Raw genomic sequence first — 71,130 nt, 5'->3', positions numbered from 1 at the left:
GCCAAGATTGAAAATTTTGACGATAATTATAAATAATGTGTCACTTTCAACCAAATTAATCTTGATGTCAAAATGTTTTTTAAATCAGATTCATGTACATTTTGGTTATTTCACTAAATCAAGACAAACTTTGACTATTTTGCAAATTCATAACTTAATTTGACTATTTAATACAATTAATTAGCCACAAAACCCTAAAACAAAGCAAATATTGTTTGATGTTTCCCGTATAAAATTATTTTAAAACGAGAGGTGTAAGTTATAATAATTAAAGCAAAAAATTAGGAAAATAGTCAATTTAAATGTTTGACATTGCTAAATATCCAAGGTTTGGTAAATCTTAGGTAAATAACCGTAAATAATGACGTGATATAATATATGGAGGTGACTATTTATCTAAAATTTACGTCTGTAAATACAAGAAAATGATTATTTACCTCAGATTTATCAAACATTGACTATTTAGTAATGTCAATAACATTTAAGTTGATTATTTTTCTAATAGATCCTAATTAAAATGAGATGAGCAATATATGGTTTTATAAGTTTTGCTAAGTTCACGTTTTTATGTGTGATCCTTGAACTACTTTACAAGCATATCAGAGATATATCGTTACATTGATTTGATGTACTAACTATATCATCGTGTATTTTCAACATCGAAAGCACAAAAATATAAAACAGAAGGCTTATTTTTTAAGAGTGTCATGGTATTATTCCTTTATATTTTCTTCTATTCTATGTCACACAATAAACATTTTTACCGAAACGATACTAGGTTAGGTGATCTCACAAAGTCATAATTTAAAATGTGAATTGTGAAGGCACATGCTTTTCTGGAATCGATGTAATATCACATGCCTAAACTTTTTGTATTGAATTTTGTGCCCTAAAGTACCACAATATTCTCAACTGTATGACTTTTTATTTGTAGCATTCAGCTTTTCATCCTTAATAAATTGCAATAATCATGAATATTGATGAATGTATAATATTTGAAGTTACAATAAATCTTTATCCACCTTCGTTCAGATTTATAGATCACAACTTAATGAAAGCTACGATAAAACTTGATATATATAAATATAAGTTTTTATTCATTTTTAATTCAATTATATAAACGTATTAGGTAAATCAAGTTTAAGGTTTGGGGAGTAACTTGGTGTTAAGACATCAATTGAGTTATTTGTTGATGTTTCGGAGCACGAGATATCAAAGTAGTCACTACTTAGAACGGCACGGCCTCAGCGCGGTCTTTCGCACAACGCACAATGTCTCAGCGTGTTCGCACACTATTTCAGCGCACTGCGTATTGATACATTTTAGGTAAAATGACACATATATACCTTGTGTTTTAGTGAAATGTCGAGTTTAACCTTTGGTTTTCAAAAATATCGAGATCATACCCTCTGTTTAACTAAAATGATGAAATTATACCATGAAATGGACAACAGTGCCACAAATCTTCTTTTTATTGACTTTTCATTGAAGTTGACTATAATAAATAATTATATGTAAACACCAATTATCTTTATTCATTTGCGTCATATATGTAATTTATTTAAAAACTAAAAGAAAAACAACAGTCTTTTTATCGTGAAGAACACAAAAAGAGGTAAAAAAGTAAAAATCGACAGTTGATAGTCATCAAAATTACAGATTCGAACAGAGAATCCATGATCCAGAATTGCAATTCAAACACATAATGAAGTCATCTCTTGGGAGATATGAATTTTATTATTTAATTTCAATTTAAGACTATTTTTATTTCAAAATTGGAAATTTGGAAGTTAGGATACTGTTTTGAATTTGATTCGATTTTTCTTATATAAGAGTTAATATCAATGAAAGGGAGATTTGTGACACTGTTATCAATTTCAGGGTATAATTTCGTCATTTTAGTTAAATAGAGGGTATGATCTCGAAATTTTTTGAAAACCAAAGGTTAAAGTCGACATTTCACTAAAACATAGGGTATATACTATATATGTGTTATTTTCTCTACATTTTAGCTCTTTTTATTTCTCGATTTTGAAGCGTTTTGGGCATCTAAGGGTGTAGTTTGACTCTGAAAATACCATTCTAACATGTATACATGTGATTGAACCCAAAAACCATATCTTTTCTTTTATTGGTTTTGATTTATGAGTTTTTGGTTGTTTAGATAAAGCTTGGGAGATAAGAAGAGATATTGAGAAGAAGACTCGTTTCTCCATCGTCATCACCGTTGTCGGAATCATATGTTTTATTATCTTTTCTATTTTTTAGAACTCTCGTTTTTATTTATACTCGAGTTTTGAATTTGGTTGATATGAATTTCTATTTAGAGTGTTCTTTTTTTTTTTCTTTTTTTTTTCATCACCATGAACTGAACCTCGAGAGAGTAACATTGTAGCTTGATTCGATTGTAGTTATGAACTTTTTTTTAAAAATTAATTGTACTATTATTAATCCAATAATTTTTAAAACCTCGAGAGAGTAATATTGTAGCTTAATTTTTTATTTATTAGTTTTTCGTTTAAATTGCACTTTTTACGTAACTTTCCGAACTCAAATGGGCAGTTCAAATTGCCTATTGAAACAGATGAGATGACCGGTTCAAATGATGTGCCAAACAAATTATTGGTGTTTTTATACCATAATAAAAAGCAAACTTCAAGAAAGAAAATGCTAGTCCTATGATATAGTCTATTCACAAGACCATGTGGGATGAAATTGGCAGGGATTGTTCAATCCATACGAATATAAAAGATCTTCTAATTTGAATCTTATAACTTATTTACTGTAGTTTGTGTTTAATATTTAATATATTGACGGTGTATCATAAACTATAAGAGTGAAAAAAAGACATAAAAGTTCCACCATATAACTTGGGAAAATTCGTCTCAATTATCCATTAAAAAAATATTTTTTGTAACCATCCCCATAAAAAGTTACTAAAAAGAGAGAGAAAAAAAGTTACAGCTTTCAAAAAAAAAAAAGGTACACATTATGGTTAAAAAAGCAATATATTATAAACTATAAGAGTGAAAAAAGGCATAAATGTTACAACATATAACTTAGGAAAATTCATCTTAATTACCATTAAAAAAACTAATTATTTTTTTTAACCATCAGGAGAAAAAGTTAAACGAGAGAGAGAGAGAGAGAGAGAGAGAGAGAGAGAGAGAGTTACATATTATGGTTAAAAAACAACACATTTCATTTTGTAAAAAAGGAGAACTTTTGACGCAAAGAAAAAAAAAACCCTTTTAATTACAAGTAGGTGATTATTTGGTGTCAAAACCCTAGAAAAAGAGGCCAAACAGATAAGGTAGAGAGTGTTTAGGTTAGAACCGCAGCCAAAAGTAAAAGATAAAGAAAAAAAGTATTCAGGTAAAAGGTACTAGTTTTGAGTTTTGACACTAATAACCTAATCTGGAGACTACTAAAAAAGAAGGAAACCTGAAAAGAATCCGAGGTATAAACCTAAATTAATAGCAATAAATAATAATTAAATAGGGAAGTCAAGGTTTTAAAAGGGCGGAAATGTGAACAGAAAACTCAAGAGGGTTTTTATGCAAATAGTCTTTCTATCTAACCATATATATCATTTATTGATATTTAATTTCTAGTTATATAACACACATTACGTATAATCATATGTTTAACTTGATCATATATATAACTTCCACCAAAGCAAATATTTGATTTATGATTGAGATCACAATATATTTGGAGTTGGACAGCACGATAGATACTAATATATATTATAGAGATAAAAGCTTGAAAAATTGAGAATTCGACAAAAATAAGTACAGAAAAGGAGAAAAAAATAAATAAATACTAAGAGTGTATGCATGTGCGGATGTTGATGAATGATGATTCAATTGGATTAATTGACAACTTTTCGTACATTAATTATAAAAAAAAACATTTTAAAGGAAAAAAAAGCTAAAGGGAATAAAATAAAAGGCTAGGAAAATGAGATAGGAAAACGACATAAAATTACTATTTTAGTTTTACGAACACAAATTTGTCTAAGATACAAAAAGTTAATAGCAATTTTTAATTAAAGATAGCAATAACAAGTAAAGCTTTCTTTATACATATATAAATAAATAAATAAAATAAAGTACAACAGTTACGTGTTGCATATGTAGTAGTAGTGGGTGGGCACATCCAATAGTGATAACTGGATGGGTAAATAAAGAATTTTAATTGAGGGGCCATATTGATATTTTCTAATAATAAATACATAAATAAATAAGAAAATATTTGTTGTGACTGTTACTGGGACTAAAAGCCACACTTATTAAAACACTCTCTCTCTAGTCTGAGCGGTTTCATCTTCTTGGCTTCTTTGGGGGGATTTTGGCTTTTTGCTGGGGTTGTCTTCAAAACGTCATTTTGGCTTTTCCATTTTCATTTCCTACCAATAATTTGTTATCGAAATTCAAAACCCAGTTCTATTCACTGAGTTTTTGGCTTTGGCTTGACTTGGTTTGGTTTGGTGTCACATATATAGCTTCTAAAGGTTCAGTCTTTGGTAGTTGGTTGGTTGGTTGTGTTGATGGGGTTTGGTCTTTGAACGTTCTGTTTTCAGAGAGTTCTTTAAGTTTTAAGAGTCAGAGAGAGAAAGAGTGTTTTTTTTTAAGTGGTAGAGAGAGAAAGATGGACGAAAAACCCGAAACTTTGGACGCTGTACTGAAGGAGACTGTGGATTTGGTAATAATAACAAAAAAAATAAAATAAATAGATCTGGGCAAAATAAAGTTTGAAGCTTTTTTGTGTTCTTGAATGTTTCAAGAGTTGATAATTTTTTTTATTTTTGTTCTTCGTATGTATATAGGAAAACATACCCATTGAGGAGGTTTTTGAGAATCTGAGATGTAGCAAAGATGGTCTCACCACTGAGGCCGCCGAGGAAAGGCTTGTCATTTTCGGCCACAACAAGCTTGAAGAGAAAAAGGTAACGCTTTTGCTCTCTTTCTCAACTATCTTTTATATTTTTTTTCTGAGAATAAAATATAAAAATATTAACTTTGTTCCTGAGTAAAAACTTTCGATTCTTCAGGAGAGAAGATTCTTGAAGTTCTTGGGGTTTATGTGGAATCCTCTCTCATGGGTCATGGAAGCTGCTGCTATAATGGCCATTGCACTTGCTAATGGAGGAGTAAGTACCATATATAGATATATAATAATATATATATATATATATATATATATATTCATGGGTATTTGAATTATATGCGACTGATTTTTTTTGTGTGTGTGTGTCTTATGTGTTCAGGGAAAGCCTCCAGATTGGCAAGACTTTGTGGGTATTATAGCCCTCCTCCTGATAAACTCAACCATCAGTTTCATCGAGGAAGACAATGCCGGTAACGCCGCGGCGGCTCTCATGGCTCGCCTCGCGCCCAAAGCCAAGGTATTTATTCTTCGAAATTTTGTTACTTTTAAAAGATACTGATTTTATTTTATTTTTTAATTTTTTATAATTTTAAATTTTTATTTTTGTGCGTTGAAGGTTCTTCGAGATGGAAGATGGAACGAGCAAGACGCGTCGGTGCTCGTCCCCGGAGACATAATCAGCATCAAGCTCGGTGACATCGTTCCCGCTGATGCCCGTCTTCTCGAGGGCGATCCCCTGAAAATCGACCAGGTCCGTTTCTTATTTTATTTTTATGTTAATTTTTATTTTTATTTTTCTGCTTTGAATCTCAAGCTCACAAGGTTTTTTCTTTTTCTTTTTGGTGAACACAGTCTGCTCTAACCGGAGAGTCTCTTCCGGTGACAAAGGGCCCGGGAGACGGAGTCTATTCGGGTTCGACGTGCAAACAAGGAGAGATTGAAGCGGTGGTCATCGCCACCGGAGTTCACACCTTCTTCGGTAAAGCAGCTCATCTCGTTGATACCACCAACCAAGTTGGTCACTTTCAAAAGGTATGATTTTTGGACCACCCATCTGGGTTTTCGATTTTTTTGTTTTATTTTAAAGAATAAAGACCGAGTTTTTTGTTTGTTTCAACAGGTCTTGACCTCGATCGGGAACTTCTGCATTTGCTCGATCGCTGTGGGAATGATCATCGAGATCATCGTCATGTACCCGATCCAAGACCGACCTTACCGTCCCGGTATTGATAATCTCCTTGTCCTTCTCATCGGTGGAATCCCGATCGCCATGCCCACCGTGCTCTCTGTCACCATGGCTATCGGGTCTCATCGCTTGGCTCAACAGGTTAGACTCGGGCTCTTCTTCTTCTAAGAAATAAAAAAAAATAACTAGTAATTTTGACGAACGTTGAATTTTCTAGGGAGCGATCACGAAGAGGATGACAGCCATCGAAGAAATGGCTGGCATGGACGTGCTTTGCAGTGACAAGACCGGAACTTTGACTCTCAACAAGCTTTCCGTTGACAAAAACCTCATCGAGGTTGTTTTCAATACTTCATTTTATTTTATTTTAATTCTAATTTTTTTTTTTTTTTTTTTTTTTTTTTACTGAGGACTCATCTCATAAAGGTGTATGGTTTTTCATAAAAAAAGGTTTTCGCGAAAGGAATCGACCCAGACACAGTTGTTCTGATGGCTGCCCGAGCATCGAGAACAGAGAACCAAGACGCCATAGACACTGCTATAGTTGGAATGTTGGCCGATCCTAAAGAGGTAATAAAGAGTAGTTTTGACTAGTTTTCGTTTTCCATATAAGCCACAATTGGCTCTCTAACCGATTAAATCTTGAATTTTTTTTTTCTTGTAGGCACGTGCGAATATTCAAGAAATCCACTTCCTTCCGTTTAACCCTACCGACAAGAGAACTGCGTTGACTTATCTTGACCGTGACGGTAAAATGCACCGAGTCAGCAAAGGTGCCCCGGAGCAGGTAAAGAGTTATATATATATATGTATATTTTTTTTCCTTTCTAAATAATTCTCTCTTTTAACTTGTGAGTGTTTAATTTTTCTTTGTGGGACTAGATCTTGAATCTCGCACACAACAAGTCAGAAATCGAACGCAGAGTACACTCCATCATCGACAAGTTTGCCGAGAGAGGTTTGCGATCTCTCGGTGTTGCGTTTCAGGTAACAAAACCTGGTCCCGTTTATTTCTTGTTACTTGAACCCACTTTTTGCACAAGTGATCAAATGTTTTTTTTTTTTTTTTTTTTTTTTTTTTTAAATGTGCAGGAAGTTCCAGAAGGACGAAAAGAGAGTTCTGGTGGACCGTGGCAGTTTGTTGGTCTCATGCCTCTCTTTGATCCTCCGAGACACGATAGTGCAGAGACAATCAGGAGAGCATTGAACCTCGGAGTCAACGTGAAAATGATCACAGGTACACGGAGAAATAAAAATAAAATATAGCATATGTTGGAACCTAGAAAATGCTATGCTAGATTAAAAATAAATAAAAAAAACCCTTGGATGTTCCTCTCAAGCATTACTAAAACAGGAATTTCATTAAAAATAGCGTGGAAAATTCAAAATCTGGTGAAAAAATTTGGGTTCGGAACAAAGGCGTACGGCGATCTCTAACCTGTTATAATTGATGTTTCAGGTGATCAACTTGCTATCGGAAAGGAAACTGGACGGCGATTGGGAATGGGAACAAACATGTATCCCTCGTCTGCTCTTCTCGGCCAACACAAGGACGAATCGATCGCAGCTTTACCCGTCGACGAGCTCATCGAAAAGGCCGATGGATTCGCCGGCGTATTTCCTGGTAACTTTTCTTTCTTCTTCTCACCTTGCCTTTTGATGTATATCTTGAATGATAATTTACTTGCGGCGTCTTTAATCGGACTCGTCACCAGAGCACAAGTACGAGATTGTGAAGCGGTTGCAAGCAATGAAGCACATCTGTGGAATGACCGGCGACGGAGTCAACGACGCTCCGGCGCTGAAGAAGGCTGATATCGGAATTGCCGTCGCCGACGCCACCGATGCCGCTCGGAGCGCTTCTGATATCGTCCTCACCGAGCCCGGATTGAGTGTCATCATCAGCGCTGTGTTGACCAGCCGAGCCATCTTCCAGAGAATGAAGAATTACACTGTAAAGTTTATTTTAATATTTCTTTTTGTTAATTTGTTTCATAAGAATTCTCTTTTTGTTAGTTATGTTAATTATTTTATTTTTTTCTGCAGATTTATGCTGTTTCCATCACTATCCGTATAGTGGTAAGTACTAAGTACTGTATTTTTATATATTTATTTTTAGAATATGTATATTTTTCTGCAATATTGTTGTCATTGTATTGTGGTAAGTTCAGGTTTATTTATTTATTTATTATTAATACATTATTTTTGGCCCTTTTCTCACTTATATTTTTCTGTGACATTGTTGCAGCTCGGTTTCATGCTCTTGGCTTTGATATGGAAATTTGACTTCCCGCCTTTCATGGTGCTGATTATCGCCATTCTCAACGACGGTTCGTACTATTTCAATTTCTTACCCATTTTCAAATTTTTATCTTGCTCTTTCCCAGTCAATACTTGTTCGTTGTCTTAACACTTTTCAATGCTTCATATTCAGGTACTATAATGACGATCTCCAAGGATCGTGTGAAGCCATCTCCGCTGCCAGATAGCTGGAAGCTGGCGGAGATTTTCACGACCGGCGTTATTCTCGGAAGTTACATGGCAGTGATGACCGTCATATTCTTCTGGGCCGCCTACAAGACTGACTTCTTTCCCGTAAAAGCCGATTTAACTTTTTCTACTTCCATTAGGAAAAAAAAACTCCGAAAAATTGATTTTTTTTTTTTTTTTTTTTTCAGCGAACATTTGGCGTTCCGACACTCCAGAAGGAAGCGCACGATGACATTAGGAAGCTGGCCTCGGCGATATATCTCCAAGTGAGCACTATCAGTCAAGCCCTGATTTTTGTCACGCGGTCTCGGAGCTGGTCATATGTCGAGCGGCCCGGATTGTTGCTCGTCTTCGCTTTTATTGTTGCTCAGTTGGTAAGCCCGAGTTTTCTTCTAGCCGAGTTTAGTTTTTGGTTTTTTAGTGAAAATAGTCAAAGTACTTGTTTTTTTTTTTTTTTTTTTTTTTTATAAAAAAAGCAAAGTGGTCCTCAAACTATTGATTTAGTAGAAGTCAAGTCCATGTCACAAAAGCAATTAAGTTTGTGAAATTTAACACATAAACAACTTAAATAAGTCAGTGATTTCAAAAGTGTTTTAATTTTTATATGTAGTACGAAAAGGCTAAAATGCTACGATATCAAATATTTTTAGGACCAATCGCATAAAAATTCAAGGACTATTTGCGTAAAAAAAAAAACCCTTTTATGGCAAAGAGGTTGACCAAAATCCTCTCGCTTTTATGTTTGTTTGTTTGTTTGATGACTCAGGTCGCCACTTTGATTGCGGTTTACGCAAACTGGGCATTCGCGGCCATCGAAGGGATTGGATGGGGCTGGGCCGGCGTGATCTGGCTCTACAACATCGTGTTCTATATCCCACTCGACCTCCTCAAATTCTTCATCCGATACGTCCTGAGCGGACGAGCTTGGGACCTTGTTATCGAGCAAAGGGTTCGACTTTTTGAACTCGGTTCAATCCATCGCGGTGTTCGCTTAAATGTCTGACACTTTTTCTGCTGTATTTACAGGTTGCGTTCACGAGGCAAAAGGACTTTGGAAAGGAACAGAGAGAGCTTCAATGGGCTCACGCGCAGAGGACGCTCCACGGTCTCACGGCACCGGACACCAAGATGTTCGACAAACCCCACTTCACCGAGCTCAACAACATGGCCGAGGAAGCCAAGAGAAGAGCCGAGATCGCCAGGTCAGCACCACCAACACGAAGAAAAAAAAAAAACGACCCTTTACACATTCATATTCTTTTTGCTAATTCCGATATGTTCGAATGTTTTTTTTTTTCGTTTGTTGCAGGCTGAGAGAGCTTCACACGCTGAAGGGCCACGTGGAGTCAGTTGTGAGATTAAAGGGTCTCGATATCGACACGATTCAGCAAGCCTACACCGTTTGAGGGACGGCTTGTATTTTGGTCTTCTCTTCTTTGAGGTTTGTCCTCGAATGCGAAGTACAGTCCTTTCTACTAGTATGGCAGAGAGAGAGAGAGACGTGTAAATCGAAATTCAGTGATGTTGTTTGTTGCCCCTTTACTTTGAAAACACAGTCCAGATTAATTTTTTTTTTATGTTCTGCTTTCTGTTATGAGAACGAACCCACGAAGAATACTGCCAGTTAGTTAATCTATATATATATATCAGATTACTTACTCATCTTGCTTCTCAACTGAAATCTTCTCTACTACTGTTGTGTCTACTCATATCCAGTGCTCATATAATGTAATCACTTGGTCATACTTCCAACTCAGGTTTAAAACATAGTTTGGATTTCTCGCTATAAATCGGTATTCACTTCCTTATAAAAAAAAATAGTAATAACGCCAGTTCAATATTTTTAGTTTGGTTCGAATAATAATATATTAATAGATAAACTCCTTAATAAATTTAATTTTAGAAACAAAACTCCTCAATACTTTTATTTGAGTCTTGGTTAAAATAAAATATGCACTAATGATCAATAAATCTTATTTGGATATCAATATATATTATTTTTTAATTATATGCTTACAAAGATTACAAGGGTATACGTCGGTATGCCTGTTGGTAATCAATAGTACATGTATATAACTAAATAAATAATATTAAGTATATTAGTCGGTAATCTATATATCCGCATTTTAATTGCAACCATGTAGAAAAAAACATTACTCTTCTTACAAAATGTTCTAAAGCTAAAGGGTCTCAAACTCTTTGTCTCTCAAGGCCTTGATTGAGCTCAATGGCTTTCTTACCCGATCCCTTGTACTTATACCACTTTGCACAAACGAGGAAGTACACCAAGTCTATAGTCCCTAAACCGGCAACCATGTAGTAAAAGTAATCCAATCTGCCATGATTAAGATCGTTAGGCAGCCAATTCCCGCTCTTCGATTCCCTAGTCGTCCGATGGACCATCGTGATCAAGAAGCCGCTCAAATAGCTTGACCCGGCCATCCCACAGAAGAACAAGGACCCGGCGATGCTCCTCATGTTCTCGGGGAACTGCTTGTAGTAAAACTCGACCTGTCCTATAGCCGCAAAGGCCTCGGCGATCCCAGTCAGAGCCATTTGGGGGATTAGCCACGAGGCGGACATAGACGATATCCCTCCCCGTTTTGGGTCCAACCCGATAGTGGGTCTGGTCCTGCGATTAAAGATGTGCATTTTGACTGGTTAAAATTAACCGTTCAATTAGTTTACCTTTTTAACTATTCGTTTTGGTCAAAATTAACCAAGCGGTTAGTTTTAACTAGTTATTTCATGGTTAACCAACTATCAAGAAAAAAATAATATTGAGGTACTAACGGTTAATTGGTCAACCATTCTAAAAAATCCGTTTTAACGGTTAAATCTTTATCTATTTTGAATGGTTAGTGGTTAACCACTTAAAATGGTTAAAGGTATAACCGATCAAATAATACACTAAGTAAGCCCCCAAAATGAGAAGAATTCCTAATTAGTCAATTTTTTTGTTGTAAATTTTAGGTAAATATCCAATTCAGCGACGAGACATCTTGTAAATTTGGTCAATTTTAGCGGATTTATAGGGTATTTACATCAATTTGGTCTTGTAAATAAATTTTCATGGCCATTTACTAAAAACTTACAAAAAGTTAGCTAAATGGTAAAATCCATTGTTTTATGTGGCTATAATTATATCTACTGGACCCTTAACCGATTAACCATGTTGTCCACGTTTACCTGCGATGGGTCTCGACAAGGCCCGACAGGAGAGAGAGAGCAACCGAGACGAGTATCCCGATCCCGATCCTCTGGAGAAGCGAAATTCCACCCTCTTTAGCTCTCACCCTTTGGAGGAACGGGACGACGAGTCTGTCGTAGATTGGTATGAATAGAGTGAGGCTCAGCATGGAAAAGACGATGTAGGACGCGGCGGGGATCTCGAAATTGGTGTTTGCGAGGCGGCGATCGGATTGGAGGGCTTGGAAGACTACGTAGGTTTGTTGTTGGACGATGGCAACGTGGTAGACTAATGCCGAGAGCCAAATGGGCATGACTCTCACCAAGCACTTGGCTTCTTCGACTTGTTGGACGCTGCATAGGCTCCACGGGTCGGATGGTGATCCGTCTTTGTTTATTTCGTCTTCCGGTCTTATTATTGCTGCCTTGTTCAGAAATCTATATACACACCAAAAAAATAAATAAAAAGGAAATTCAGTGACAACTAGTTCTAAATGTTGTCAGTATATAAACTTTATGGTTATGATTATAATATTATTAACTAGTTTGTTATGTAGTATAAATTTTCTATTAGTAGGATTAGAGTTTATACTAAGATAGAGCATTATTCTATAGTTTTTTTAAAAGAAAAAAGTAATAATATATTATATAGTTGTAATTTCTTACCATAAACAATTAAGTAATTGACATTTCGACTATTTTAGCCCAAATAGGCCATGTTAAGCTAGTTTTATCTTCAAAATTAATATTCTGAGCAACATTGTCCTCAAACTATTGACGTTAATAACATTTTAATCTTTCAAAAAAAAAAACACCTTAAAACGTAAACGTAACGAACTTGTTAATTTTATTAAAAAAAAGGCTAATTAAGTTATAATCTAACATTTGGATTATAGAGTAAGATTGTATTTTATTGAAACTTTTTGAAATCGTAAACAAGTTATTTAAGTTTGTAAATATGCCTTAAATTAAGACGTTAGATTTTCAATTTTTAAAAGAGATTATTTTAAAAGTATGACCATTTTTATAGTGTATTTATTCCGAAGATATGACGACAAACACCATGAAAAATTATAAATAATGACACATATTATCATATTTTTGGAATAAATGATCATACTTTTATAATAATCTTTTCTTTCTTTTCTTTTTTTAAATGCTAAAAAATCAAGTAGGTTGAAGCCAATTTTGCTAATAACCTGAATTGGTGCGTGTAAGGAAGAGGAGAGTTGATAGAGTCCGGAGGCAAATAAGCGAAGAGAGACGAGGGATTCTCGGGCATCCGAAGCGTCCTCTTCTTGACCGAGACGACAAAGACTCGCGCGACGCTGGTCATGGGACTCCCCGAGGCCTCGACTTTGACGTACATCTTGGTGGCGACGAAGAACATGGCCGTGGAGAGGAACATGAGCACGGGAGGGATCGCGAGGCCGAGAGCCCAGCTCACCTCGGACTGGACGTAGACGATGAGCGTGAGCGAGACCATCTTCGCGAACGTGAACGTGAAGAAGTACCAGTTGAAGAAGCTGTTCACGCCTCTCTTCCCCGACTCCGTTTTGGGGTCGAATTGGTCCGCCCCGAAGGCGAGGTTGCAGGGCCGGATCCCGCCCGCCCCGATTACGAGGAGCCCGAACCCGACCATCAGGAAAGCCGTCTGCCCCGGCGTTGGGCCTCGGCACGAGCCGCCCGGGCCCACACTACTTGCTGTGGTGCATTTTGATGGGTGCATTTTGTGTATCACTGCCGTTAGGTCTATGATTACTAGACCCTTTATAGAAAAGAAAAAGAAAAAAGAATCATTAGATTATTATAGGTAAAGATTAATTTTGATAATAGTTGATGCAATAATCTTTTGGAGTTTTCTTGTAAATGGTTAAGATTTTGGTATCTAAGTATTGTAATTTAATAGTGAGCTAGGCCTATTTTAGGCTCACTATGTTTAATTTCTAGTCTAATTATCTAATAAATAAATAAAAAAAGTTTAGACTATGACAATTACATTACATGCAGTCGGGACGCGTAAGGTATAGGTATTAGTTGAGCTATTTATTTAATATTTAAATAACAAACTTCAAAGTAATCAAGCCACTAAAAATTTGTAAATTGATATATAAGCAACATTTCATTATTAATTAAAGGTGTCATTAGAAAAATAGGCAACTTAAACGTTTGATATTGCTAAATAGCCAACGTATGTTAAATCTTAGGTAAATAGTCAATTTCAAACCTAAATCTTAGGTAAATAGCCACTTCCATATACCAACGTTGATTATTTACTTAAAATTTACGTCTGAAGTGGCTATTTACTTAAGATTTATCAAATGTTAGTTATTTACCAATATCAAATGTTTAGGTTGTTTATTTTCCTAATTTTCAGTTAATGAAAAGCAAGTAAATAGTTGTGTCATCATGTAAATAATTCGAGAATTTTATATACACCGCCTTTTGTATTAGGTAAATTTGACTATTTACGTAAATTCAGCCATGTTAATAAACAAACATAGCTATTTACTTACAAATAACGAAAAATTGGCTCAATTTTATTATGCTTATAAGGCTATATATCTAACGAACCCAATAAATAATTAAGCTATAATTTTAATTGAGAGTAATCATTTGCTTTAATATAGTTTCTAATACATACATATATATATATATATATATATATATATATAAGTATTACACTTTTGTGGAATCATAGTTTAAGCAGTTTAAAACACATATTTAGAGATTTAAATTATTATTTGTTTATAATTTTTAAAAGTATCATTAAAAAAAATTTAACTTTAAGAATCTAGAATTATTAACTTTTATTTAGTGTTTTTAGGGTTAGAATACAATTTAATTAGTTTCTTTTTTAAATTATTATAAGTTTATTTAGTTGGATAATAACTTTTAAGATTTTTAGGTCATACATTTAATTAAGAAATGACTATTAATATGAAAAATAGCTAAAATGCTACACTTAATAGTTTGATAATCATTTTACTAAAATAATTAATAAAGGAACTAAAATGCATCAAGTAATAATTCATGGATTATTTACCCTAATAAAGTCTATGATTTTTAGTTACTCTAAGAAAAGAGTAGAAAAACAGCTTACATAAAATTAGCTAAAGAAAATTTGTCTTTGACGCTATTTTTTATTATTTTTAAAATAATGGTTTTCTTGCTAAGATCTACTGTCCTTAGTCTAATCCTCACGATTAACCTACGGTAATAATAATAATAATAATAATAATAATAATAATAATAATACCTATGACCCAAGAATAACAGCGATGAGTAAAAATACCATACAAATAGTACCCTCATGATATAACTAAGGGTACATAAAATATAATCAGTTTTGATACCAGAAAAGAAGCAATAGTGCCAAAGCAGAGAGTGTTAAAGCGGCCGAAATAAGTGTCGCAGAGAAAAGCTCCGGCGAGAGTGGCCAGATTTGTGGTGCCACTGAAGATCGTTAAGGTCGTCGCTGCCGTGATGCTCGACATGTTGAACACCGTCGTCAGATACACCAACAAATTCGACACCGTCCCAATTGTCCCAAGCTTCTCAAATGTCTCATTTCCTTGCCAAAAAAAAAAAAAAAATTAAGGTTAAAAAAAAAAAAAACTAAAATTCAAGTTAGCTCTTAGTCTTTCGACTTACCTATGACAAACGGCATGACCTTCCAACCTCTGTACTTGGTCTTAGACTGATCATCACTTGAATCTTCATGATCATTGATCATGTTCTTGTCCATTATTATTCTCTCTTCCTCGTTACTATTGATCGTCTTCTGATAATATATTCTTGTTAGATTACTTGCTATATATATACGAAGGAAGTTCTGAAGTGTGTACATACATATAAACAGTTTTAATTAGTGCGCCAATAATTGAAGCCTACGTTGACACTTCTTTTTAATTACCTTCTTACTTTTTATTATTGTAAAACCCAACTTTTTGGCGATGAATTTTTGTCCATTTTTGTGTGGTAAAAAAATAATGATGTGAATTAGGTTTAAAGTTGGGGGACTGTTTGATACAACATGAAAGTGAGATAAATAAATGTATACAACATGAAAGTGGTGTGGATGTGGAACACAAGTTAGTGGTGTTTTAAGTGACAAGACAACAGACGAACGATCGAAAACGAGAAGGGGTTAAAATAAAATAATAAAAGTATTTATGATCTCGAGAGCTTCTAGTTCTTCCTAGTCAACCGAATAAATTCCCACTGCAGTTCCATTGGACTTGCACTTTGGACGTTCATTTTACACCATTATTTTTGTTCTCGTTTAATGATATTATAATAGAAATAGAATAATTCGCGCGCGCGCGTGTATGGAGTACTATGGACTATGAAGTGCGATTTTAATGTGTATGTATAAATGTTTTTAAATTGCAAACCGTGATCAGGATAGATTTTACTTCGAAAATTCAGGATTTTTAGATTCCAAATTGTGAACTTAAATAATTATATATATTTTTTTTTGGTGGTGGTTGTAGTTTTTCATCATGATTTACATGCAAAAGTAGGCAACAACTCATCACAAACTCTTCTACGTAATTTTCTTTCCGATTTTGGATATTATACTGTCGTGCATGCGTTCAGGAAGTATTTAACAAACATTGCTTAAATTCATCAGTTGTATCTTATCAGTTGATTTTGGAAAAAAAGGGGTTATTTTCAGTTATTAGTAAGTAAGTAAGTAAGAATAGAGATGTGTCAATTGTACGTGATCATTTTCTTCTCCACTATATTATTTGACCTTTTTAATATAGGTTTATCATGGGATCAGCAACAACCAATGTTTAGTTTGACAAATCGTGTGGGTATAAAATATGTTCCGATTTAGTATATTTTTTGGTCCATATGTGGTATTACACTGTCAACAACTTTAAAATATGCTCCTATATGTTTTCTTCTAAAAATGAAAAAACTTCAATTTTTTGTTTTTTTTTTGTTTTTGTTTTTGTTTAAAAAGGGTGGGAGTGTGGGACAAGATAGAAAGAACATCTCAAGTCTAGATAATTCTTAATCAAACACTAATTAATAACTTGAAATAATTACGCAGGCCATATTCGACTCATTTAATATATTATACTGGATGCTTGAAACCTAGGCATTCAAACTTTATCAATAATAAAATAGTTACAAAAGAAAAAAAGATAGGAAAGAATTTTATTTTCAAATCAAAGTATACTAGGAATAATATTTCTAAAAAAAAAAACGACAAGAATATTATACTAAATTATTTTAAAAATTATTCTCTTCAAAGATTCTACTTAGTCAAATAAATTTAATCCTTTTTTCCCCTCTTTGTGGAATATATAACGTAATTAGGATTAAGATGTCCACTACCGGCCGGTTTAACTACTGAGAATGCTGACATAAACTTTATAACACCGATTCAAAAATTTCTTTGAAATTTCACAAATTTTGCTTTATATATATATATATATATATATATATATATATATATATATATATAATGTTGAAATTTTAGATTTCCGAATTTTTTTGCTGCACCAGAATTTAGACGATATCGACAACATAGCAAAATAGTGTGCGGCATCCGGAAAGAAACAGAAATGCATGTCTAGAATAATCAATTCATTTGACAAATTAGGTCATATAAATTTCATTTTGTAGACATGACGACTAGATTTATTATGTGCATTTTATTTAAAACTTGATTTTTGTCATATTTTTTTAACAAAACTGCCTTTTAATTTAAGTAACTTTATCATTTCTGTATCCCTTTAACTCTCTCGGCCTTCAGACGACCTCCAACAATCTCCAATATTTTTCTAATGTTTTTCAACGATCTCTGACGAACACGCACGAAATTAATTTTAAAAAATCAATATTTCTCACTTTTTTACTCTATCAATGAAGAAAAGATAGAATTTCATTGCAAATAATCACAAATATTGAATTTAATCGCAAATAAATTAAATTTTTGAGAACTCCAACTCTTTTTGTAGTTGTTGTTTCCCAAAAGAGTCGTTGCTCAAAATTCCAATCTTTTTGCGATTATTTGCATTGATTTGCGATTATTTACAATGAGAAATTTCATTTTGTAGAAATAAAAATTATCAAAATATCCAGACTAGACCCATTAGTTTAATAATATCCGAAATTGGATTTTTGGACACTTTTCGGACAAAAAATGCCCATGCAAGTCCACACACACACATATATATATATATATATATATATATATATATATATATATATATCGGATTTTGGCGGATTTCATCTGAATTTGACGGAGATTTTGGGAGGAGAAGAAAGAAGACAGAATTCGATTTGAGATGTGTTCGAATGAGAGCACAAGGCTTTTATAGCCACTGTCTGAGAGTGGTTACATAATTTGAACCACAAAAAAAAGCCTCATTAGGGCTTTAAAACCCATTAACGCTCTTAACTCGGCTGAGAACCACCAACCAAAACGTTTTTCATTCTAGTGTAATCCGTAGCGTTAATTTGCACGGTTACATCAACTTTTAAATAAATTCTCAACATTACAAAAGAGTTAATCATGTGGGTTTAAAACTTTTCAAAGTGATTTTTGCAATAAAAAAATAAGGATTATCACAAACAAGCTCAAGCCCAGGCCCAACCCCGGCTCGGCACGACACGACACGAGCGACCGGACGGCGGCGGCGTGTGGTGGAATTGGACTTCCCTAAGTCTCTGCACCTCAACAAAACTGGGTCACCTTTGAGAATCCAAACATTTTTTTTCCACAAATTGCATATATAGGCTCTCTCATTTGTTCATTCTCAACTCATTAGGGACCTTCCATTCCACTTACTTCACACAACAATGTGTTTACATACATTTAATGTGTTTCATTAAGCCTATCTAAAACATCAATTTCTCATTAATTATAGTTCCGATTTTTTCAAACTTATAATCGATATTATACCCCTTTTCGCAAATTAATAATACGCATGAATCAACAAATTCTGTTGAGTGGACCCAACTCAAATCTTTGCCTAAAATAACCAGCTCGTAGAATAATAAATACTCTTTATTATCAAAATCCTCTCTTTATTCCAACACATATAATATAAAGAACCTAATCTTAATATTAATTTATATTTTAGATCTACAAAATAAAATCTCTATTAAAGTTCACACTCTATATATATCATTATGAAAATCATCTTTATAACACCATTATGTGTGTAACAGTGCATTTGTGTGTGTGTGGGGCTCGTTTTTTGGTCATGCATCGTCTCTCCACCCAAACACCAAAGCGAGAGACATCGATGGCGTTAAGGAAAATAAGTGATGTCAACTTAAGGAAAGTAAATAAAGGTATATATGAAAAGTAAAAGAAGCACGATGTTTGAGAATATGGTAAGTGATATTGTTCTTACGTAATGCTCACATCAGGAGTTTTACAGGTTGTGATTCAATATTATCATAGCTTTAATAATTTATTAGCAAGCTTATCAAGTTTAAATGTGTTAAAGCTAAATTAGAAATATATACCCATGTGGTTCGCCCAAGGTTTTAAATATCGGCGATATATAGGGATATATCGCCGATATATAGGTTTTTTTGAAGTCTCGGTAAAAAATCATCAATAATCGTTATCGTTTTATAAAATATCCATAAAATATCGGTGATATATCGGTATATCCCTATATATCCGTGAAAAATCACCGGACGATGAAGGATTGTTATGCCATATCGCCGATATCAGCCGATATATCTCTGGTATGAGTATAAAGTTCGGATATTGTTGAATTTTTTTTTTCATTTTTACATCGATTTAACTCTAGTTTTGTTGAAATTTTTTGCATATTTGAGATTAGTACTTGATTATTTTTTAGATCCCCAACTTTTTTTAAATTTCCGACGAGTTTTTCAATTTTCCGACGACTCGCCACCCATTTTGACGGCGGAATTTTCCGGCGAGTTGAAAATTTTCAGAATCTTTATAAAGGTTAGTGTAGAAATTATGATATTCCAACGTGTGAATTGGAATTTATGATTGTGGACGGGAATATGTGATATTGAAATTAGGATAGATAAATTGGAATTGTCATGAACTTTGTAGTATTTGATTTTGTATTTTCATAATTTGGATTCCATGATATATATATATATATATATATATATATATTTATATATATATAATATATATATATATATATATATATATTTGGTTATTTAAAAATATCTACTTGTTATAGGATTTATGTCGATATATCCGTCGGTAATCGATATATCATCGATATATCACCGATATCATCGGTAGTCGGTATTGAAATTATTATAGAATATCCGTCGATATATCCGTCGATACTCGATATATCCGTAAAATCAGAACCTCGGTATGGGTATCGGTATCGATATTTTAAACCTTGGGTTCGCCTAATAATTTGGCATGGTCTTGCACGTGATTCTGCTTGCCCTAGTTATATATACATGGGTGGAGTAAAAACTTTAACCTAATTTTTTTAATCAATTTTTATATTTTAAATTCAAAATTATATGATTTTTTTAATATTTTTTTCTTAATATTTTTTTTTCTTATACATTATATATAACCGCCAGTACTTATTTACGTAACTTTTATTCCTTTGGAGAAAGCATATCAAATAGTACTTCAAAAAAATCAGAAACATTAAAAGCCTAGAAATAAGAGTCCTTATATTTTTTTTGAGGGAAGAGTCCATATAATTTACAAACATTATATATACAAAAAAAATCTAGAGTCCAAAACATCAACGAAAAAATAACCCTGGAGACAGAGGCATAATGTGCCCAAAAGGGCCGAAACTCCTCTTCAATTTTTTAATATTTTTTATATATTTTTTTGTCTATTTTTTATAAAAAAAATTTACCTTAAAAATTTACAAATTAGCCCAAATAATAATTCAAGTAAAAAATGGAGAAGAGCAAGACATTCTAAAAGGGATTATTTGTCTTCCGACTTGTTGACACAAGATTATGAATTTTTCACAACCTTTTCTTGCCCTAAATATTTTTTTACAAATTAGCCTCCTCTAATTTATATTTTTGGTACCGTCTCTGTCCGAAAATAGTATTAGATATTAACCGGAGAATCTATAAAGAGTTAGATATCATTGGGCATCTTCAACCATACTAGCTAACTTTTAGTTAAAAAAAAAAGCTTATAAAACTATTTAATCTATGTTACTCACTTCAACCACACGAATATTAATCTATGTTACTTTGATAGGATTTATATTGAAATAAAAAATATAATTTTTTTTTTTTGCTAGTTAGCTATTTTTGGCTAGTAGCCACAATTGAAAAAAAAGGTTATAAATTATAATTGCCAAATTTTTAGTTATTCTCTTTGATGCATAGTGCATAAAAGCCAAAAAAAATTATCAATTATATCTTAGCCATTATAACTAAAAAGAAAGAGATAACTAGTTTGATTGGAGATACCTTCAGTATACTAGTAGCACATGATAGATCTAAAGTTGAATTTGGAACGTCCAAACTCCAAATAATGGGGTGAAAAAAAGAAGTCAATCACGTACATCATCAAACCAATTAGTAAGGAGAATTTTTTCCACGCAGCCATGCTTTTAGCGATTTAAGTACTATTTGGAGTCACTATCTTTCAAACTTAGATCTGTTTGATTGAACAATAAGGCATATATATGAATAGCATAAAAGCAATATATAGATTTTTCAGGGCTCTTCTATGCTGAGTGATAGTATCATTGTTTGATACCAATAATAATGCATTGTGTCGTTCTCTCTGTATTCCATACGTCAACAAAGGCATACTCAGGATTAAAATATCAATCTATAATATGGTTTTACTGATACATGGATTATTGATTGGTAAATTAATTAATTATTATCCTATTAAAATTTTAATACCGACAATAATATACAAAAAATTAAGAAAACAACCAATTTAACCGTCTACCATTACTAAATAACCAACGTTTGGTAAATTTTAGGTAAATAGCCGTATATAATGACGTGTCCTAATATATGGAGATGACTATTTATCTAAGATTTACGTATGTAAATACATGAAAATGACTATATACCTAAGATTTACCAAACGTTGGCTATTTAACAATATTAAATATTTAAATTGGTTATTTTCCTAATAGACCCAATAATATAAGTATAACTTCTTTTCCTTTTAATATAATAAATCAGATATGATTATAACCTCATAAATAATAGCGGATTAAACATTTAAAAAAAGATATATATTAGGTTTTGAAGGCACTAGTAATGACAAGCCCTTGAAACGCATATAATAATATATACAGCTTTACTACTCCAAATCACCAGTTAGTGTTTCTTTAAATTTAGTGCTTGCATAATATATATTTTTATATCATAATTTATGCCTAGATAAAGTATTTATATTATTAAATCTGTTAAAAATAATAATTAAATAAACGTATATACAATTACATACATATTTCTATACTTTATATCTAAATAGTGTACGTGTTTAAACATTTCATTAGTACTTTTTATTGTTTATATTTATAAACTTAAGTACTTTGCAAACACAAACATGTCAAACAAAATCCTCAAACTTGGATATTGCGGAAGAAAACAGTCTCAAAATGCAAATAATGAATTGGGAAGACATTTTTATCGACACATGATACATTACTCAAAGAGATGAACATTATAGCTACAACTCACAAAAAAAACACTAGTAGATCTAAATAAAAAATTACATACAATCACAATTATTGTAACACCCAAAAATGGGATCTAGAAGAATAATAGGATAAACAAGACTCGTTTGACAATTATATAACAAAACGACAAAATAAATAGATACGGTGGTCATAATTTGAAAAGTCAACAAAAATTTCACCCATGGGATTTAAACACGTATCAAAATACAACAAAGAAACGTCACAACTCAACATCAACAAAAAGAAAGACAACAACCCCTCAAAATAAGACCACGTTTTAGTATAGCATCACATCAAAATAGACACAAGACGACGACATCATCGAAGAATCTTAATCAAATTGGTAAAGCAATTCACATATTAACTCACCACGTGTACAACGAGCCAAACAAGTGAGCTTGAACCTACAAATCAGCTTCTCTCACTGTTCGTCAGTGAAGTCACATTGTACACCACTTGTGAAGGGAAATGAAAAAGGAGGGGTGAGTTTTCACATACTTAGTAAGAATACCGTTACTTACCCTAAGTTTTTATTCATTTTTATATAAATCAAACCACATCATTGATCAAAACTCATAATTATCGACTTTACGTTATTAACTGATTATTAACAACAAATCCATTTTAAAACTCAAAACATCAACAAACCTCCTGCATGAAGCCAAGAGTAGCTACTATAGACTGCAAGGCTCCGAGTGGACGCGCATCACCCACAACTGATGCTAGACCCAAGTAACTGGGCGAGGTGGGCCCAACGACTGGTAACCCCGATTCTCGCCCCGCATAAACCTGCTGCGGGGCAAAAGGAAGCGGAATGCGTCATTACTCCCTCCAATCAACCTTTTTGGACATAATGTCCCCGGACGGAAACGCATCGTCCGACAACGAATATGTTCGTTCTCATTACATTTATCCTAATCATACTAGGATATAGTTTCGAAAACTCTAACTCGCCGTGGAAACGGAACGAGTCTAAAATGTTTAGTGTGAAACTAGTCCAATCTACCTATTACAAAGCATTTTAAATTCATGAAAAACTTTTATAGACAATAATGTCCCCGGACGGAAACGCATCGCCCGACAACGAATATGTTCGTTCTAATTACATTTACCCTAATCATACTAGTGTATAGTTTCGAAAACTCTAACTCGCCGTGGAGACGGAACGAGTCTAAAAGGTTTAGTGTGAAACTAGACCAATCTACCTATTATACTAAGCATTTTCAATTCATGAAAAACTATCACAAAGGACGAGTAAAGGAACCCCTACCTTTATAGATCCCGAAAGGTGCTCGACTAGAAGATAGTAACTATCGCCTCAAAGTACGTGCCACCAAACACGGCTGATTTTTGAAACGCTCAAGAATCAGGTCGAATGGAGTTCACAGTTGCATTCGGAACGTCGATTAGACTCAAGAGCAGCCTCTGCTCAAAATTTCAACTCCGGAGCTTCGGTGAGGTGGCGGTCCGGCGGCGGCGGAGATTTCCGACGACCGAAAAATATATCCGAAAGGTGTTCCTAGAACTCTTCAACCTCATGAATATCTTGGCGGGGTTGGTTTTATGAGAAATCACACACAAAAACGCAGATCTACACAAAATCACAAAACTTGCGTTTTTACCAATGATACTCCGACGAACAACTTCTGGTCCGATTTGAAAGTGCTCTAGATCTGTAGATCTCTTCAAAACAAAGCTAATGCAAAAAGAATCATGTCATTTGAGACACGGATGGAGGAGATACATCGAAAAGAAGTTTCGATCCAAAACTCACATTTTCTCCAAATTCGGACGAGCTTTTTCGGCGAACAGGAGTGACTCCACGGGCAAATTTTGTGCTCAAAATGATTATTGTGATTAGCAATTGGCGATAGTTGTGGAGGTGTATCTCACCTCCCGTTGGTTTGGTCAGAAACCTGTCGGAAAGAAAGAGAGAAAAAGAGAAACTAGGAGAGAGAAAGAGGGAGTGAGTTGGTTGGAGAGAGAGAGTGACGGGAAGAGGGAAGGAGCTTTTTTTTTCTTTTTCAAACAACTCAGCCTGGTCAAAGTATGACCAAGTAAAAATAAATAAATAAATAAACAAAACAGAGTTTTACAATACCTCCTTCCTTGAGAAATTTCGTCCTCGAAATTAGATAAAAAGATGTGGGTAAAGCTCTCGAATCTCCGACTCGATCTCCCATGTCGAAAATAAGTTTCAATTCAAAACTCACATTTTCTCCAATTTCGGCCAGCTTTTCCGGCGAACGGCAGCGATTCCACGGGCAAAGTTTTTGCTCAAAATGATCCTTGTGATTAGCACTTGGCGATGGTGGTGGAAGTGTATCTCACCTCCCGTTGGTTTGGTCGGTATCCCGTCAAAAAGAAAGAGAGAAAAAAGAGAAATAGGATAGAGAAAGAGGGAGAGAGCTGGTGAGAGAGAGAGAGTGACGGGAAAAGGAGGGAAGGAGCCCTTTTTAAAAATAAAAATAAAAAACAACTCAGCGTGGTCAAAGTATGACAAAAAAAAAAAAAACAGAGTTTTACAATACCTCCCTCCTTAAGAAATTTCGCCATCGACATTAGATAAAAAGATGTGGGTAAAGCTCTCGAATCTCCGACTCGATCTCCCACGTCGAAAAGAAGTTTCAATCCAAAACTCACCTTTTCTCCGATTTCGGCCGAGCTTTTCCGGCGAACGACAACGACTCCATGGACAAAGTTTGTTCTCAAAATGATCCTTGTGATTAGCACTTGGCGATGGTGGTAGAGGTGTATCTCACCTCCCGTTGGTTTGGTCGGAACCCGCTGGAAAGAAAGAGAGAAAAGGAGAAACTATGAGAGAGAAAATGGGTGTGAGTTGGTGGGAGAGAGAGACGAGAAGCGGTAGTGAGCTTTTTTTTTTTTTAAATAACTTAGCCTGGTAAAAGTATGAGCAAGAAAAAGAAAATAATAAATAAATAAAACAAAACAGGATTTTACAATCATATGACAATATTCAACAAATCAATGTGTAATTAAGAGAGAGAGAGAGAGAGAGAGAGAGAGAGAGAGAGAGAGAGAGAGATGTTTCATACTAATGTGTAATTAAAAGAGAGACATGCTTCAATTGAATGAAAATGAACTATGAATAAACTCCAATTATCAAACATGTAAAGTTTTAGAAAGTGGAGAATATATACACGCCTGTGATCTGATGACTAGTGAATTTTAAATTCTAAAATTTTCACATTTAAAATCACTTGTTTTTATAAATCTCGGTGATGACAGTCGCTTTTAAAAGAAAAATGTCGTTTCTAATCAGAAATGACTAGCCACTTCAACAAGTCTATTTTGTAATAATGTACACGAAAACATTAAAAACAAAAAAACAAAAAACACTAGAATGGAGCATTTTGCTTGCTAAAGATAAAAAAAATGATAAAATTAAAAAAAAAAAAAAAAAAGATTTTATCTACTCTCACGTCCAAAGGTGGTGAGGTATAGCTGGCCACAAGATGAACAAAAGAGTGGCGTCGTTTACTAATCTCAAAATTCACTATGATACCCCTGAAAGAAAGAAATAGAAACTTGTGGCGTTTTCATGAGGCAAAAATATTTCATAATAATTGGTGGACGCGGTTCTGCTTTTAAAAATAAAAATTAAATAAAAACTAGAGTATATGAGTAAATGAATGTCGTACTCAAAAGGTTGAAAGTTTTGGTGGCACGAGCTTTGGTGAGGAACGTTCCTACACCAAACTTAAGATTTGAGCATTTTGTTCCTCACCAAAGCTCGTGCCTCTAAACCCTCTCGCTCTGTGAAAATCAGGAGTAAAATGTCAATGTCGAAACTTGGAGTCCCCTTTACAACTTTGCAAACAAGCATTAAAATGCACTAATAAGTAAAAAAAATGAGAATTTGTAAGTAGTCAATTTTCATCCTTCCTGTGGTTATTTGGTCTCGATGACAGTGGTCAAAACGGATTTGATCGAAGTTTAAAGTCCCACATGACAGTAAAATATAATTTGACCATATAGTTGCTATGGTGTCCAATTTTCGTGAATAAAGAGACATAGCGAAGTTCATGAAAACCTCTATCCAGTCGCATATTTTTATAATCTAAAACTCTTGTAGAAGAGCACACCTTTTCGTTTGTTTTGTTCTAACTTAATCTAAAACCCCTATAAAGAAGGAGCTCAAGTTTGTAAAAACAAAAAAACTGAATGCAGTAAAAGATTATATAAATTGTGTGAAACTGTGCCAATGATGGTGGATAGGTTCTTGACAAACTAAATTATATAACATCTTTTGAGGCCAATTAAAAACTAGGCATGCAAATCTCATCGCCCTCAACAATATAACCCAAGCTATGTCATTATGTCCTATTACCAAACACTCTTCATTACGTTTGGAAGGCTATAAATCTACTGATCTTCGACCAAAAGAGGATTCCCTCTGCAACTTTCGAATTTCTTGCAGGGAATTAATCCACTGGCGAAGCAGAGCTTGAGATTCTTGTGCTGAAATACATGCGGTCACTTTTGCTCTTGACAAGGTTGTAAATTAAAGCAAATGGCATTTAGGAGCTCTAGGTCCGCTCTTCTTATGTTTGTTCTTTCTGTTGTTGTACACTGAAACTGTAGATTGTTTGCGGAAGACTGATCTCGTAGCTACTCAAGTGTAGTATTTTGCACGAGTCAATGGTTTGGTCTATGAAGAGAACCGGATTGGGTGATATGGACCAATTTAAAAAATAAAAACTTCATTGCATACAAATTTATAGCACTAAGGAAAAAAAATTACTACAAAATGCATAATATGGTAATCTCGATCAAAACATAGTCTCAAAATGTGGATATAATTTAAAAACCACAGAATCCAGCACAACTTTCTCATATAAGAAGACAAAAAAAAAACACAACCTAACACGTCGTCTCAAAATCAGTACTTGATCGGAGCAATAACGGCGAGCTGAGGACCGAGCTTCTCCTCGGCGGCCTTCTCAGCCTTGACCCTGAGCTTATTCAACTGCTTCTTCCTCTCATAGGTCAACTGTGCCCTCTCCTTTCTCTTCGCCTCGAGCTCCTGAAAATATAATTATACAAAATCATTTCAGAGAATTAACATATTAACATAACACAACATTATGTGCAATGCAATGAATTCTGACCTTGATGGTGTCGTAGTGGTTCCATCCGACCTCGGAGGAGAGTTTACCCAACAAGCAGTACTTGTGCCCGGCTTGGAGCCTCAAGACCCTATTCACAAAGAAAAGAAAAAGCATCAATTTCTTGAACAATGCATAGTTGTGAAATTCAATATAAGTAAGCTCATGATAAAATTGGGGTAAGAGCTTTTACTTGAGGGCATCGGGGATGACCATCCTCTTGATCTTGTCGTACGGCGGTGGGACTCCCTCGAAAGCCTTCAAGCGAGCAAGAGCCGCGGCGCCTCTCTTGGTCTTGTGGGGAATCATCCTGCAAGATATTTAACGATCGATCAGATTTCATTGTATCAAAGATTAAAAGTGTAAATCATATGTATACACTCTGATGAATTACTTGTCCATATCCTTTTAGACCATGAAAGCAATAAGTGCCTATGTTCACACTTTGAATCAAATCACTTACAACTAATCAAAGATTCAGAGTGTAATTATAGGTATACACTCTGTGATAAAAATACTTGTGCCTGTACTTTTCGTTGATATACATTTTGAATCTAAGGTGTTTATCCAAGTAAACTTCCAGGCAAATTCGACAAAAAAAAAAAACAATAGTCGATCATCCAAAACCCAAAAAAATCACTCATTCATATCTTAATGATGTATTCCAAGGCTGAATAATAACTAATAATTGGAAATGTGTAGAGGAAAATTAATACAATAACTAGTTATAAACAAACACAGCATCAACAAAAATGATTCGCCTAAAAGAATACATAAAGTAATACTTGTGTTAAGCTAAGCTCAATCATCTAAAGAGCCGAATGATCTACGATCTACCAGAAAAATAAAACCTAATAATGAACTGATTCACTTACCCACGGATAGTCCTCCAGAGGATCTTCGCCGGCGCGCGGAAGTGAATGGGACCGTGAGATGGCTTGGTGTTCATTCGCTTGCGAAGAAATCTCATGTACTTCATCTTCTGGCGAACGAGTCCACCGGAGATACAGATCTCCTCGCACCGGACCACCACGACTTTCTGGCCGTTAAGGAGCTCCTTGGCGATGATCGACGAGAGCCGACCGAGCATGTGGTGACGAGCATCGACGACCACGCGCTTCGCGCAGATTCCCGAGCCTGAAACCATTTTTGTTGTTCCTTTCTCTGCTGAACTCCAAAACCCTAATCCTAAGCCGAGGAGCTAAATGCGACGACGATATATATGATTTCGTTTTTATATAGAAACGTGGTAGAGTGCTAACCCTAACGTCTTGTTGGGCCGTTATTTTAGAAGCCCAGCTATTAGGCCTTTGGAGATAAAGCCTTGGCCGTGACTTTCGAAGCCCAGATGTTAGGCCTATAGAGAGAGATCACTTTTTTAGTTTTTTTTAATTTGGGTCTTGAAAGTCAATCAGTTTTAAGATAAAAGAAAATTTCTGAAACAACCACTTTATTTTGTACTCGCAGCAATTTATGGACTATTTTAATTTTAATCAATAAAAAAGAAAAAGCCCGATTAATTTATAAAATAAAAAAATGAGATATTGACAGCTAAATTATCATTTGGATTTATCAATTTTCAACCAAAACTAAAAAATTGACAGATATATTATCATTCTCTATATGTAAAGATATCGGAACCCTAAAAAATCGATTACATTTTAAAATTCGAAAAAAGAAAAAAGAAAAAGGTCCATGCTCTCTTTCATTTTTCGTTTTCCACGCTCTTTCATTTTCTTGTCTCTTCATTTTCATTTCCCACGCTCTCAACTTCTCTCTTTCAACTTCTCTCTCGTCTTCTCTCAACTTCTCTCTTGTTTTCATCCACACTCCGCCGAAACCCAAACCAAAACACGAGAAAAAAAACTCTAACCCTTTAACTATGGAAGCTGAAACCCAAACCAATCCAATGATTAAGCCGGAAAAAGAGAAGGTTGTCCAACCTCCGTTGTCCACACTGCGTAGAAGCCCTAAGGCGGCGGCGAAAAGTGAAGGACCACGATAAATTATCATTTGGTGGAAAACGAGGAATAATTTGTTTGTATGTTTGTGTGAAAAAATTGTTGTTTGAATTGCTCACGAAATGTTGTTGACGAGTTGCATGTATTTTTTTGTCCGATTGCTCACGAAATGTTGTTGACGAGTTACATTGTATTTTTTTGGCCCGATTGCTCACGAAATGTTGATTTCGTGACTCGTGTTTCACAAAATCATTTTTTTCATGACCTATATATCACGAACTTGTCGATTTCGTGACACTTGAGTCACAAAAAAAAAACAAATTAGTGAAAATTATGGAATGAATAAGCTTGATTGCTCTATAATTGACTTGTTGTCTAATGTGATTTTTTTGTAGGCGTGGACACGTTATTTTCCTAAAGAAATTATCAGAGGGTGTGGTTTCAATTTTCATGGGGGGGATTGGAGAATTTCATAACCATGTTAGCGAACCACAAGCTAGAGATAAAGACCTTTTTTTCCTAGTCCTCTTTTGGAAATTTATGGGTCAATAAAATATTGTCCGATCATCAGTCATTTGATCATGAGGACCGGGAGTTTTGATGGTTAAGATTCTGACAAACTAGAAATCGAGATAAGAAGGAAAAGTTCAAGAGAACACTTCCAGGAAATCACATGTCTGAAATTCGAAGATATGTACGAGGAGTTCACATTCGATGGGGAAGTTGGATCTGACAGCATCTACAAGACCATTTTCTCAGCTCCCCTTTACAAGAGAGAGCTGATTAATTCCTTCATCCTTAAAAGCAAGGACTGGTTAATAGAAAAGGAGATAAAGTACCTCAAATTTTACTTTCTCGTCAATGTCCTCCTTGGCGACGACACAAAAATGAAGCACCCGAACTTGGTGCTTATTAAGCTTGACGAGGACATACATAAATTTGGCATCCATCCTCGGGGCAACCTGGTATGAGATTTCTTCATTACGAATGTCTGAAAGTTTGTGGATAAGCTAGAGCTACCATCGGAGGAAGAGTTTTCAAAGAAAAAGAAGATGAAGATCGAGATAGGAGGGAAAGTTAAGAAATTCACAAGAGAATACTTCCAGGAAATCACATATCTGAAATTCGAAGATATGTACGAGGAGTTCACATTCAACGGGGAACTTGGGTCCGACAGCATCTACGAGACCATTTTCTCAGCACCCTTTAACAAGAGAGATGATTAATTCCTTCCTCCTTAAAATCAAGGACTGGTGAATAGAAAATGAGATAAAGTACCTCAAAGTTTACTTTCTAGTCAATGTCCTCCTTGGCGACGAGGCAAAAATGAAGACCCCAAACTTGGAGCTTATTAATCTTCTCGAGGACAAAGATAAATTCAGCAGCCATCCTTATTTCGTGACACATTAACCACGAAACAACGTACCTCGTGACTGTTGTGTCACGAAATAAGATATTTCGTGACAAACATGTCATGAAGTACATAATTTCGTGGCTGACTGACCACGATGTGTTCATACCCATTATAGACAAGGAACCATCTCACTGATTTCTGCTGGTTATAAATAGGAAAGTGAGTTGTATTACGATGTATGATTCTATGAATATAAACATTGTACTTCGGAAGAAAGTCGACTTGAGAGTCAAGAAGCTTGCAAGAATTTTGCCAATCTCCTCGATGTTTCCGGTCTTCTTTCGAGGGTGAGTTCAAGGTCATCCACAGTGATAACATGCTACAAACAGACCAACATGTAAGTTTATAAATTTCGTGTTTCAATATCGTAATGACATATGTTAATATGCTTTCTCCTTTTCATGAAACCTTTTGGTAAATCGAAACTTGGTGTACCAAAGTTATACAAAATTGTGACAGACTGACTTGAAGAAATTACCCAAAGCTTTCCATAGAGTTATTCAACCTCGATCTTGACCGAAAGCTCGAGAACAAGAGGAAGAGACGGAGTTTTTGAGTTATGCCCAAATTCTACAATTTGGGTTCCAAAGTTTTCGAGGAAGAAAGGAACTGCGACGAAACATACGGAGATGGTGGAGGTCGCCAACGTCTTAGCGAGCTTTTGGCGAGTTTCGCGATTGAGATTTCTTCTGAGAATATTGGGTTGTGAGATTTTTCGGATGAGAGAAAAAGAGTTTAGCTGAGAGAAGATATGAAAATCAAAGAAAAAACTAAAAAGAAGCTCAGATAAAGGTTGGGTAGTGAGATTCATTGGTTGAAGGTAAAAAAGTAAGAAAATATTTCTCTCTCATCCCTTTACTAATAGATCTGTCAATTTTTTTTTTTTTTTTTGTTAAAAATTGGTAAATGCAACCCTAATGTTAATATAGCCGTCAATATCCCTAACTTCATCAACCTGGAAGAAATTGGCGATAGATTTTTTAGCTCTAACAAAATATTAGAGCTAGAGATTCCAAATAAATGCATAGAAAAATTCTAGGCTATTATCTTTTATTATTATTATTATTATTCTTAGGAAGGCTTTTCAATCACGAATAAACAATTCAACAAAAGCGAGTGTTAACTTAAAACCAAGGTTTGAAATTCCGGGGAAACCAGTCCGGAAACCGTTTTTTTCAAAGTCCCGGTACCGGTATGCACAAAACCGTTCACTTTCCGTTTTTTTCTTGGATTCCGGGGAAACTGTTCCGGTTTCTGGGGAAACCGTCCACTTTCCGACAGTCTTTAGGCAATTTTTACGCATATCGACGGAAACTTACCGGTAAGTGATCAAATACCGACAATTCTTAAAATCTGATGATATTTAGTGTTTTTCACGAAATTTATCGTTAGTTTTTGATGATTTAGTTCAAATTATTTCTTTTATGTTGAATTTGAACTATGGTATTTAGTGGATTGTGTTGAGCTTTATCATTTTGATTTGTACTATTGAATTTTATCATTTTGGTTTGTACTATTGAACTTTGTGTTTGTAATTTGGTAATGTATTGAAATATTGTACACGATTTTTAATTTTATGAATTTTATCTTTCGTACTATGTATGTTTTTTGTATATTTTTTTTCTGGATTCCTCTCGGTAAATACGGTATTTGACGGTATTCCTCAACGGTAACGGTAAGTTTAACGGTACCGGTTTCCTTTTTTTTTTTTTTTCTTACTTTCCCTGGTATTCTTTTACGGTACCAACGGTTACCAGTAAATTCTGAACCTCGGAACGGTAACGGTAACGGTATTTAAATCCTTGGTTAAAACTACAGATAACATAAATAATTTTGTGTCGTACCAAATAGTGTTTTATAATACATTATACGTATTCCAAGAATACTTTATTTTATAGTTTTTTTTTTCTCTAATTTATACTTGTATTAGTGTAAAAATTACCATAAGTATCTATTTTAAAAATATTTTGGGATAGTACCTTCATTTCATTCTAACTCTAATAATACATTATTTTATTTCTAAAAAAAATCCTTATTTTATAGTTTTTTCTTATAAAGGCCCCATAACTTAAAAAAAAAATTACTCTAGCTATCTCTACTTTTAAGTTCTTTTTTATAATACATTATTGGTATTCCATGAATACCTAATTTTACAGTTTTTTTTTCTTTTCTAATTTGTACTTGTATCAAGTATAAAATTACCCCACTATCTATTTTAAAAATATCTTGAGATAATACCTTCATTTCATTCTAATTCTAATCATACATTATTTTATTCCAAAAATACCTTGTTTCATAGTTTTTTTTCCCTTATAGTTATACTTTTTTTTTCAAGTGTTTCAAAATCCAAAAAAAACTGATTAAAAGTTTAACAAAATATACTGAAAAAGGTGATTAGATAGTGAAGAGAAAAAAAAGAGTCAAATAAAAATACGAAATAAATTAAAAAAATCTTTTTTTATTTTATTTTATTTTCATATATGTATTATTTTTAATTTTTTTAATTCATCTTGATATAGTTATAAAAATTCTTTTTTTGTCTCTCGTCCAAGGCCCTCGATTTAGACGAGCTGCCTCTCCACTACCTTCTTATAGTATATTTTTGTTGTCGTTTATAATTTTATTTGACTTTTTTATAAAGAAAACTCATTATACAAAAATAGCAATATCGGCTATTTTTTTAAATGTGGTATCTATGGAAATTTTGAAAATTAATATATTGAATGTTCTAAAAATTACGATATTCAAATTGTGTATTTGTTTTCCCATGTTAAATTGGTTTGGAATTCTCATTTTTGTTATGACTAGCCCACAATGTGTGTGTATGGATAGGCAGCAAAGTCTCTCAGTTCCTTTCTGCCGGATAGAATGTCTAGTCTTAAGAAAATTCCTCTTTCCCATAATGTGAAAAAAAAAAAAAAAAAAAAATTAGTAGTTTAAGTTTAACTATGTCGCAATGTACCTTACTTGTGCAAAAAAAAAAAAAAAAAAAAAAAAAAAAAAAAAAAAAAAAAAACCCTCTTTCCACACGATTTGAAGTAGAAGAGTGCAAATTTGAAAAGAAGTAACACGATACACTAATTTCATCTTATTCCATAAGTTTTTATGTTTTTAAACTAAAAAAAAAAATCATCACCACCTAACTCATGTACCCTTTAATATGACACTACTTGACAAGCACATCAAGGACATTGCTTGTATCATCATTCGCTTTGTACCTAAACCACTTTGCACAAACCATAAAGTAGACCAAATTCAATACCTCAATAACAGCAACCATATAATAAAACAAATCCAATCGTCCCTCGTTGAGATCTTCACCAACCCAACCAGTCACGCGTTTGACCACCACGATCAGCAAGTTGCTGAAGTAACTGGACACCGCGAATCCAACGAACACGAATGAGCCACCGATGCTTCTCATGTCCTCGGGCAATTGGCTATAATAGAGCTCGATGTGGGAGATCACAGTCAATGCCTCTGAGAATCCCATGAGAGTCAACTGAGGGACGAGCCAGAACCCGGAGAGTGGAGATATAGAGCCTCTCTTCGGGTCTATCCCGATAGGCCTCGCTAGAGCCGAAACCTTTCTCTTCTCTTCCACAAGACCCGAAATCATTGCGACTGCCGTTGCGAGAGACATCCCACAGGCCATCTTCTGGAGGGGCGTTAGCCCGTGGCGTTTGCGCGTGAACCTGCGGATAAAGAGTGGATTTTAGTTTCTACCGTTTTTTCTTTTACTTTTTAACAGTTCTAAAAACCATTATTTTCACGTATACAACAATAGTTTTAGCGTCTAAAATATTAAAAGATAAAAATAGGAAAATAGTCAATTTAAACGTTTGACATTACTAAATAACTAACGTTTGGTAAATCTTAGTAAATAACCGCTTATGACGTAAATCTTAGGTATATAGCCAACGTTTGGTATATGAAAGTGGCTATTTACTTAATATTTACGTCTAAAAGTGGTTATTTACTAAGACTTACCAAACGTTAGCTATTTAGCAATGGCAAACGTTTAAATTGATTATTTTCCTAATGGATCCATATTAAAATTAGATATGACCCGACTTCTCATTCTAGGCAAGTTTCTAAAGGTGCAATATTTTTTGGTCCATTGAGTAAATAGTCATATTTACAGTTTGACATTGCTAAATAGCCAATGTTTAGTAAATCTTAGTTTAATAGTCACTTTCATATATTTACAGACGTAAATCTTAGGCAAATAGCCACTCCATTTATTAGTCATGTCATCTTTGTGGCTATTTACTAAAGATTTACGAAACATTGGCTATATAGTAATTCCAAACATTTTAGTTGGCTATTGACATAATTTTTTTATATTTTTTTAGAGTTTTTTTTATTATCATTTAAAATTAGCCGGAAAATCAATTTTTGTTTAGCGACTACTTAAAATCCAATTAAACAAGTTCATTTGGTTACTTGGGAAAAACAAGTTACCGGTTAACCTTTAACCAAAACTATTAAAACCTCTTTACCTGCGTAGAATAGGACTAATGATTTTGTCGTGGATCGGGATCATTATCGTGATGCCGATCATGATGAAGGCTGAGTAGCTTGCCGCGGGAATCTTAAGGCGTCCCATTCGGCGATCGGATTGGAGGGCTTGGAAGACCCCAAAGGTATTTTGTTGGATTATCGCGGTGTAGTATAATATTGATGAAGTCCATATTGGGGCTACTCTTAACAAGCATTTGGTCTCCTCTACTTCTTGCATTGTGCATAGTCTCCATGAATTTTCCGACGAGCCGTCGTTAGGGTTTATGGTGTCACACTCAGGAACGATAATGGCGGCTTTGTCCAAGAATCTGAAGAAGAAGAAAAAATTCTATTTAACACAGTCAAGTAATAGTGTATGCTATATTTTATGATATATTAAAAAAGTGATAATTTATGCGACATTTTGCTCAAAAAATTAATTTATGGACCAAAATATCACTCACTCTTGTAATAGTAAAAATCCATTTATGCAAATAAATCTATAAAAAAAAATTAGGACATCAATAGTCAATAATTGGAAGAAATTGAAGACAGCATTACAAACATTTTCTAAGTGACTACATACCTGAATTGGTCTGTGTATGAGAGCTTGGAATTGGTTGATGAAGTGATTGCCATGGGATTGTGAAGGGACAGCCATGGCTGCTCGGGATGCTTTAAGCGCCTTTTCTTGATCGCAGCCACGAGGACCCGCACTATCTTAACTACCGGGGTTCCCTCGGGCTTCAGTCTCACGTAAATCCTCGAGCCCATGAAGAAGAAAACTACCGAAAACGACATCAAGACCGTTGGGATCGCCAATCCCAAGACCCAACTTATTTCGGATTGGACGTACGCGATGGCCGTCACAGAGATCACCGCGGCACTAGTCATGCTAAAATAGTAAATGCTGAAGAGTCTCCTGATTCCGTTCTTTCCGGATTGAGAATTGGGGTTGAATTGATCGGCCCCAAAGGCTAAGGTACACGGCCTAATTCCTCCGGATCCTATGACCATAAGCCCTAGCCCTCCTAGCAAAATCGACATTTGCCACGTCGTTGGTCCGTGACAAGTGTTGTCATTGTTCTTTGGATCGTCGCAGTGAGAAGGGTGTAGTTTTGAAATAGCCGAAGTTAGCATAAGTACCAGCATTCCCTAGATGGAGAAAGAAAAATGAAAAATTGAACAATAATGTTTAGTACACGCAAGAAAAGATAAATAATTGTTTTGCGCGACATAAATTTATGTGCCCGGATTATCACACGGTCATGCAGTGATCTTCCGTCGCGCAAAATCGGTCACCAAAATAGTAAACTTTGTGTAATGTATTATGTCGGACTAGGTAGATATTTCACGCGCAAAAGCTAATTTCATGTAGTGAGATCATGTAACGGATTTTAGGGCTTTTTGTACCCCGAAAGACGCTAAAGAGGAAAATAGGAGAGTATTGTAGCGCCCAAAATATGAGTCGCTGAGGATCGCCCCCGGGAGGGAAGCCAAGTTGGCGGTGCCCGAAAAAGCGTTGACTAAAGTCGTGGCGGTGATGGCTTTCATGTTGAATACGGTTGTGAAATACACCAAGAGATTGGTTGAGGCTCCTATACTCCCTAGCCTCTCACATGTCTCGTTACCTTGACCCCAACAAAGAAAGAAGGAAAAAAAAAAGTTGAGACTGAAAAACAAAAAAATACTATCAAACAAGACCTAATTCTCGTTTGAGCACTATATGTTATGATGATATAATAAACTTTTCACTCACCAATGATGAAAGGCATGGATTTTGAGCCTTTGTAATGAGTCTTGATCACTAATTCATTGCTTGTCACTGCCTCCTTAGCTTCTTGTTGAGAGGCCATATATATTGTATAGTATTATTGGTTAGTAAAACTATTCACGTTTGAGTTTGATATAGTGATCAATGACCATCACTCATTATCAGATCATAGTATTTATACAATACATGATTTGGTTCAATGTGAGTTTCAGCTTCCTTATTTGGTATAAGCAATTAGTGAATTCATTTCTTTGACAGATGAACCATAAACATTCCGAACTTGGCATTAAGTCTTGGTAGAGTATTATTTGTCACATTTTAATTTCACATATGGATTAGATGTCGAAACTCGGCCTCTAATTGTTTTTTTTTTTGTTTTTTTTTTTACAAGAAATTTAAAGAAACACAATATCCCACTAATAAACATTACTAGTACTGTCGACCGGTAATCAGTTTTGGAATAAGCCATTGTGAGCTGTGATGTAACTAGAGTCCTTTTTTTTGTATTTAAAGAAAAATCTGATGAGAAATAAAGAAATTACTTAAGAGGAAATGAAATTCGGAAATTATTCAAGTTTAACACGAAGTGGACATTGCATGGCCAAATAAAGGGTTAGGTGTAATTTCTGTGTGTTGCTTTGACTTTATAATAAAAAGTAATGAATATAGGTTCAGATTTCAATATGGACCAACACTCTTTACTTACAAAATAACCGATTCCAATAAATTTTGCGTTAATTAGATATTTGTTAAGGACTAATTTTCAAGCAATAGGATTTGGTGGTTGGGTTTTTGTTTTGCTGGAAGTAAATAAAGTAGAATATCAATTTATTTTGCCTGCTCTCTTTTGCCTTTCATTCTATTCTGTTCTTCCATAATTCTTTTTTCAGCAATACTCTCACATGCGTGCTTTGTTGTACAAGCAAGTTAAAAAATAAATAGAAACGAAACAACTCAACAAATAAAGAAGCTAAAACACTCGAATTTTTATATTTTGCCTATGGCGGGTCTCATGGTCCAAAACCAGTCCATAGAAAGAAAAAAAATTGAAATTGACAACAAAATGTTGACTAAACATGCTTGATATTTTCGTTGCTAATTTATTTAATCAAATTATCTTTTATGTACTCAAACAATATTTTTTTCTGATGGCAAGTCCTTCATCTCAACCCCCGATGCATCGCTCGAGCTCTCTTTGTACTTGTACCACCTCGAAAACAGCAAGAAAACCGCAAAGTTCGCGGCTCCCAAGGCCGCGAGCATGTAGTAAAACATGTCCAATTTCGCCGCGTTGAGATCCTCGGACAACCAATCTCCTTTGGCGGACCCCGCGGTGACCCGATGGACCACCGACACCAAAAGCCCGCTCAAATAGCTCGACAAGCCCATCCCCAAGAAGGAGAAAGACCCTCCGATGCTCCTCATGTTCTCGGGAAACTGCTTGTAGTAGAACTCGATGTGCGCTATGAGCGTGAAAGCCTCGGAAACTCCGGTTAGGGTTAGCTGAGGAATTAGCCACATGCTCGAGAGGGACGAGATCGCGCCGCGTCTCGGGTCCATACCTATCGGACTCAGGCGGGCCAAGGCCCGCCTTTTTTCCTCGACGAGCCCAGACATGACTAGGGCTATCAGAGCTAGTCCCATCCCGAAGCCCATCCTCTGGAGGACGGTGATGCCCGAGGGCTTCCCCGTGAGCCTCCGGAGAGCCGGGACGATGGCTCGGTCGTAGACCGGGACGAAGAGGGTCAGGCTGAGCATGGAAAAGACCGAAAAGGACCCGGCGGGGACGTGGAACTTGGTCCCCTTCAGGGACCGGTCGGCTTGGAGGGCTTGGAAGACGACGTATGTCGATTGCATTGAGATGGCGAGATAGTAAATTATGAGCGAGGACCAAATCGGAATCACCCTCATCACCACCTTCATCTCCTCCACTTGTTGCATGCTCGCGAGCCTCCACGGGTCGCGAGCTGACCCGTCCGGGTTTATCTCCTCCGCCGACTCGATTATCGCCGCCTTGTCTAAGAATCTGTAGACAAACATAAATCATGATCAATTAATTAAGTGTAATCATAAACATAGGTAAGAATCATCATTTTAGATATTTTATATACTCCCTTAAACATAAATCACGATTTATATTTGCAGCAAAGTTTGAGCCATATATTAATCAAGAAAAACACACATATATTATAAGAAAAGGAAAATACTTGTTAAACAAATTCTGAAATGAAACATATTATCCACTTGAATGGTCTATCCATTTTTATAATGTTCTATAGTAAGTCTAGACTTTGAGTATATTAATACTCTTCAAAAGAAAAGAAAAGAGTCCCCCAAAGAAGTGTGAAATTGAGGATACTATCCACTTCTATCAATAAATTTTGAGTATATATATGATCATTATTGTTTTTTGCTTACTTGAACTGATTGGTGTAAGGAAGCTTGGAATTGTAAGACTCGGACGGGACGTGATTGAAAAGCGAGTCCCACGGCCTCTCGGGGCTCTTGAAACCCCTCTTCTTGACCGCTGCAACGAAAACCCTCGCGGCGCTAGCCAACGGGCTTCCGGCGGCCCTAACCTTGACATAAATCCTGGTCCCGGCGAAGAACAAGACGCAAGACAAGAGCATGAGCGCGGCGGGGATCGCGAGCCCGTAAGTCCAGCTCACCTCGGACTGGACGTAGACGATGAGCGTGAGCGAGATCATCATCGCGAACGTGAACGTGAAGTAGTACCAGTTGAAGAAGCTGTCGATCCCTCTCTTCCCCGACTCCGTGTTCGGGTTGAACTGGTCGACCCCGAACGCCAAGTTGCAGGGTCTTATCCCGCCCGCCCCGATCACTAGGAGCGCCAGGCTGGCGAGGAGGAACGTTAACTGCCACGCGGTCGGGCCCACGCACGACGAGGCGTCCGCGAGGGTGATCGCGTTGCATTTCGGCGGGTGGAGGATCGGAATAGCCGCGGTTAGTGTCAGAATCACCATTCCCTATAGGTAATTAATTTGATTGTATTAGCAAGGTAAAAAAAAAAAAAAAAAAATATCATGAACTTATCTAGTACGATGAGAATCCAAAGTGATGATGATAATAATAATAATAATGACAATATAGAATCAAATTGTGCTTGATAAAAAAAAAAAAAAAATCAAATTGTGCATTTTTTTTTTATCTTTTGTCATTATTATTATTCCTTCCCGCCTAAAAAAATAAATTGCTGAGTCGAATGAGTACTACATGCATATTGTTTAGCACAAGAAACAGAATTTAAAACTTAATCAACAGTTTGTAAGAAACCTATCATAAACATATCTTGGACGATGGCACAATACAAAATTAATAATAATCTACGTCGCCTGCATGTGTATAGAATCAAGTTGTGCATTATTTATTTGTTTTAGTCATTGCCGTTATTATTCTTTCCCGCCAAAAAAAATTGCTGAGTGGAATGTACTTCTTTTGACGTTGAATATTGTTTAGCACAAGAAACAAAATCAAAATTTATGAAACTTGATCAAACAGTTTTGATTGAACAATTTATAAAGTTTTTTTTTTAACGGACAATTTATGAAGTTAAGAATAAGTAGCCTTGATTACTATGAATAAAAAAAGATAAGAAAAAAATTGTGTTATAGAAGAATTCCATATTTTGGGTGAAGTATAAATAGTCTCGGTGGTGTGTATTTGTCCCTTGTTTTTTTTTTTTTTTTTTTTTTTTATATTTTTTTTATGGCTGAATGATTAGAAAAAGAAAGAAAACATTTACAAAGAGAGTGACAAACTATAAATATTAATTAAAAAAATAGCATAAAGATAGAAAGACAGTTGCTAAGAAATATAACGTCTTAATTATATTAAAACATCAATCCTAATTATTTTAAGAAATTAGTTTTAGTCTAGAGAATTATCTTATTAATAAAAAAATTATTTTAATCTAATATGCGGGGCACTGTTTATGTATTGATTTGCACCTAAATGCAGTCAAGGTAACTAAAAATCGAAATTCCCGCCAACGGAAAAGGATATCAAGAAATTTAATAATTTTTGTTGATAGTGATACTAATAAAGAGCGTATTAGGATTTTTAAATACTAATCTTCTTATCATGATAGAGGCTCAGTGAGAATCACACAAAATACGTCTATCCAAAATTATATCAATTATTCTCTTTCGATCGGTTTTGAATATTAAAAAACCGAAACTTCGGCAATAAATCCAAACATAACGAGTATGAAGCATTATCATTAAATACGATACGTCCAAAATAAATCACGTACATTTTATATGCTCCTTTGAATGAACTACAAATGTCAAAACTCAAAACTAAATAACCCAGAAACGTAGAGGCGGAGAAACCTAAATTTCTCTATACTCCAATAGTCAAATATATTTACCCCTCCAAGGTATTTATTATTATTATTTATTTATTTATATCTTTACAAAATTCTGTTTCACATTTGGCTCCTTCCAGCGGGAAAAAAAAAAAAAAAAATTACCTCCAAAATTTCAGAGGTCACTCGTTGAAAAAAAAAATTGAAAGGTGACAGTAATTAGGAGTTTTTATGGTGATGAGTATTTGATTACCAGAAATGAAGCCACGGAAGCGAATCCGAGAGTTTTGTAACGACCAAAGAAGGTATCGCAAAGAAAAGCTCCGGGTAAAGTCGCAAAGTTTGTTGTGCCGTGAAAGATATTGATCAGAGTCGTCGCTGTAACGCTCGACAGATTGAAAACCGTCGTCATATACACCAACAGATTATGCGATGTCCCAATCGTCCCCAACTTCTCAAATGTCTCATTTCCTGCCCCAAAAAAATAAAAAAATTCACAGACTTGCCCTTGAAGATTAAAATAGTTGGATATTGTTGTTACCTATGATCAACGGCATGGTCTTGACTCCCCTATAGATGACCTGAGGCTCTTCATTCTTATTCTTTTTCTCTTCCTCCATGGTTCGATATCCTCTCACTGGTTCTAGAGAGAGAGAGAGAGGGAGAGAGAGAGAGAGAGTTTGAGAGAACAACAACAAAAAATAGTGCTCAATCAATCATATACCACCTTTCTTATCTACTCACTCGCTGGCCTAGTCTTTCTATTTTGTTTTGTTTTGAGAGGGTTTTTAGGATGACTCAACTACTCGACAATCTTGACTCTGCGCAATATCTTTTTTGTTTTCATAATAGTGGGATTTTTTTTTTTCTGCCTTCCTTATAGACAATTTGGCTTTAAATGTTATTTAAGTATTAAGACGAGAAAAGTGGAAATATATAAGGATATCTAGCGTCAATCGTTCACGCCGGTGATTGTATAAGAATTAATGTAATATAAATATATACATCGTTTAGATTTGTCAAAATATGATTAGTAAATGATATTTACTCGTTGGATTTATGCATAATATATTGAGAGACATGCACGGCAGCATGTGGGCCAAATAAGTAGAACCACTCGACTAAGAATGATAGCGCCTTTTTTTTTTTGGAAACTACCACCATTAATTTAAATATATTTTTAAGGTATTTTCATTAACCGTTTACTCAAAATTAAACTATTACTTTTTTATAATATTATGTTATACTATACCATACTTAAAAGCGCTCTATTAGACAGTTGGAAGAAATTTTTCGAAGAATTTGTTTCAACTTGCAAATCCTCTAACTTCTTTTAAGATTTTAGTCAAAACTTCATTTTATTAAGAAAATAGTCAACGGGCCGAAATAAATTAAATAAATTAAAACAACTAAATTAATTTATTTCGGTCTGATGTGCTTTTTTTTGTTTTTTTTTTTAAAATAAAATGAAACTTTGACTATTTTTTAAACGAATGACAGGCTATTAGATTACTAGCCTAATTGTCCCCATAATATCTAAATACAAGACACACCAAGTATTTAAGTTGAATCATAAGCGACCTTTTCGTACAGACTTCCAACAAGAGGAAGAAACAGAGATATGCTAATATCGAGCACATATCCGGCTCTTTCATGAAGAAGACACGCCATCGGTATGTATAGACAAAAATCTAACAATACTCCTATAACGGGACGATGGACGATAGTTCATCTTTCTCCAATCCAAGATAAAACACAAAGGACAAATGTTGGTACGACAATGGTAGTGCGAAAAGTGCGAACAATGAAAGATTCTTAAGAGGAATTTTGGATAAAGACGAGCGGAATTCCACCGGAGCCACCATCGAAAAGTGGTGAATGGTCGGATTAACGACAGCCACTTCACCGGCCGGAAAAACCCCGTTCGCCAAAACTCAATCTCGCTCGAACAATGCCCGTTCCGCCACCGAGAAGCAGGGGGCGTTTTCTTCTCCGAGAGACCACAAAGAGCCTCGGCTGGAGAACAGACTCGTCTCTCCTTCGAGAAGGCACGCAACCACCTCCACCAATGCAGCCACCTCCATCGATGCGCAACCACCCACCATGTCTTTGTAATTTTAATTAATTTTATCATCTATTCATTCATTTATTAATTTTTTAAAATTGTGAAAATTTAAATACTGTTTATTATTATTAATAATAAATTTATTCATCTAGTTTTAGGTTCAAATAATCCACATCTAGATATAATTTTTGTACCACCGATTTTTTTTTTTTGAAACAAGAATCTTATATTAACAGGCCGAATTCCAATTTACAAAAAGGGAGAGCAAACAACTAGTGTAATTTAGTTTAATTACACTAGTTTTTTTAATTAGTGTAATTTAGTTTCGTTCTTTATACATAAACTTGATATCAGAGATTTTTATTTTCTCGTAAGCACTAATCAAAATCACGTTATCTAAAATGACGGTAATTCACAATTCTTGTTGTAATCCAACTTGTGCTTTTAAAGAGTTGTGAATTTACTTTCAGCATTCATTGTAATTCACAAACACAATTTTTAAAGAGAACTATGTTTTTGCCTGCAATCATCTGGGCTCGTATATATAGGACAATAGTACTCATAGGACCAATGCTAACTAATATTTTTATACAAAATAATATAAGAACTTTGTAACTAACTAGGTCACCTTAAATTCGAGGTTTGAGATTATTTTTTTATTTATTTATCAGTCTGTTTGGCTATATTCTTAAAGTTTGGTAAACATGGGCTAAAAAAAAAAGGTTTGTTTTTGACCATATTTAGAACGCCCATAATATAAAGTAAATATAAAATAAATAAAAAAGAAATAATATGCAATAAAATAATATTATAGTGGTCAACTTTTACGGATGATCACATTTGAGTGTTTTGTAAAAATACTACCCACTAGTAATATAAAAATAGTATTTAATAAAAATATATTATTTTTGATAATGTGTCATGAGTCACCATCTCTTGGCATTAGAGTTGCTCTAATAGGTATTATAAATATATATATATATATATATATATATATATTTATTTTAATTTTTAATAATTATACATTTATATCTACTAATTTTTGTCTCAGGCCGTAAGACCCGTACACTTATTGGTCTTCACGTGGCTCCGTCCCTGCTCATTTATTTTCTACTATCTACAAGAAACACACGTTCTACAAATAACTAAAAATTAGGTAAATAGCCGATTTAAAATGTTTGGAAGTGGTATATAGCTAACGTTTCGTAAATCTTAGGTACATAGTCATAAAGATGATGTGGTCTAATATATGAAAAGATTATTTACCTAAGATTTGCGTATTTAAATATATGAAAATGACTATTTATTTAAAATTTATGAAACGTAGACTATTAATAATGTGAAACTGTAAATATAACTAAATGGACCCACAATAACTAATGTGTCTCCGTTAATAAGAACAACATACGTATTCAATTCGAACACTTCTGAACCTAAACGCGTGATCATAAACCAAATCAATCTCGTCAAATAAAACAAAACAAGATTGTATTCACACACGCACACATCGTAATCGTCATTGGTATTATTTGTCTGATCATACTTTTATATCATTTTTATATTTTTTTTTTCTTCTAAAAATACTTCATATTTACGTATAATTTAAAATAAAAATAGACATTAACTTTAATTGGGGTATAAAAATTTACCTCTACAAAAAAAGGCATCCAGGTCCAATAAACGTTGAACTTGATTATTTTTGTTGTCAATGCTTCACATTTGAGTTTGGCATATTAGTACGGCTAGTTGCATATACCGTATTTCGAAATTTGATATATACTTTTTTTTTCTTAAACTTAAGGTATTTTAAGCGAGGTAGCCAAACTTCATATCTCCAGGGTGATCTTTACGAAATTCAAATCCCACAGAATGTAAAAGAGTCTTCTATATTGAAATTCAAAAGTTATTGTAATTGATGTTTTAATATCCATGACTATATATATGACATGAGAATGAAAATATATTCAAAATAAAAGTAGTTTTCATCCATTCTTTTAAACAATTGATTTTTCAGATTGTTTTTCTTTCAAGTCAATCTCGGAGAAATTTCCTGAGGTTTCTTTGTACCTGTACCACCTTGAAAATACCAAGAAATACACAAAGTTCAACGATCCCATGGCCGCAATCATGTAGTAGAACAAATCTAACTTCCCCGTATTTAGATCTTCAGACAACCAATCTCCCATTACGGACTTAGAAGTGATATGATGAACTATCTGAATCAAAAATCCGCTCAAAAAACTCGACAACCCCATCCCCATGAACAAGAAAGACCCTCCAATGCTTCTCATGTTCTCCGGGAACTGCTTGTAGTAGAACTCGACGTGCCCAATAATCGTGAACGCTTCAGAGATTCCGATGAGTGTGAGTTGTGGCACAAACCACATGCTCGAGAGAGACGAAATATCTCCTTTTCTTGGATCGGTCCCTATTGGGGCCGAGAGAGCCAGGGCCCGCCGTTTGGCCTCGACCAGGCCAGAGAGCAGCATGGTGAACACCGCAAGGACCATCCCAAAACCTATCCTCTGGAGAATAGTCACCCCGGATTGTTTTCCCGTGAGCCTCCTAAGAGCAGGCACCAAAGCACGGTCATAGAATGGTATCCACAGAGAGAGGCCAAGCATCGAGAAGACTGCGAACGAACCCGCGGGGATTTGGAATCCAGTGTCTCCAAGGAGCCTTTTCGATTGTAGGGCTTGGAAGACTACGTATGTTGATTGCTGGGTGGTGGCAATGTAGTAAATAATAGCCGAGGACCAAATCGGAATAACCCTCATTAGGCATTTCACTTCCTCGACTTGTTGCATCGTGCACAGTCTCCATGGATCTCCCGATGATCCGTCCTTGTTTATCACGTCTTCGAGCCCAATTATTGCCGCTTTGTCTAAGAATCTATGCCAAGAAAAATTTCAAATGTTGGTTAGTTACAAGTATCATGATAAATCACTAAATTGAACTATATTTTTTGTTACCTGAATTGATCTGTGTAAGGAAGCTTGGAGTTGTAAGACCCGGGTGGTACATGATTGAAAAGAAAATCCGACGGTTGCTCGACACTCTTCAGATGCCTCTTCTTTATTGCAGCCGTAAAAACCCTTACGGCGCTGGACAAAGGACTACCATCTGCCCTAACTTTCACGTAGATCCTCGAGCCAGCGAAGAAGAAAATGCATGACAAGAGCATGAGCGAGGCGGGAATCGCAAGGCCCCACGTCCAGCTGATCTCGGATTGGACGTAGACGATGAGTGTGAGCGAGATCATCATCGCGAACGTGAACGTGAAGTAGTACCAATTGAAGAAGCTGTCGATGCCTCTCTTCCCCGACTCCGTGTTGGGGTTGAATTGATCGGCCCCAAAAGCGAGGTTACAAGGCCTTATTCCGCCGGCTCCCACTACTAGCAAGGCCAAGCCCGTGAGAAGGAACATGAATTGCCACGGACTCGGGCCCGTACAAGTCGAGTTGCTCCCAAACGTGTCGCATTGTGGTGGGTGGAGACGTGATATGGCTGCCGTTAGTGTGAGAATCACCATTCCCTAGAGAGAAAGAGAAAATAAGCATTGGTTGAATGCAAAATATTTATTAGGGATCAATATTGTTTATGCAGTCCATGTGTTTAATTGAAGGAGATATTGTATTTATACCATTTTTGTTTCAAACTAGACCATGTACCGGAATCACGCGCGTTGTCAATTGTAACATATGTAATAACATTTATGTGTTTTGATTCTCACTCAAATTTTTAGTTAACTTTTTAGTTTACCCGTATGTTTTATGTTATTATTGGATAAAATTTGTGAGAATATTTGTTTATTTCCTTCAAACTACAATAAAATAAATAAATTATGCCTAATTAAGCCACTTAAACTATTTTTTTTTGCTAAATAGCCAATTTTTTTGTAATAAATTTTAAGTATATAGTTATAATAGCGACGTGACATCTTTTGGATAATTTATGATTTTCATATTTGCCCTTGTGTCTCACTTTAATTTTTGTAAGCTTTATAGGGTATTTACGTCAATTTGGACTTGTAAATAATATTTCGTTGTCATTTACTAAAACTTACAAAATATTGACTAATTGGCAAAATTTCATATTTTATATGGCTATATATCTACTAGACCATTTTTGTTAGTTTAATAATAGATAGCAAATTTGTACTATTATCTTATTAAGAAAAATAAAAGTTATGTCTATTTTATTATCTTGTATTATATTTCAAGTAAGAATTTAAGGATATTTTAAGATTTTCTAAAGCTATCGGGTAAAAGAGTCTTCGGGCTAAATAGTCAGTTTAAACTAATCAATTAAAAATAGCCAAAATTGGTATACAATTAGTGAAAAGTGAAACAATCAAAATTTACATAAAAATAAACGTTCAAGTAAAAGGTGTAGCTAATTTTCCCGTGTCAATAAATTATTTATATACAAAATAGATATTTTATGTCAAGGTTTGAGTTAAAGGGGGTAATCGTAGTTTACCGCGCCCAGTGACGGAGCCAGAAAAGCCCATCAGGGGGGGCTAATTTGAAAAAAAAAATCAGGGGGGGTTTGATTGTAAAAAATTTATAAAAATTGGGCCAAAAGTATAAATTTTCAAGGGAAAAAATGTAATTTTTTTTTTAAATGGGCAAAAAGTGCAAAAAAAAAATTTGAGGAAGCCCCCCCTGGGCCTTAGCTGGCTCCGTCACTGACCGCGCCAATACCGCTAAAGAATCTCGTGATGCAAAAACCGGCAGAATCCAATTAAAAACTTCATAAATATCGGAGTTTACCACAGCTCTAAATAAAAATGTAAGAAAAAATAAATTTAAATAAAAAATAAAAGTTATGAAAACTTATTTTATATTTATTTATTATGAAAAATCTACTGATTTCTTTCTCGTAAAACTCACGGTAATACTCATAAAATCTTAGTCCCAACACGGTAACGTTAAGCGGTATCTCAACCATTACAAAAAAATTATACACGACGTCAATAAGTTTTAGATTGTAAAAAAAATAGTTCATTTGTTTTTTTTATTTTTCTAAAAATTATAACCTTCCCAATTTTTTTGATTACTTAATTTTATATAGCTATTTTGATAGTTTTATTATGTAGGATAATAATTATATTGTGAGTAACAACAGCATCGATAGGGAAACCGTACCAAAAATGAAGATATAGAAGCAAATCCCAAAGTCTTGTAGCGACCAAAGAACGTATCACATAAGAAAGCTCCGGGTAGAGTTGCAAAGTTTGTTGTGCCGTGAAAGATGTTGATGAGCGTCGTCGCAGTTAAGCTCTTCATGTTGAAAACCGTCGTCAAATACACCAACAGATTGTGTGATGTCCCAATTGTCCCTAATTTCTCAAATGTCTCATTCCCTGCCACACACACACACACGCAAACAAATTATATAAATTATCCTAGCTAGCTATAGCCATGTATGTAACTATTGGAAATAAATAACTAAAATACAATATGCTGTCACCTATGATCAAAGGCATGGTCTTGACACCCCTATAGATGATCTCAGTCTCTTCATTGTTCTTCTTCTCCTCCTCCATGATTCAATATTCCCTTGCTCGAGAGAGAGAGAGAGAGAGAGATTAGTGATTGTAGTTATTGCTACTTGGCTCTGTATGTATTTATAAGTCAAGTGTCAAGATGTGAGGACAGCAATAGTAATGCTAAGTCATCTCTATCTCTTTCACGTACGTGTCTATATCTTTCTAGACTTATTTTTGGGAGACTCAAAAAACTAATTAATGTCGCGATTGGTGACTGTCCACAAAACGTTGTATTTTGTTACAGTGACATCTTTCCTTTTTTTTTTTCTTATCTCCTCCCAATGGTAATGGTTTGAAAGAGAGGAATAAGAAGGAAAGATGACTTTGGAATTTGTTTTTTGGCGCATATGTAACGTATTGTTAGATTCGGCACAGTTGAGAGTTGAGACATGCACGTGGGTCCAATAAGTGAGAAAAAGAAAGAAACCACTCCAGAGCCTGGAAACATCGATCTTTCTTTTTTTAACCTAGACTTATTTTACTGCTTAAAAACTACCGTGGTGGACCAAAAAAAAATAAATAATAATTAATGTAGTGTAGGCCAATGACTCAGTGGTGGTACCTCTGAGGCTAGGCGATCGAGTGAAGGTCGACGAGAAGGACATGAGATAGAGAAGCATAAATAAATGAGAACGAAGATCGTTGAATCGAGCGGCGGATTTTTAACCTAGGTTTAATTTGAGGCAATGTTAGCATTGCTAATGTCTTTGTTTAAATTGCATTTTTTTTAAATGTTAGCCGCTCAAAATTTCATTGCTAAAATATTTTGAATATTTATTGTATTTTCGACAACATAGAGTAGCCAAACATATGTTCGTGTAAATTTGAATGTTAGCAAATTTGGTGGCTTTTTTTCTTTCGAAAAATGTTAAATTCTCGTGTATTGACAAATATATTTTACATCTTGATTTTGTTGATCTTCGGCATATTTTGGTTTTGTTGATCTTCGGCGACAATATCGTCGATGATATCTCAACATCGACGATAATTACAACGGCTTTGTCATCAAAGAAAGTCATGTCGCTATATCATATGGCTTGTTGTAGTGATCATAAAGAAAGTCATGTCGCTATATCATATGGCTTGTTGTAGTGATCATCATCGGTAATTGTTTAAAAATTGGTAATGTAAATGTTGTCTAATGTTTCACATTTGAGTGACTTATGTTAGTCTGGTCATATACCATAATTCAAAACTGATGTACATTGTTCTTAGAAGCATTTGTTAGGGTTTTAAATCCCTAAAAACAAAAAATCCTAATTCAATTCAAGAGAAACCAAACCATAGATCTTAATAGCGGAGGCGTACCTGAATCCATGGATTGCAAACACCAATAGTTGGATGGTCTTCTGATTGCAGTTTGCCTAAGTCTGGAGAATTCTTGTTGATGGGGATACAAAAAAATTATCGTACGTTCTGCAATCAGGGACCTACCCTGTTATTAATAACTGCCAGGCAGTTACTAATAACTATTGCTTATTTCTAATTTGGCCCCTCATCAAATTATATTAGCACTTATGGTAGCCACATAATAACTTCATGACAAATATGTCTTTAAGTCACAAACTTTATTCTAAATTAGACCACATCAATTTTGACTTAATTAATAATGACCCAACACATTTATTTAATGACATTAGTAGTCCCAAAATTATTCCAACAATCTCCCACTGGACTACACGTATAAAATAAATGTGTCAACCTTAGCGCGCAGAAAATGTTTGTCATTATCATGATGTGACATATTACAATCTCGTCCATCAATTACATCAATATAGGATCAAAGTTGTTTTCATTGTATCAATCACAACTAAACTCGTCAATGGTCACATACATCAATATAATCAAATGACATAGATCAATCATGAATATGTTTATGTGATTGTATTGTTCAATTTCAGCTGTTGCTACTGTATCTGCCAATCTCAATTCGGTTCCGGTCCTTAATGGTAACAACTTTAAGGATTGGAAGGAGAACATGATGATTGTTCTTGGCTGCATGGATCTTGACTTATCTCTTAGAATGGATAAACCGGCTTCTCTTACGGATGTTAGTTCCGCCGATGATCGGCGGATCTATGAGAAGTGGGACCGTTCTAACCGAATGAGTCTTATGATCATCAAGCGCGGCATACCTGAAGCTTTTAGGGGTGCGGTGTCTGAACAGATCACCAATGCCAAAGATTTTCTTGCCGAAATCGAAAAGCGCTTTGAAAAGAGCGATAAGGCTGAAACGAGCACTCTTTTAAAGAAGCTTATTTCAATGAAGTTCAAGGGCAACGAAAACATAAGGGAGTACATTATGGAAATGTCTCATATTGCTTCAAAGCTGAAAGGACTCAAACTTCAGTTATCGGATGACTTGCTTGTCCATTTGGTCCTTATATCTCTCCCTCCTGAATTCAGTCAATTTCAGGTCAGTTATAACTGCCAGAAAAAGAAATGGTCTCTTAACGAGCTCATTTCATTTTGTGTTCAAGAGGAGGAAAGATTGAAGCAAGATAAGACTGAAAGTGCTCATTTCGCAAGTACCTCTAAAAGTAAGAATCTCAAGAGGAAAAATTAGGCTGCTAAAGATAAAGGTCCGGCACTAAAGAAACAAGCCCAACAGGAGCTTCCAAAGGGTTATTTCTTTTGCAAGAAGCATGGACACGAGAAGAAGGAATGTCCTAAGTATCGCATATGGCGTCAGAAGAAAGGTACATTCCTTGCTTTAGTCTGTTCTGAGGTTAATTTGGCTTCAGTACCTAGAAACACTTGATGGTTAGATTCTGGTGCTACTTCTAACATAAGTGTTTCGATGCAGGGTTGCCTGAGCTACCGAAGGCCAAGTGATGCCGAAAGACGCATCTATGTTGGTGATGGCAAGTCGGTTGATAGGTGCGTTAATCACGCGTAAACTCCTATCTCCCGAGCTTAAATCCAACGAGTTCTCAAGGATTTTGATTATCTCTAGAGTGTTTTTGATGGATTTTCAGGTCTATATGGGTTTTACTAGTGTTTGGGGTCTCAACATGGAAAAATATGCTAATCGGAGTCAAAACGGAGCAAAAACGAAGAAAAGAAGCGTCAAAAACATTTTTGACAACTCCGCGCGCCGCGAGGTCCATTTCGCGCGCCGCGCGGAGTGGGAATTTTGCAGCAGAAAGCCACAGAGTCCTACGCGCGAACCGCGCGGAAACAAAATGAGGGACCGCGCGGCGCGCAGAAACAGGCGCGCGGCGCGCGGTCATTCTGGCAGGCTTCGTTTGCTTCGATTTTTGTAGCGAATCTCAGCCATTGGATGAGATTGGAAGGCTTAGATTGCTCCGAAAACAAGACCACTAAACCCTAAAAAGACCAATACTTTAAGAAGAGAGAGGGCAAGGGTTTTAGGGTGTGCTATCAAGAACAACTTTTCATTTTCTCTTAGTTTTTCATTAGTTTTTCCAAAATTTCCAGACTTGTTCATATTTTTGTGGCTCCAATTTGAAGAGAAGGAGAGAGCTGCAGAATTCTACCATTGCTACATTCCTACTCAAAGTGTTCTATTCTCTAAACTCTTATATTTTTAATTCAAGTTCTACATATGCTTATGATGTTTCATGGTGTGTTGTTCTTGTGTTCATATTTAAGCATTTTCATTGTCATGGTTATTAATATGAACTAGTCTCATGTAGGGCTATGGTGTAGCGGGTTCATTACGATGTAGGATTCAAGATATTAGATTTGTTAGGTTGTTGTTTTTCTCATCACTTTTTACTTAATCCACAACTATGCTTAATGCTTGTATGAATGTCATGAACTCATGCTTATTTTATATTCAACTCTAATGCTTGAGAAAGATTAGGTTGTTGTGTTTTTGTGTGGGTTACTAGAATTCATTCCTAGGCTAGATATAGCTAGGTTGTTCTAGACTCGTGATAATATTCTTGTTCTTTAATGCTAGCCGTGCTTGTTAGGAGTTGAGATCGAGAGATGATATTCCGGTATCGGTTTAGGTTGTTAGATGCTTGAGAGAGATCTATCAATTCGATTAAAGTGAGTATGAGTAGTGAAAAGTGTGAATTCCAATAGCTTATTTCTTTTCTTAGTTCAGCGAATCCAAGTTGTTTTATGAACCCGTGAACCATAGCCCTTCCCTTTATCCAATAGAAATTTTGTGCATCAAGTTATTTAATTTTGTGACGTGTTAGTTAAATTTTGTGACAACAATCTTATCAAATATATTTAGTTCTATATTAGCTTGTGAATCTTGAATCTTCAATTTAGCTAGTCCTCGTGGGATCGACTCGTTCTTACGATTTATTACTATTGCGACCACGTGCACTTGCGTGTGCGAGAAAATTCGCAACATCGGTCGATGTGGAAGCAATTGGGCATTTTAGATTGTTATTAAGTACTGGTTATTAATTGGATTTAATAGATACTTTTGTTGTACCATCGTTTAGACGGAATTTGGTTTCTGTTTCTTATTTGGACAAATTAGGATATTGTTGTTCATTTCAAGACAGTGTGTTCAGTTTATCTATTAATTCTAAAGTTGTTGGGACCGGTTCACTTCTTATTTATGACAATCTTTATATGCTTGAAACTGTTGCTTCTTATAATGAAACCTTAAATGTGGAATCACGTGGTACTAAGCGCAAATTAAGCAATGAGAATTCAAGTTCTTTATGGCACAAGCGATTAGGTCAATTGAAAGGCTTGTTTCCGAAGGAATTTTGGATCAAATTGATTTTTCGGACTTTGATGTATGTAATGCATGTATCAAAGGAAAACAGACTATAAAGAAGAAAATAAGTGCATTAAGGGAAACAGACGTCTTAGAGTTGATACATACGGACATTTGTGGATCATTTCCTACTCCTTCATGGAATGGTCAACAATATCTTGTATCATTCATAGACGACCATTCAAGATATGCATACATTTTTCTTATTCATGAAAAGTCCCAAGTATTGGACGTGTTCAAATCATTTAAAGCCGAAGTTGAAAACCAACTCAACAAAAGGATAAAGAAAGTCAAATCTGACCGTGGTGGTGAGTACTATGGTAGATATGACGACTCAGGTGAACAATGTCCGGGACCCTTTGCCAGATACCTAGATGAGTGTGGTATCGTCCCACAGTACACTATGCATGGGTCGCCCAGAATGAACGGTGTTGCTGAAAGACGAAACCGGACTCTTATGGATATGGTAAGGAGTATGATTAGTCATTCAACCTTACCAGAATCACTCCGGGGAGAGGCACTGAAGACCGCAGCCTACATTTTAAATAGGGTACCAACTAAAGCCGCTGTCAAAACACCTTATGAGCTTTGGACCGGGCGAAAGCCTAGTTTAAAGCATTTTCATATTTGGGGTTGTCCTGCTGAAGCAAGGCCTTATAGGCCGAGTGAAAAGAAATTGGATACCAAAACAGTAAGCAGCTACTTTATTGGGTACCCTGAGCGATCAAGGGGGTATAAGTTTTATGATCCTAAAGTTAAGACAATCTTTGAGACGGGAACTGCAACGTTCTTTGAGGATATTGAGTTTGGTGGGAGAAATAAAGAAAAAGACTTTGTCTTTCAGGAGGATTCGGACTCAACAATTCTTATTGAGGAAAGTTTGATTCCTATTCCAGTTACTTTTGATAATGTTCAGGATTCTGTTCATGTCATCAATCAAGAGCAACAAGACATTGTCATTCAACCACCTGAGGTTCAAACTCAACAACCTCAAGATCAAGTGCCTTTGCGGCGATCCACTAGAGAAAGGAGAAATGCTATACCAGATGATTACATAGTTTTTCTTCTCGAAAATGAGGATGGTTGTGGTGTGATGGAAGATGACCCTGTCAACTTCCAAAATGCCATGAATGATACAAACTCTGTAAAGTGGATTGAAGCGATGAATGAAGAGTATAAGTCTATGCAAGACAATAAAGTTTGGGAACTTGTCCCATTGCCTGAAGGAAAGAAACCTATTGGTTGCAAATGGATTTTTAAAACCAAAAGGGATTCGAAGGGTAATGTGGAGAGGTATAAGGCTCGTCTTGTAGCAAAAGGTTATACTCAAAAGGAAGGGATTGACTTTAAAGAGACCTTTTCTCCGGTTTCATCAAAGGACTCTTTTCGGACAATCATGGCACTTGTTGCACATTTTGATATGGAACTCCATCAAATGGATGTCAAGACGGCGTTTCTCAATGGAGACATTGAAGAAACAATCTATATGGTGCAACCTGAAAACTTTGTGTTGGGAGACCCAAAGAAGATAGTTTGCAAATTGACAAAATCCATTTATGGACTAAAGCAAGCTCCCGTCAATGGTATCACAAATTTCATCAAGTGATTCTCTCGTATGGTTTTGAGAGCAATGTTGTTGATGATTGTGTGTAACACAAGTTCAATGGAACTAAACATATGTTCCTGGTTTTATATGTCGATGACATACTACTTGCCACTAACGATAAATGCATGTTGCATGAAACCAAGAAATTTCTATCGAATCATTTTGAGATGAAAGATCTTGGTGATGCCTCTTTTGTATTAGGAATCCAGATTTACCGAGACCGTTCTCGAGGTTTACTTGGATTATCACAAAAGAGCTACATCGATAAAGTGCTCAAAAGATTTGGCATGTATGATTGTAAACCAGGAGACACCCCTGTCGCTAAAGGAGACAAATTCAGTCTCGATCAATGCCCAAAAGGAAATCTTGAGATTCAAGAAATGGATAAGGTTCCCTATGCTTCGGCAATTGGGAGTCTTATGTATGCTCAGGTTTGTACGCGTCCGGATATTGCGTATATTGTTGGAGTTTTAGGCGGATACTTAAGCAATCCAAGTATGGATCATTGGAAAGCAGCCAAACGAGTCATGAGGTACTTGAAAAGAACAAAAGATCACATGCTCACATATAGGAGGTCAGACCATTTGGAGATCATTGGTTATTCTGACTCCGATTTTGCGGGATGCCAAGATAGTAGGAGATCCACATCAGGCTATGTCTATTTGTTGGGTGGTGGAGCTATATCGTGGAAGAGTGCAAAACAAACTCTTATAACTTCATCCACCATGGCAGCGGAATTCGTAGCATGTTATGAGGCATCCAACCACGGTATATGGCTGAGGAATTTTGTCACGGGGCTGCGTATTGTGGAAGGAATTGAAAGGCCGCCTAAGTTATATTGTGACAATAAATCAGCCGTACTGTATTCCAACAACAACAGGAGCTCGACGAAGTCGAAACATATCGACATCAAGTTCTTAGTTGTTAAGGAAAGAGTGCAAAATGGACAGATTTACATAGAGCATTTAGGAACAAACTCCATGATAGCGGACCCTCTTACAAAGGGTCTACCACCGAAGGTCTTTCACGAACACACTTCTCATATGGGTGTTGTAGAGCTTCAGGATATCTAGATTCGGTGGGAGTTTGTTTATTTGTTTTATTTATATTGTGTGCTTTATGTTTGCTTGTGTTGTTTGTAAACACACATATTTATTGTTTCTGATCAGATTTATGGTATTAGTTTATTACATTTTGCATATTCAGGATAAAGTTTGATCTCTTTAAAGTAGGATCGGATAAAATTGATATGAATAGATCACCTTAAGCATATAATTTTATCTACCACATATTCATGATTGATCTATGTCATTTGATTATATTGATGTATGTGACCATTGACGTGTTTAGTTGTAATTGATACAACGAAAACAACTTTGATCCTATATTGATGTAATTGATGGACGAGATTGTAATATGTCACATCATGATAATGACAAACATTTTCTGCGCGCTAAGGTTGACACATTTATTTTAATGACATTAGTATTCCCAAAATTATTCCAACAGCATTTTGGAATAAAGCCTAATTTAAATTTATTAACTATGGACCGCGAATTCTCATCAATGAGATTCAAATAATCGAAGTATAATATTATTATTAAATAACAAGAACTGAGATATGTAAACTATATTTGCGAAAAAGAAATAGAAATGAATATATGGATGTTCTTGAATATGATTTCAGAGTACAACAAATTGAGATAGATATATAATATGCATGTCCGAAGAAGAATTAGACATATTTTCAGCGTTACATATGACTATTTTTAATTTAAAAAAAAATTTGCTAACGAGCTCCAAAAGTTGCAGGGGACATGTCATCAACTCAAAGGTCGTCTCTTCGTCACCTCGTGACACGCATACAACTCGTTCCAGTTCGTCAACGAGGTTTGAACTGGGTTTGACAATTGGGCCAGATCTTGAGCGAGGTTGAATCATTTGGTTTCCTTTCTTGATTTAAATCGGGTGAGCATACTTGGGCTAGCATACCATTGAGAATCTCCTTGCCCAAGAGATAGCTTTCGAGTTAATTGGACAAGGCTTCATTGCAAAAGCCCAATATTATGATTTATTAAAGGGACAAAGTCTTACACTAACAATGTGTTTACTTTAAACAACAATTTTTATTTTGGATTTCTTTATTTCGAGTCAATCAAAGAGGAATTTTTTGAGGTTTCTTTGTACACACATCGTCTTGAAAGCACCAAAAAATACGCAAAGTTTACTAATCCCATGATCGCAATCATGTAGTAAAACAAGTCCAATTTTCCTTTATTCAGATCTTCAGACAACCAATCTCCAGCTACGAAGCTGATATGATGGACAATCTGAACTAAAAATCCGCTCAAGTAACTCGACAACCCCATCCCCATGAATAAGAATGATCCTCCAATAGTTCTCATATTCTCTGGGAACTGCTTGTAGTAGAACTCAGCGTGTCCAATGATCGTGAACGCTTCAGAGATTCCCATGAGTGTAAGTTGCGGCAAAAACCACATTCCCGAGAAATAATGATTACCTCTTTTATTCGATTTGGCCTCTATTAGGCTCGAGAGAGCCATGGTCCGCCTTTTGGCCTCGACCAACCCAGAAATCACCATGCTTAGAACCGCAAGGATCATTCCAAACCCTATCCTTTGGAGGATCGTCACGCCAGATTGTTTCCCTGTGAGCTTCCGAAGAATTGGGACCAAGGCCCGGTCATAGATTGGTATCCAGAGGGTGAGGGCTAGCATTGAGAAGAATGCGAACGAGCCCGCTGGGATTGGGATTTCGATGTCTAGGAGATTCCTGTCGGACCGAAGGACTTGGAAGACTGAATATGTTGACTGTTGGGCGATGGCAACATAGTAAATAATTAACGAGGACCAAACTGGAATCACCCTCATTAGACATTTCACTTCTTCGACTTGTTGCATAGTGCAGAGTCTCCATGGATCACCCGCCGATCCGTCCTCATTTATCACATCTCCGAGCTCAATGGTTGCCGCTTTGTCTAAGAATCTGTACGCAAAGAGAAAATTATATTTTTGGTTAATTATAAGTATTGTGACAAATAACATGGTAAATATCCTACACCATAGTGACAGATGAATAAAGATCATCTATCAACATTTTTGTTTTCTTACTTGAACTGATCTGTGTAAGGAAGCTTAGAGTAGTGTGACCCTGGTGGGATATGATTGAAAAGTAAATCCGATGGTCGCTCGAGACTCCTCAAATGCCTCTTCTTAACCGCAGACGTGATAACCCTCACAATGCTAGTCAAAGGACTACCATTTGGCATAACTTTCACATACATTCTCGTGCCAGCGAAGAAGAAAATGCATGACAAGAGCATGAGGAAGGAGCAGATCGCGAGCCCATAAGTCCAACTCCACTCCGATTGGACATACACAATGAGCGTGAGCGAGACCATCATCGCAAACGTGAACGCAAAATAGTACCAATTAAAGAAGATATCGATGCCTTTCTTCCCAGACTCCGTGTTCGGGTCGAATTGGTCTGCCCCGAAAGCTTGGTTGCATGGTCTTATCCCACTGGACCCAATGACCAAAAGGATCAGGCCCCCGAGGAGGAACGAAAGTTGCCACGGGCCCGGGCCCACACACGTGCTCTCGCACGATGGTGGGTGAAAATTTGGTATCGCAGCTGTTAGTGTAAGAATCACCATTCCCTGATGGAGACACAAAGAGTGAAAAAATAAGGGTTGATTGAAAGAAGAATACTTATTATATATATACATCAATATCAGTGATGCAATATCTCTTATATTTTAAGAAAATGTTGAAATCATATGCTTTGTTTGACACTGCCTCACTTGTACTTGCAATTTGTGCCAATTTCAACGCATAATATGAATAAGAGTTGCAATTAAGTGGAAAAAAGTATTGAGTATCCGTAGATTTTATGTTTAGAGTATATTGTTGAATAAAATTAGTCCAAGAAAATATATGTTTTTTATTTAAAATTATAATAAGGGGAAATGGTGGCAATAATACTCAATGTTTGGTCAAAATACTACTTATATACTCAAAGTTTTTTTTTCTTTATAAAAAATACTACATGTTACGTTATAATTGGTCCGTTACTATTCGGACCATTAAGTTCAAACATAAATTTTAACGGCAAAGTATTTATGTGTAACTAAATTTGAAACTTTGAGTACTTTTTCAAAAAAAAAAAGAGTATATAAGTAGTGTTTTGTCTAAATATCGAGTATTTTTGCCACCGTTTCCCCTTATTATAATAATAACGGTGATAATGTTTTAGTATAGAAAAGATAGGACAATTTTTTTATGACAATAAAAAAAATTATTTTTAATATGATTTATTTAATAACGTATTTCATACATAAATATAAAGGTCTTTTTAGATTTCTCGCTAACTTTAATCTCAATGATATTTATAATTAAAATTTTAAATTAAAACGACAGTCAAACCATCATTCCAGAAATACCAGGCAGAGTGTCCAAGTGAGAGAATATAAAACAAAAAAAGATCTTTTTTTAGGGGAAATAGTGGCAAAAATACTCTATGTTTAGACAAAACACTACTTATATACTCATTCTTTTTTTTTTCTTGGGCAAAAATACTCAAAGTTTCAAATTTACTTGCACGTAAATACTTTGCTGTTAAAATTTCTGTTTGAACTTAACGGTTCGAGTAGTAACGGATCCACTATAACGTAACATGTGGTATTTTTGCCAAAGAAAAAAAACTTTGAGTATATAAGTAGTATTTTGATCAAACATTGAGTATTATTGCCACAATTTCCCCTTATCTTTACGACCATATAGTAACTCATTAATTAGACCAATCTATTTTGATTTGGTTTTAGCATATTTTTATCAACGTTTACATATAAATTTTGAGGGCAGGACCGAAATTAACCCGTGAAATCTCTTATATTTAAAAAGATGGTTCTCAAATATAACTTATAATTTGCGAGTAATAGTATAGATAGGGAATCGAACCAAAAATGAAGATATTGAAGCGAATCCGAGAGTATTGTAGCGTCCAAAGAAGGTGTCACATAGAAAGGCACTCGGTAGAGTTGCAAAGTTGGAAGTGCCGTTGAAGATGTTAATGAGCGTCGTCGCAGTTGAACTCTTCATGTGGAAGACTGTCGTTAGATATATCAATAGATTGTATGATGTCCCAATAGTGCCCAACCTCTCAAATATTTCATTCCCTTCCAAAAGAAAAAATAATAATAAATAAATAAATAAAAATAATCACATATGTTAGCCTAGCCACATATAACTATTTTTTTTATTATAATTTACATGGTATTATTAATTAAGATCAAACATTCACTTAAATAAGAGATGTGCAGCCCAAAAATGTTTGAACTCACAATCTCTCTGAAAATGGTGTGAGATTACCATTGGACTAAAGCTAAGCTAGAAATTATTGTCATCTATGACTAATAAAAAAGAAATTAATAGTTACCTATGATCAAGGGCATGGTCTTGACACCCTTATACATGACCTCTTCTTCATTCTTCTTCTTCTTTTTATATTCCTCCTCTCTCGGCCTCTCCAGAGGAGACATACACATGTTTTCGTACAACATCTTACTTCGTCGGCCTCCTTTGATCTTCCTTCTTGCTCTAGAGATTGTCCAAGATTGTTTCACTAAATGACAAAAGAGTGTGTTTAAGAGAGGTGTGCGTAGAAAAAAAAATCACAAAAAATATAGAAAAATCCCACAGATTAAGTCAATTGAAACATTAAATTTGCAATTTAGCCAACGTTATAAATATTTTTAAAATTTAGTCATATTTGATTACATGACTTCATTATAAATCATATAAAAATTTACATGATTGCCTTTAACATTTTTATACGTTGATTTTGATAAATAGCGATAAATAACTAATTTACTAAAATAAACGAAATATTGACTAATTTTTTAAAATCAAATTTAAAATTGACTGGATAGTTAGAAAGAATGACCGTATGTATTTCTCTATATAAATCAAGATGGGTTTAGAAACTTACCTTATATTCGATTCTTTCTCCATCTCAAACACTTTCTTACATATATATTCGATTTTGTCTACTATTTAAATTTCACATTAGTTTGGTGTACCCGAAATTTTATTCCTACGATACATTTTTGTATAGTTTTCAAGATGTTCAGAAAGTATTAATAATGATATAATAATTAAAAATAAAATATATTTCATACGTGATGGACATCTTTCAATCTCGGCGATATTTCAAAAAATGATAATAAATAATGCTCACTTAGATCAATCATATACCTCGTAGTCTCTTTCATGTACTCACTTGGCCCGGCTAGATTATTTTTCCTTTTTTTGTGTGGTGTTTTGAAAACTCAAGTCAAACTCATTAATGACGATCATTGAAAATCTTGACTGTTCACAAAAGAAGCTTTGTATTTACAGTGACACGTCTCGTTCGCTATTCTCCATATTGGTAATGGTAAGAAAAGGAAAGAACAAGATGAAGGAACAATCACCTTCCATTTTTTTTTTTTTTTTTTGGCATTTTATAATTATCTAAGATAAGAAGACGTAGATTTTAACTGCCCATTATTCACGACGATGAAAATATGGAGACATGCACGTGGGCCCAATTAGTGGAAACCACTCTGGACTAATAATGGCAAAACTCGGTTTCTTTCTTTTTTTTTACAGCTGTCTACGAGAATCACACGTTTCGAATCAATAATGTGTGTCTTCATAAAACGACACGACGTTATTAAGAACAACATACGTACACATTCTGAGCACTTCTGAACTGCATTTTGAGACCACCATTATAACCAATCAATCTCATCTAATAAAACTTAACACCACGATATTGCATTCACACACACAAATTAATGTCTAATGTTGTCGATTCTTCACATGATACTTGAGCCGTGTGGGATTGAAGTACGACTCCGGCGATAGATATTTTAGATATTAACTGTTTAAGGATGAGAATATTAATCTTGGATTCTATGAGTATTCCAAATTTCCTTAAACTAAAATATGTACATCTGACAGATATTGAAAAAAATTAATATTGTAATTCTGTGCATATATAACATTATCATAGTGATAGATATTTACAATTCACCTAATTAAAAGTTAGAGCGGCGAAGTAGACAGAGATTTATGAGCTCGTTTTAAAAATTGACATTATCATATTGATATAAGGATGATGCCAAGTATACACTAAAGATAAACCGACATATTTCATAACGAACAATTGAAAAATAGCATTAATTGCTCGTTTCGTGATAGTTTTCATGCTCATTTTATATTTTACTCATCATATTAATATTTTACGTTTGTATATAATTTAGCATTATTAACAAATTTAGATTAAAGCATAAATATCTACAGAAAAAAAATAGACAATGTGTCCAAATCGCAAGTGGGGAAAATATCAATTATTTTTCTTGTATTTAATCAAAATGCGATATTTATCTCTCCGGTTTTCAGAAATATCATATATTTCTATTCAATTTAATGCAAATAACACATATCTCCCCTAAAAATATATTATACTGCAAATACTACCCTTTTCAAAATTAAAAAATAAACTCTTCAAAATACCCTTAATAAAATAAATATTTATTTTCTATTTTATTAAAAAAAAAATCAAAACATCTCTCGGTAAAAAAAAACTTTTAACTTTTAGCTTTCTTTTTCAGCATAAGTTCATTATAATTTAGGATAATTTATATATACCGATAATTAAATATTTTGTCCGGATTAGTTCTGATTTTTTATCGCCTAGAGTTTAAATAACTGTCAATAATATATAACTAAATTAATTTAAATGTTATCGTGAGACTTAGGGTATTTGTGTGTCGAGCTTTAATTTCCATTGCTGTTTAATAACATAATTATAATGACAGTATAATTAAATATCTAATCTACGAGTAAGATTTAAAATATAGATGGTCTCTCTCTCTCTCTTTCGATAATATAATATTAACAATCACTTTTTCATCAAAAAAATACATAATGCAGTTGATTTTTTTTTTTTAATCAAGCCTTAGAGCATCTCCAAACCATGACGCAAAATTTTGATCTAAAATGCATCTTTACATCATTAAACAGTGTTTTTCACTCCAACATATCTCTATTTTACATCTCTTTAAAGAATATTCTGGGTATATTCTTTCCCACTTGAATTTTCTTAAAATTACAGTTTTAAACCTATACTACTTTTATATTTAACAAATTTGCCCAAAATAATTATTCTTTTCATATCACCAAATTTGTATATGTGATTTAATTTTATGTATAAAAACACATGAAATAAAATTTGGATCTCTAACATCAAACATGCCAATTTATTAATTGATAAGAAAGTACATAAACCAAATCATTACATTGTAATAATAACACTACAAGAAAACAGGGTATCAGAGACTAATTATTTAATCTCCGATACATGACAAACAGTCTCGGATGAGTATCCGAGACTGATTTTCAGTCTCAAGGCTAGTCTCGGATACCTAGTGGTGGATGCTACTATCAAGGACTAAAAGTCAGTCTCGGATACGCCGCAATATTCATGACAAAGAACTAGTCTCAGATACCACATTTTTCAGTCCTTAATAAGGTCGGCCGAGAACTCGTATTTAGTCACTAATAAGCCTTTTTAAGACTGAATGTTAGTCCCGGATAACGTGATTGTTAGTCTTGGATAACGTGACTGATTGTTAGTCCTTGATAACGTGACTGATTGTTAGCCTTTTAAAACGGATTTTTAGTCTCGGATAAACTGATTTCCGGATTGAATTTTAGTCTCAGATAACGTAATTTAGGGACCGATGTTTAGTCACTGTTCCATTTCTTGCTTTGTCTTTGATGTAGAGCTTTCGACATTGAATTCCAGTCTCCAATACAGTGACATATGTGACTGTTTATTTAGTCTCGTCATGGTGCTTTGGAGACTAATTTTTAGCTCTAAATATAATGCTTCTAAGACAAGCATTTATGTATACAAGACTAATTTTTCAGTTTCTAAAAAAATCAGAGAGTACATAAGAATCTAAAATAAGCTTCCTTAGAATAGCTTTCGTACCTACAAATTCGTAAATAAATTTATTATAAAACCATGCACAATTGTCAAAACAATATTCATGAAAAACTAAGAATAAAAAACAATCCAAATATATCCAAATCTCTACAGCAAAAAATATATAAGATAAATGAAATATTAAAGTTGAATCCGACATCAACTACATTTAAGAAGTTGAATATTGTTCCCACAAATTATCTATCAGTGCATCACGTAATGAAAAATGGGCATCTTTATCTCTAATTTATCGATATCTGCTCATAAATTGTTGAAACCGTACGTCTTCATCTACCACCATTTCTACTTCAGGAGGTGGGACGGTCACTTCTTCAATTGGGGCATGTAAATCACGCTCGTCTTCAATTATCATGTTATGCAAAATAATGCACATTGTCATTATATCATGCAATACGATCAGCAGCTTCACGATCTTCATTGAATCGATATACGATCATTGAATCGAGGGATTTCAGCGAAGTAGTCGTCAAACAAAATATGATCAGTAGCTTCACGATCACGATTGATGACCACGTGCCCAGGGATAGATCCACCATGGATTGGTTGGATGTTTTGTTGGCTGGAGGGGTTGTTATTTCTATGAATTAAATTAAGTATCAATTCGTGTGAAATATTAAACTCTTCCAAATCAATGGTGGAGATGGTGTAATCATCATCATCGGAGGAGGATGAATCTTGATTCATTTTTCTAGAGAAGGAAATGGAGAGATATAATGATTAAGAGCGAATGGTGGAGTGAAAATGAGATATGTTTATGAGGTGTAGCTACCTAGTTTTATAATAGCATTTATGGATAAGAAAATTCAATCCAACGGTGCTATCTTAAGATAATAAAATCCAATCTAATGGCCGGGATTCATTTGTCTAGTTTGCATTGAATGATCATATGAGCCATCAGACAATAATTCATGAAGGAGATAAGAAAATCCAATCAGACGGTGGAAAAAGAGATAAGGAAATTCAATCTAATGGCCGAGATTCATTTGTCTAGTTTGCATTGAATGGTCATATGAGCCATCAGACAATAATTCAGGAAAGAGATAAGAAAATCCAATAAGACAGTGGAAAAAGAGATAAAGAAATCCAATCTAATGGCAAGGATTCATTTGTCTAGTTTGCATTGAATGATCATGAGCCATGAGACAATAATTCAGGAAATAGATAAGAAAATCCAATCAGACGGTGGAGAAAGAGATAAGGAAATCTAATCTAATGGCCGGGATTCATTTGTCCAGTTTGCATTGATATTTTTTTTTTTGTCTTTGATATTTTTATTTCAATAATCTATGTAGTGTATTGTGGTTTGATTGTAGTAGTTTTTTTTTTTAATGCCTTTGTTATATTTATTTCAATTGTCTATGTAGTATTGTGGGGTTTTTTTTATAAGAAAGTATTGTGGGTTAATTGTAGTATTTTTTTTGTTAATATATGAGTTGTATTTAAATTGAAGTATTTTAGAATATATATTTAATCATTTAAACAGTTTTATTAAAATATATACATAAAGGAAAAAAAATTAACTACAAATTCAAATAGGGTCAATAATAGAATTATTAAAAGTTTTGGTATTAAAAAAAGTTTATACATCTATGAATAGTGGTGATCTATATTTGGATCACCACTATTGAAATAAGATGCAAATATAGAGAATACATCAAATTATAGATCATGGTTGGAGTGAAATATCTAAATATTGATGCAAAATGCATCACCATTGGAGATGGTCTTATTGGGATAAGCATATAGCATTTTAAACTTCTTACGTTAAAATTTTAATCGACAATCTAAAAATTAAAAAACGCTTCACGTTTACACTAAAAATAATCATGTAAAGTTGGTAGATAATTTTTTCTCTCTTTCTCTACATATAATTTTCCTAAATTTATTCGAGTTGTCGATGATGATCATCTTCGAAATCTTCATCGTCGCCTCGATCTTCAAGCTCATCGCAATCGCCGCTCAACACCTAGTCCATGGCGAGAAAAAGAAGTAGATGAGATTGAGGACGGCCAAGAAGGCCAATAAGAAGTAGTAGAGATCGAATTGGTTCTTATTTTGTTATCCCCTAAAATTTATAAAATTGCCCTTCTGAAAACAAAATTTATTTTAGCCCCTTCTAAGTCAGAAGTCTCGATCCGTCCTTGATCACAAAAGTGATCATTTTCACTGAAATATAACAAAAGGCCAATAATATGTATTGTTACTTTATGTCACGTGCTAGATGATTGTAACGTGTCGGCATAAATAACTAAAATATCTAAATGTTCAAAATGATTTATAGATTTCACCTACACCTACTACTTACCTTTGAGCGATGGGAGTTTTAGGAGCCACCAGATTTGCACATATTAATCTCAAGCATGCATTCACTAGATTCTATGAAACTGATATTTGAAGTAATATAGACCACATTGTTTGAGAATTTTTTATTATTTTATTTAGTAATTAAAAAATATTCTAAAGAATGTGATTACATAGCACAAAGTGAATTGTTGAAGACCGATGCATAAACTTATCTCCTGAGAATATGGTCGAGTACATTTTGTAATCGACTCTATAGCTTCTTCAATAAACGATGATTCTTAGATCATGATCTATATTTTTTTCCAATCTGGATTTTACTCTCGTCTCGAATGAAAAATTAGAAAAGATTGGTATCAAATCGATAAGCGAACACAAGAAGCATTTGAGATTTCCAAATTCCTTGAAAAAGTTTCAAAAGTCAACGTCAATTTGAATGAGTAGCTTTGAAACTTTATCCTTTTTATATATCATTTGAAAATTATGTAATTTCTTTTTAAACTTGGGAAAATATCACATTTATACCCTGTGTTTTAGTGAAATGTCGAGTTTAACCCTCGGTTTTCAAAAATGTCGAGTTCATACCCTCTGTTTAACTAAAATGACGAAATTATACCCTGAAATGAATAACAGCGTCACAAATCTCCCTTTCATTGATATTAACTCTTATATAAGAAAAACCAAACCAAATCTAAATCAGTGCCCTAACTTCCAAATTCTCAATTTTGAAATAAAAATAGCCTTAAATTGAAATTAAATAATAAAACTCATATCTCCTAAGAAATGACTTCATTCTGTGTTCGAATTGTAACTCTAAATTCTGGATTCTCTGTTCGAATATGCGATTTTGATGACTATCAACTATCGATGTTTACCCATTTGCCTCTTTCTGTGTTCTTCACGATTAAGAGACTGTTGTTTATTTTTTAGTTTTTAAATAAATTACATATATGGCGTGAATGAATAAAGATAATTGGTGTTTATATATACATATTATAGTCAACGTCAATGAAAAGTCAATAAAAAGAATATTTGTGACACTGTTGTCTATTTCATGGTATAATTTCATCATTTTAGTTAAACATGGGGTATAATTTCGTCATTTTAGTTAAACAGAGGGTATGAACTCGACATTTTTGAAAACCGAGGGTTAAACTCGACATTTCACTAAAACACAGGGTATAAATGTGTTATTTTCCCTTTAAACTTTGTACTCTATACTTTTCATTTTAAATTTTGTACTTTCTAATTTTCATTTGAAACTTTGTATTTCTCACTCATAACATTTTAAATTTACTTTTCATTTAATAAAACTTATGATGATGTTGGTTATATAAATCTAAGTTTTTAATCATATTTATATAATTTTTATCCCTGATCATATTTTCACTTACATTTTTTAATTTGATTTGTTTACTTTTCAATTTTTTTTCAAATTGGGCAGTATAAGAACTCTTAAAAGAAATCCCTTCAAATGAGCATTTTATTAATATCAAAATATGGAATTAGGCTTCCAACTTTTTATGAATCCATAAATTCTAAAACGCATAAAAAAATGAATTGAAGTCTTTCATCCCATAATTTACGAAAGAAAAAAAAAACGTAGGCAGTATGGAAGGAATGAATATTCCAAATGCTCAAGATTGCCCTGGGTAGCACTACTGTGCTTGAAACCCGTGATCAACCGCAAAAACTATAATTTTCACACTTACCTAGAGCTTTCCTTTACCATCGAGTGTTTTTCTTTCTCAGAGACCCCTATTTTCCGCACTTACCGCAATGAGGATCTCGGAGCTTACCAAAATAAGGGTTTTGTAAAAATAAAAAATAAAAAACATGCTTTTTAGTTTTATTTCTTGGATTTTGAGTTAATATAGTTTATTTTGGTTTATATCGAGTTGGTGAATGTTTATAGTGAGTTGGTTTTGAATTATCCAAATTATTGTTGCTTATTTCGTTAATTTGTTTGATTTTGAGTTAATTTTGGTTTATGCTTAGATTTGGAATTCAAACCAAATTCTTATAGTGAGTTGGTTTTGAATTATCCAAATTATTGTTGCTTATTTCGTTAATTTGTTTGATTTTGAGTTAATTTTGGTTTATGCTTAGATTTGGAATTCAAACCAAATTCTTGTTTATTAATTTGTTGATTTTATTGATTTTGTGGTTTACCTTTTTTTTTTTGTTATCCATGCGGCAAGGATTACTTGTAATCTTGGTAAGATACCACGGTAAACTGCAGGCGATATGCGGTCTACTAGTCATGATCAAAGGTACAACGTACTCGCTGTAAGCAATATTTTAGTCATTACTTTACAGTTTCATTTAAAAAAGAGAAAATGGCGGCAGAAGTCCCTAAAGTTTTCAGAAACAGCTAAGTTAGTCCCTAATATTTTTTTTATGGCGAAAGTCCTTAATGTTTAGTTTTCCTAATTCCGTAGGTCCCTAACTCTAATATGTCGTTAATATGTAACGATGTTAACCAAAAAACGTTAGTTTTGACTGAAAACATATTTTAAGTCAGAAATAAAAACAAATAAAAGAAATAAAAACAAACCACTTCTTCTTCTTCGTTGGTTTTACTGAACCAAGGGGTAAAATCGAATTTTTTGAGTTCTTCCAACTCCTCTCCTCCCCCGTCTGGTTTCTTCAACCCAGGAAGAAGCTTTGGGGTTGGAAGTTGCGTTCGGCCGGGCTTCCTCCTCCGTCGGAGCCAGTGCTCGTAGTCACAACCAGGGAATAGCAGGGCCATTTGCGTCGGAGGTCGGTCGCTGAAGTTGGACCCGGGGGTAAGAATTTCTGCATATATCTTCGCCGGATTCTAAAGAAAACAATCGACCCTCCTCCCACATTCCTCTTTGATTCGGAAGTTAAAACTTACTTGAAGCTCAGCCGTGGGAACACCCAGAATTCTGCGATACGTCATTAATTAGAGAGAGAGCTCTGGTATCCAATCCTAGCTTTACTTTGAGCATCGACGGACTACCATATTTGCTATGAGAGAGAGCTCTGGTATCCAATTCTTGTGAGCAGAATGAGACTTTCCCATCTCCTCAAACTCGTCATTGAAAGGGGTTCGGTTGCCAAGCAGCCATTTGAAAGATCCGTCTTTACCCCCGAGTCGATTGTTTTCTTTAGAAGCTGTACGAGGCATTCAACGGCGAGTAGCTTCCTTCTCCGTCGGAGAGGCACCTGATTGCGGCGAATCGGCCCACCGGAGCGCCGGCGAGGGTTTCCGCGGCGTGAGAGAGGGGAGAGAGAGGCCGGCGACGGAGATCTTCGTCGGGTTTGGTGGAGAACGCCGTCCCGAGCCCATCGGAGCTTCCTCTTTTCGGCGGTGGACGCGCAAGCTCCTCCGACCAGGCGCGGATTCCTCGGGTTTCTCCGGTTCCGGCGACGCTCCTCAACTCCGGTGCTTCACGCGCGCAAGGACGGTTTATCACACGTTTTTATTTGTTTTATTTGTTTTTATTTCTTTTATTGTTTAATTTCTTAATTAAAATACGTTTTCAGTCAAATCTAACGTTTTTTTACCTAAAATCGTTACATATTAACGCCAAAATGGTGTTAGGGATCTACGGAATTAGGAAAACTAAACATTAAGGACTTTCGCCGTAAAAAAAAGATTAGGGACTAACTTAGCTGTTTCTGAAAACTTTAGGGACTTCTGCCGCCATTTTCTCTTTAACTAATAATAATTATATTTGATTTAAATATCATCATATTAAACATGCTATAATTAACACAAAAAATGAAAATAATTTAAAAAATTCGACAATTAATGATATTTGTTATGGGCTCTGAATTTTTAGAAAAAAATTGACCTACTTTCTTAATTAAAAATAGTTCATAACAGTTCATGGACCCTCCCGCCGTTGGCTTCACAAAACGGTTCATGCTCTGAGAAGAGTCTTTCGACAAGAATCAGATCAGTTCTAGGAGCTAATCTAGCCCAGCGAAGAAGAGTCTTTCACTTGCTCTGCAGACTTTCTTCGTCAAGATCTCCAATCAGCCGTGTTTGCGCTCACCTTTGCACGGCCTTGGAATGGAATGACATGGCTTCTATCGTCCTCGTTTTGAAGACTCTCAGTTCTTTAGCCTTACTTGGTATTAGAGCAGTGCAAAATGATGTCGTTTAGGGAAGATTCCAGTCAGTTATGAGTGATAGACTCACAACCATTAGATCAAAGTAAGTTGTAAGATCAATGGTTGTGAGCTAATCACCGAGTCTGTATTTATACAAACAGTTAGTGCAATAGAGAAATCAGTTGAAGAT

The 71,130-nt window shown here is 34.8% G+C and overlaps 6 protein-coding genes and 2 pseudogenes across 6 annotated transcripts; 2 read left to right on the top strand and 6 right to left on the bottom strand.

The window, feature by feature from the left end:
- The first annotated feature begins 4,292 nt into the window (after positions 1-4,292).
- Positions 4,293-10,231, top strand: LOC149383790 (ATPase 11, plasma membrane-type). The gene is made up of 21 exons (XM_089628482.1): positions 4,293-4,707; positions 4,832-4,951; positions 5,057-5,155; positions 5,273-5,410; positions 5,510-5,644; positions 5,746-5,925; positions 6,014-6,220; positions 6,297-6,416; positions 6,530-6,649; positions 6,744-6,866; positions 6,962-7,066; positions 7,172-7,316; positions 7,539-7,703; positions 7,795-8,033; positions 8,126-8,158; positions 8,328-8,409; positions 8,514-8,674; positions 8,758-8,943; positions 9,336-9,518; positions 9,596-9,771; positions 9,879-10,231. Exons 1-21 carry the CDS (start codon positions 4,654-4,656, stop codon positions 9,973-9,975), a joined length of 2,868 nt encoding a protein of 955 aa, XP_089484608.1. The 5' UTR covers positions 4,293-4,653; the 3' UTR covers positions 9,976-10,231.
- Positions 10,232-10,521: 290 nt separating this feature from the next.
- LOC149383789 (protein NRT1/ PTR FAMILY 2.11-like) lies at positions 10,522-15,569 on the bottom strand. The gene is made up of 5 exons (XM_089629335.1): positions 15,413-15,569; positions 15,115-15,332; positions 12,958-13,526; positions 11,759-12,196; positions 10,522-11,201 (listed from the first exon to the last, which is right to left on the bottom strand). The coding sequence occupies exons 1-5, from the start codon at positions 15,504-15,506 to the stop codon at positions 10,760-10,762; spliced, it is 1,761 nt and encodes a 586-aa protein (XP_089485461.1). The 5' UTR covers positions 15,507-15,569; the 3' UTR covers positions 10,522-10,759.
- Positions 15,570-27,135: 11,566 nt separating this feature from the next.
- On the bottom strand, positions 27,136-28,776 carry LOC149383788 (large ribosomal subunit protein uL13w). The gene is made up of 4 exons (XM_089628761.1): positions 28,433-28,776; positions 27,751-27,867; positions 27,561-27,648; positions 27,136-27,475 (listed from the first exon to the last, which is right to left on the bottom strand). Exons 1-4 carry the CDS (start codon positions 28,702-28,704, stop codon positions 27,332-27,334), a joined length of 621 nt encoding a protein of 206 aa, XP_089484887.1. The 5' UTR covers positions 28,705-28,776; the 3' UTR covers positions 27,136-27,331.
- A 5,322-nt stretch (positions 28,777-34,098) lies between these two features.
- LOC149383787 (protein NRT1/ PTR FAMILY 2.11-like) lies at positions 34,099-37,291 on the bottom strand. The gene is made up of 5 exons (XM_089627911.1): positions 37,195-37,291; positions 36,849-37,066; positions 36,022-36,590; positions 35,435-35,764; positions 34,099-34,627 (listed from the first exon to the last, which is right to left on the bottom strand). Exons 1-5 carry the CDS (start codon positions 37,289-37,291, stop codon positions 34,099-34,101), a joined length of 1,743 nt encoding a protein of 580 aa, XP_089484037.1.
- Positions 37,292-38,171: 880 nt separating this feature from the next.
- On the bottom strand, positions 38,172-42,386 carry LOC149383786 (protein NRT1/ PTR FAMILY 2.10-like). The gene is made up of 4 exons (XM_089629006.1): positions 42,078-42,386; positions 41,790-42,007; positions 39,628-40,196; positions 38,172-39,235 (listed from the first exon to the last, which is right to left on the bottom strand). The coding sequence occupies exons 1-4, from the start codon at positions 42,154-42,156 to the stop codon at positions 38,338-38,340; spliced, it is 1,764 nt and encodes a 587-aa protein (XP_089485132.1). The 5' UTR covers positions 42,157-42,386; the 3' UTR covers positions 38,172-38,337.
- A 3,157-nt stretch (positions 42,387-45,543) lies between these two features.
- Positions 45,544-49,194, bottom strand: LOC149383785 (protein NRT1/ PTR FAMILY 2.11-like). The gene is made up of 4 exons (XM_089629444.1): positions 49,077-49,194; positions 48,752-48,969; positions 46,574-47,136; positions 45,544-46,493 (listed from the first exon to the last, which is right to left on the bottom strand). The coding sequence occupies exons 1-4, from the start codon at positions 49,150-49,152 to the stop codon at positions 45,596-45,598; spliced, it is 1,755 nt and encodes a 584-aa protein (XP_089485570.1). The 5' UTR covers positions 49,153-49,194; the 3' UTR covers positions 45,544-45,595.
- Positions 49,195-51,068: 1,874 nt separating this feature from the next.
- Positions 51,069-51,990, top strand: LOC149383784 (uncharacterized; annotated as a pseudogene).
- Positions 51,991-57,616: 5,626 nt separating this feature from the next.
- On the bottom strand, positions 57,617-60,551 carry LOC149383783 (protein NRT1/ PTR FAMILY 2.11 pseudogene; annotated as a pseudogene).
- Between the last annotated feature and the right edge of the window lie 10,579 nt (positions 60,552-71,130).

The sequence above is a fragment of the Urtica dioica genome, chromosome 10, assembly GCF_054948205.1.
Source record: "Urtica dioica subsp. dioica isolate 48M chromosome 10, U.dioica_male_clone48M_v1_H2, whole genome shotgun sequence".
Taxonomy (NCBI): Eukaryota; Viridiplantae; Streptophyta; class Magnoliopsida; order Rosales; family Urticaceae; genus Urtica; species Urtica dioica.
The sequence above is the reverse complement of the archived record's forward strand: the minus strand, read 5'-3'. Positions and strand labels throughout refer to the sequence as shown.

Excerpts from the sequence above, each read along its gene's own strand:
- LOC149383790 (XM_089628482.1), top strand. The coding sequence starts at position 4,654 with ATGGACGAAAAACCCGAAACTTTGGACGCTGTACTGAAGGAGACTGTG. Across the intron at positions 6,867-6,961 it reads GCAAAGGTGCCCCGGAGCAG|ATCTTGAATCTCGCACACAA; the intron begins GTAAAGAGTTAT and ends TTGTGGGACTAG. Across the intron at positions 7,317-7,538 it reads CAACGTGAAAATGATCACAG|GTGATCAACTTGCTATCGGA; the intron begins GTACACGGAGAA and ends TTGATGTTTCAG.
- LOC149383789 (XM_089629335.1), bottom strand. The coding sequence starts at position 15,506 with ATGGACAAGAACATGATCAATGATCATGAAGATTCAAGTGATGATCAG. Across the intron at positions 13,527-15,114 it reads GCACTATTGCTTCTTTTCTG|GGTCTAGTAATCATAGACCT; the intron begins GTATCAAAACTG and ends TTTTCTATAAAG. Across the intron at positions 11,202-11,758 it reads CTTGTCGAGACCCATCGCAG|GACCAGACCCACTATCGGGT; the intron begins GTAAACGTGGAC and ends CTTTAATCGCAG.
- LOC149383788 (XM_089628761.1), bottom strand. The coding sequence starts at position 28,704 with ATGGTTTCAGGCTCGGGAATCTGCGCGAAGCGCGTGGTCGTCGATGCT. Across the intron at positions 27,868-28,432 it reads CTCTGGAGGACTATCCGTGG|GATGATTCCCCACAAGACCA; the intron begins GTAAGTGAATCA and ends AATATCTTGCAG. Across the intron at positions 27,649-27,750 it reads GTCATCCCCGATGCCCTCAA|GGTCTTGAGGCTCCAAGCCG; the intron begins GTAAAAGCTCTT and ends CTTTGTGAATAG.
- LOC149383787 (XM_089627911.1), bottom strand. The coding sequence starts at position 37,291 with ATGGCCTCTCAACAAGAAGCTAAGGAGGCAGTGACAAGCAATGAATTA. Across the intron at positions 37,067-37,194 it reads ATCCATGCCTTTCATCATTG|GTAACGAGACATGTGAGAGG; the intron begins GTGAGTGAAAAG and ends GTTGGGGTCAAG. Across the intron at positions 34,628-35,434 it reads ATTAGTCCTATTCTACGCAG|GTTCACGCGCAAACGCCACG; the intron begins GTAAAGAGGTTT and ends CTTTATCCGCAG.
- LOC149383786 (XM_089629006.1), bottom strand. The coding sequence starts at position 42,156 with ATGGAGGAAGAGAAAAAGAATAAGAATGAAGAGCCTCAGGTCATCTAT. Across the intron at positions 42,008-42,077 it reads GACCATGCCGTTGATCATAG|GAAATGAGACATTTGAGAAG; the intron begins GTAACAACAATA and ends TTTTTGGGGCAG. Across the intron at positions 40,197-41,789 it reads CTTCCGTGGCTTCATTTCTG|GGAATGGTGATTCTGACACT; the intron begins GTAATCAAATAC and ends AATTACCTATAG.
- LOC149383785 (XM_089629444.1), bottom strand. The coding sequence starts at position 49,152 with ATGGAGGAGGAGAAGAAGAACAATGAAGAGACTGAGATCATCTATAGG. Across the intron at positions 47,137-48,751 it reads CTTCTATATCTTCATTTTTG|GGAATGGTGATTCTCACACT; the intron begins GTACGGTTTCCC and ends CTTTCTCTCTAG. Across the intron at positions 46,494-46,573 it reads CCTTACACAGATCAATTCAG|ATTCTTAGACAAAGCGGCAA; the intron begins GTAACAAAAAAT and ends TTCTTGGCATAG.